Source organism: Homo sapiens, chromosome 16, assembly GCF_000001405.40.
Source record: "Homo sapiens chromosome 16, GRCh38.p14 Primary Assembly".
Classification (NCBI taxonomy): Eukaryota; Metazoa; Chordata; class Mammalia; order Primates; family Hominidae; genus Homo; species Homo sapiens.
Window position 1 is genome coordinate 51,902,050 of NC_000016.10, and position 72,089 is coordinate 51,974,138.

The 72,089-nt window shown below is 40.4% G+C and overlaps 1 long non-coding RNA gene across 1 annotated transcript, besides 3 other annotated features; it reads right to left on the reverse strand.

The window, feature by feature from the left end:
- Nucleotides 1–17,317: 17,317 nt before the first annotated feature.
- LOC124903765 (uncharacterized) lies at nucleotides 17,318–19,102 on the reverse strand. The gene is made up of 2 exons (XR_007065187.1): nucleotides 19,036–19,102; nucleotides 17,318–17,946 (listed from the first exon to the last, which is right to left on the reverse strand). It is a non-coding gene; the product is annotated as an uncharacterized LOC124903765 (long non-coding RNA).
- Nucleotides 22,327–23,727: an enhancer, noted in NCBI's record as "VISTA enhancer hs65". NCBI's record gives its function as "enhancer in: somite[6/8]" and the evidence as "EXISTENCE:transgenic organism evidence [ECO:0001131][PMID:17130149]".
- Nucleotides 51,567–52,072: an enhancer, noted in NCBI's record as "H3K4me1 hESC enhancer chr16:51987528-51988033 (GRCh37/hg19 assembly coordinates)". NCBI's record gives its function as "activates a minimal SCP1, AML or CMV promoter by ChIP-STARR-seq in primed H9 embryonic stem cells {active_cell/tissue: H9 hESC(primed)}" and the evidence as "EXISTENCE:reporter gene assay evidence [ECO:0000049][PMID:30033119]".
- Nucleotides 52,073–52,577: an enhancer, noted in NCBI's record as "H3K4me1 hESC enhancer chr16:51988034-51988538 (GRCh37/hg19 assembly coordinates)". NCBI's record gives its function as "activates a minimal SCP1, AML or CMV promoter by ChIP-STARR-seq in primed H9 embryonic stem cells {active_cell/tissue: H9 hESC(primed)}" and the evidence as "EXISTENCE:reporter gene assay evidence [ECO:0000049][PMID:30033119]".

Below are 72,089 nucleotides of genomic sequence, written 5' to 3' on the forward strand. Positions count from 1 at the left end.
TCATAATTTTTGCCCTTCCATCTGCTGCCATGTGAGAACACAGAAACAAGGCATCATCTTGGAAGCAGAAGCGAGCCTTCACCAGACACCAGATATGCTGCACCTTGATCTTGGATTTCCCAGCCTCTAGAACTATGAGAAATGAACTTGTGTGGCTTAAAAAATTACTGTTTACAATATTTTGTTATAGTAGTCTGAATAAACTAAGATATTAGTCATCACCTTTCTCATCCATTTTGCAATAAGGCTTATGATTCCAACAAAATGACCACCATGAGGAAAGTAAGCCCACAATGCTTTTACCCCTTTTATTGCTTTTTACTCTTCAATTCTTTTTTCATGGAAACTTGATACATGAACCTTAGGTTTTCCAACAGGGATAATTGATGACTTTAACAACATATCCTAAAGTCAAACCAATGTATCCCATCACAGCAAGGCTGGTAGGAGTTACAGCAAGCTGAAATAACCTAGGTAATGTCCAAAAGTCAGGCAGGAGAGGTCAAAAGTGATCTCTTGCCCAAGGTTCATACAGCTTCTGCCTGGATCATGGTAAATGCTCAATCAATGTGAGTTAGAAAAAAATAAGTAGAGGTATTCACTTAGCTAAGAATTTGACATGGGTTCACAAAACATATATCACAGAGACACTGAAAACATTTACTCTGTATTCTCAGCATTCTTCGTTGCATTCCACGATGGTATGGCATGGTCATAAAAAGCAAACTCTTTGAGGACAGAGAGTCCTGGATTCAAATCATAGGGTTTTCCACATTCTGGCTAAGTAACACTGGGGGTTCCATGTTGCCTTCCTCACTGAGAAGCCATAAAGCTTCAGTGAGATGGTGGTATCTGCATCTTTACTGCTTGCAGCAAGGCATGAAAGATAATAGGGACTTCTTAGACTAAATGTTGCCTTTGTCCATAATTAAATACCTCCCTGGGCAAATATACTGATGAGTAGTAGAATGGACTTAAGCCTCACAAGGAGATAGGGCATGGTATCACATTCTCCATTCAGTTCTGACTATAAGTTCATCTTTTTACAGTAAGAGGTAGGTAGGGGAGGAGATAATGGAGTGAGTAAATTAATGGATTTAAATCTCACTCCTACCATGTACCAGCAGTGTAACCTCAGGTAACCTCTCGAAGCTTTCTTTTTTGGTCTTTAAGATAAACATAATGATAGGGTAAATCTTAAATAATAGGATTAAATAAATTAAAACTCTCAAAGTGCTTAAAACAAGAACTAGCACATAGTTTGCAAGCAATTGATAAATACGAATAAAATTTATTTGACATCTATTGTGTTCTAAATAATTTAAAGATACGACCTAATTTAAGCTACACTACCTTCTTGAGAGGTTACTGTGAATAACCCCATTTTACAGATGAGAAGATTGAGGCTTAGAGTGATCATCTTGCTCAAGGTCACCCAACTAATAAGTGAAAGAGGAAGGATTTGAACATGGGTTGCCTGAGAATTTATTTAATCAGACTGGGGAGTGCTGTGAGAATAAAGTCTAGAAGTTAGAAAGAGGAACCTCTTCATTTTGAGAAACCTATGACTCATGGAAAAGAGAGAGGGTGCTGGCCATGAAGGTAGAATACTAGGTGGGTTGGGTGACAGTGATAGCTACTCTGGCCAACAGTTAGGCACACCTACTTGGAGTAGCTATTATTAATGGGGCAGATACTAGTATCTTCATTTTATTGATTTGGTTAACTGGTTTATCTTAGAAAATAAAGTTGGCACACAAATACTAGTCTGTCTTATTTCTCAGCCTGTATTATAAACCTCTACACTATAAGGTTTAAAGATTTCTGAATACACAATGATGTAGCAATTGGGAATGCCTCATCTTCCAGTCACCTGTCTCTTCCCCTTATTCTTGTCTTGTTATCTGTGATCACTAAGACTCTACAAGCACCCCTCACTAGTTTCCGGAGGAGGAGAAAAGTTTATAGAAGCCAATCCTATAGCTGTGAAAGGAAGCAATCTAGTCTAGACCAGCAAAGTGATGGTGGGTTATGACCAAGGAGAGTTTCATTTTATAATATCTATCAAAAAGATTTTCTTTCTGGGGTGTCATGCAATGATCTAAATCAGATTTACAAACCTCTGTATAATCTATGATGTCAAACACATCTTTTAGCAGGTTGAGTTTCTAGAGCAGGTAACTGTATTTATCAGTCTAGTTATGGTCCTCATTCAGAGATGGATGGTCATGTTACTCAAGACAGGCCAATGATACTACATCCTGGGCTTTTGTTGAAATGGAAAGTATGAGCTATAAGGCTGATGTAAGCTTGGAGCTTTGAGAGGACCAGCATTTTAAGGGGTTCAGCCTGAGAATGAAGCCAGTACATGGGAAAGCAGAACCAAGAGATGGGGCAAGAGATATTGAATCCTAATGGCGTCATGTGAACACTGGGATATATCCTTCTCTGAAGCCAGATAACCTAAACTTTTCAGTTATGTGAACAAAAATCTCCATATTTGTTTACATTTGTTTGTCAAGTTTTTGTTACTTGCATCTGAGAGATCAGAATAATACAGAAAAGAAAATAATAAAATCCAACAATATCAATGATTTCTAATAGGAGAGTCTGATATTCACTCAAATTCACTAATTCCCTAAAACATTCCTAGAGACTTGTCATTTGAATGAAGCTACCTAAAATTACGGTGGGAGGTTTTTTTTTTTCCTTTTTTTTTTTTGACAGTTACATTTCAGCACATGAAATTCTCGGCTACCAGATTACTTTAGACACAAGTTTATAAAAGTGCCTATTTTATAAATATTTCTTGAAGTCCTTTTTGGTTGTTGTTACAAAGGAGATTGCATAACTTGTTAATTAAGTGTGAACGAGGGTTTCCTGGGAGAGTGAAATGACCACTGATCTATATGGTTCAGTCACAGTGGACTTAATATTCAAAGGAAATGGTCATTTAGAACCAGCATTCACTTGTTCATCTACATTTCTTTCTTCCTTGGTATCTACAATTTAGTCACCAGCCAAATCTTCAATAGTCTCCATTTTTATTCTGAATATAAAAAGTTTCCCATGATGCTTAATATTGAGCAAACTTGTTCTATTGATTACTTGAGCGAATCATTGATAAGATCAGCAATTTTCCCTTTAGTCATTCACTATATCTTGTGTAAACAAGTGAGTATTGAGTGGTGCATTTGCTCCTCTCCTCACCATCCTGAGGGCATTGCCAATGGCATGAAGACATGGGACCAGTTCTAAAGCCGTGGAAGATTGGGGCCAGAAAGGCCCTGTAGATGCAATGTTTTCCCAAAACATTTTCCATTCTCTGATCATTTTTGTTTTCCTGAAAACTTCAAAAATAAGGCTGTGGTTAAGATTGTAGTCTTTGGAATTTGACTACCTGATGCATATCATTGCTTTATCACTTCTTAGCTGCAGGCAAGTTACTTAATCCTCGATTTATCTGTACAAAGGAGATAGTGCCGAGTCAGCAAGTTCATTTGACAAAATTATTGAATATCAACTATCGACTGACAAATGAAACCAGGCACCTTTCCAGGTGCTTTGAGACACAAAGAGCAAAATAGACGAAATTCTCTGTTTTCATGAAGCATATATATATATATATATATATATATATATATATATATATTTTAGAGACAGGGTCTCACTCTGTCACCCAGGCTAGAGTGCAGTGGTAGAATCATAGCTCACTGCAACATCGACCTTCTGGGCCTAAGTTCTCCTCCCGCCTCAGCCTCCTGAGTATCTGGAACTACAGGTGTGCACCACCACGCTTGACTAATATTTGATTTGATTTGATTTTTTTGTAAAGATGAGGTATCACTTTGTTGCCCAGTCTGGTCTCAAACTCCTGGGCTCAAGTGATCTTTTTCCCACCTTAGCCTCCCAAATTGCTGGGATTACAGGCATGAGCCACCATGCTCGGCCATGAAGCCAATATTCAAGTCTGTCTTGGCATGATGTTGGGGGAGATTCAATGAGATAATGCCAGTAAAATGCTTAGTACTGCACCTGGCAAATAGTAAATGCTCAAGAATAATGCTAGCTTATGTCGTCAAAAAATGCAGCTAGTATTAGCATTTGCTAAAGTATTATTGTTGCATCACTGATATTATGGGGACATGATTGTCCCACCTGATTCTGCCTACTCCCAAATCCAAGACTACATCTTTTAAGAAGAGGGCCCAAACCTAAATGTTAGACGTTTTTACCAGGGTCTCTTTGTGCCCCTTGAAGACTTAATGATGGGGCCCCTCCCTTTATTGACTCACCAGAGTGAAAGCTTATTTCCCCCAAAATATCCCCCTGGTCATTTACACTCTGAAAAAGGAGCAGTTTACTACAAGATGAATACAATAACAGAATTGTATTCTCTTGTTTTATAAGGGAAGAGTTACATTAACTCAACAGTGCTTGGCCTCCTTGTTGGCTATAGGGAATCATAGGGCTTTGAGGACACCACGTGAGGCTCAGCTTTCACTGTCTTTTTTCTCTGAGACAGCACTTGCCAGCTAGACATTCTCTGTGCAAAATCCAGGGGTCTCTATACTGTACAAGTTGGTAACATGGCAAGTCAACTAAGGTTCTTTGGTTGCAAGCATTAGAAACCAACTCCAACATATATAAAGCAAAAAGGAAAATAATTGGTAGAATACGGGGTAGTTGCCACAAGCCATGGAAAAGTTAACACACTGTGGTAAATACTACAATTATCCCAGCAGGGATCAGTGCAGCATGATCTAATGAATTGTCTCTTCCAGGCATTCCCTCAAATGGAAGTTTTTCTTTTGTTAGTGGTTTGTTCCTTCAATGTCAGTTATGGCGGATTCATCCCCTACAACAACCCCAAATGCAGTATATAATCTATTTCCTTTAGCACCATCTTCTAATGATCATGGTTGGGTGTCTCGATGACTAGACAAAAAATATGAATAGTTTCATCTGTGACTTAGTATGTGCTCATCTGAAGAGAAAATATTGGTAGAGTTTTTAAAAACTGCAGCATGCATCAGTTTGGTCAAAACATTAAGACATGAACCAGCAGATGTTTTTGGAATTAAGACTCACATGGTCCTGATGGTGGAGGGCAAAACCCAATCCTTGTGCTACTTCTGTCTGCTCTTCAGAGAGCAATAGGTTCTCAATGCTCCACATAGGGAGCTATTTTTCCTACAAGTTGTGGAAACTCAAAACTCCAGGGACTTAAATTGCTAACCTTTACCCAGACCCAAAGTTTTTTTTTTCTTTTTAATAAACTTTATAACTGAAGAATAACAGAGAGAAAAGTACATAAATCATACATGTGCAGCTCAATAAATTTTCACAGTGAACACACACCTGTGTGTCCACTACCCAGATCAATACATAAAATATAACCTGCACCGCTACAGTTCTGTTTACATCTCCTTCAATTGAAACCCGCCTCTTCCCTAAGACAATCTGTTTCTTGACTCCTTATAACATAGATTAACTTTATCTATCTTCAATTTGTGTAAAGGATGTTGAAATCAAATAAAATATGGTGATGAATCTTAAGTTTCAAACATTTTACTCAGGAAGCAAGAATTGCAATTAGGGGTATACACACAGGCTGGGCGGACTTCAATAGTTCTGAAAAACAAAAAGAAGGTTGGAGGTTCAATAGTTCTGAAAAACAAAAAGAAGAAATGTTATGTATTATTTGTCCAGGAAGTTCATTGGCAATAGTAAGGTTTTGGGGAGCTGCTAAGTTCTAATTGGTAACTGAGGGCAGTGAGTAAAACTAGTCTTTAGTCACAGCAGGCTGTTTCAGTAGCTTTTAGATAAAACTAGTTTCAGGTTACAACAGGCAGTTTCAGCAGCCAGGCCTATAGCTGGACTTCATCTCAATGTAATGAGTACCCATTGTTCTACATATTCATCAACATTTAGTATTTTTAGACTTTTAAATTTTAGCTATGCTTGTGTATGTAGATATATCTCATTATAGTTTAAATTTACATTTTTCTAATGAGTTTAGTTTTTTAAATATGTTTCTTGGCCGTTTGGATTTCCTCTTTTGTTAAGTGCTTGTTCAAACCTTCTTATATCTTATGCCATTGGGTTGTCTGTCTTGCTATTGCTTTGTAGAATTTATTAGATATGTGGATTGCAATATGTCCTCCAACTCTTTATTTGCCTTTGTACTCTCTTAATTTTAAAAGTGCAGTTTATCCATCATTTTCCTTTAAGTTTGGTGCTTTTAAATCTGCTTTTAAGAGATCATTGCATACTCCTAGTTCATACAAATATTCTGTCATCTTCCAGAAAGTTATTGTTTTACAGTTTATATTTTGATCTGCAACCTACCTGCAACTCATCCTTTCTTCTGGTGTGAAATGGAAACCAAGATTCACTTCTTTTTCTATACAGATATCCAACTAGCCTAGCAGTACTTATTGAAAAGCCCCCCTTTCCCCACTGCACTGTAGTATCACATTTGTACATCAATATGGGTCTGGGGTTTTGTGGGGTTTCTATCCTGTGTAGTTTTTTGTGTATCTATTAATGAACAGAAACTGTATTATCTTAGTCACTATAGCTCTATATAAGTCTTGATATTTGAAAATGTAAATCATCTAGTTTTAGTTTTCATGAAGCCAATTTCACTATTCTTCACCCTTTGCCTTTCCATATAAATTTTGAATCAGCTTGTCAATCTTCCCAAAAGGAAACTCTTAGGATTTTTAAAATTTAGATTGCATTGAATCTATGAAACAATATGGGAGAGTTTACATCTTCATATAATGAATTTTTAAATCCATAAATGTGATACAGCTTTTCTCTTAAGTTTTTAGAAATTATCACAATAATGTTTTGTAGTGCTTCTGTAATAGCTTATAAATCCTTGTTTAGACTTATTTTTAAATATATAACATTTTAAAAGGGTTTTGAATGGTAACTTTAAAAAATTTGTTTCTTAGTTGATAGCTAAATTTATTTAATTTTTATAGTTGATCTTTAATGTCCGTCTGATACTTTATGTATATATAAAACCATGCCTGGTACAAATAATAATAGTTTTATTTATATCTTTCCAATGTTTATACCTTTATTTCCTTTTCTTGATTTATTTCACTGATCAGGTCCTCTGTTGAAATAGACATGGTGAAACAAGCATTCTTGCCTCCTTTTCAATTTCAGAGAGAAAGCTTTCTGTGTTTCACCATTGGTATGATATTTTCTGCATGTATTCTACAGATACTTTTTGTAAGATGAAGGAAATTTCTTTCCTCCTAATTTCAACCTTTTCCTATAAATGGGTGTTTAATTTTATCAAACAATTTTCTGTGTATCAACTGAGATGACATGATTTCTCTTATTTTTTTACTGCTTCACATTCTATTTCAATTATTTTATATTGTTAAACCCAGCCTGAATTCTCAAATAAAGTTATTTTGTTATGATGTAAAATACTGTTTCATATCATTGACATGAATTTACTAATGTTTAAATAATTTTTATCTATATTTATGAGATAGATTAATCTGTATTTCTCCCTTTTCTAATATCCTTTTACATTTTAGTATCATAAGTTGAGAATGTTTCTTCTTTTTCTGTTCTCTGGAAGAGTCTGTGTAAGATGGTGTTATTTCTTTCTTAACTGATACAATTCAGTTCTTAAGCAATATGGGCCTAGCATTTGTTTTTGTGTGTGTGTGTTGGTGGCGGGGGGGGGGGGTTCTTGCTTATAGGTTATTAATTAATTAATTATGCATGTGATTTTTTAGCAGATACATGGCTATTCATATATTTTACTTAGTTGTATTCAATTGTGTTTTTCTATTTGCTGATTATGTCTAAATTGTTTTATGTATTAGCTTAAATTTATTATATTTAAAATTGCCAGAGTAACTCCTTATTATCTGTTCATTCCTGAGATCAGTAATTTGTAGTATGTGTGCATATGTATGTGTGTGTTGTGAGTCTCCAAGACAATGCTCAGACTTCATGATTCAATAGAAGGACTCACAGTATTCAGCAAAGCTGTACTCATGGTTATGGTTTATTGTAGTGAAAGTGCACACACTAAAATCATCAAAAGGATTTGCTGAAGTCCAAAAGAAATGAGGTGCAATCTTCCAGGTGTTGTCTCCTTGAGGAGTCAGCAGATGCATTTAATTCTCCCAGCAATGATGTGTGATAATACATGCAAAGTGCTATCAACTAGGGAAACTCACCTGAGCCTTGAGACCCAGAGTTTTTACTGGTGGTCAGTCATGTAGCTATGAAACAGTTGCGTGACTGACTTCAGCTACTTGATCATATTCTAGTCTCCCAGTTCAAGACCAGGCATTCACCATAAATTATGTTTCTAGCATAAACTATGTGATTAAACTGGTATGATGTGGCCCAAGGCCTCAGACATATAAAAATACTCTTGTCAGGCAGAATATTCCATGGGCTCAGTGTTCATCTTCCAGGAGCCAGGCAAGGGCCAGTCTTGAACACAGATTTTTCTTAGGAATGTGCTGGATTTGCTGATTTTCTTATGAATGTGCCAAGTTCTGCTGATTTTTTTTTTTTGCATACTTTCTTTTATTGATCATCTTCATTCTTGCCAGGTTTTATCTATTGTATTAATCTTTTAAAGAAACTCCTTTTTAGCTTTGTTGATCTTTATTTTATTTTATTAATTTCTGCCATAGTTTTATTATTTATATTCTTCTTATTTGGGGTTTAATTTCCTCCTTTTCTAAGTTCTTGAGATAAATATATTAATTTTCAATCTATCTAAATTTTAATAAATGCCTTTGGGGATACTAATCTCTCACTTAAGCATGGCTTTAGATGCATCCTAAAATATTTAATATGTTGTGCTTTCATTAAGTTCAAAATATTTTCTAATTCCCATTCAGATGTTTATTTTAATGCGTGTGTTATATATAACTGTGCTGCTTAAAATCCAAATATTTGAGGATTTTTTTATATTTTTAAAACAATATTAAAGCTAATTGTGCTATGATTGGAGAATATACTGTAGATAATATCAATCCGTTGAAATTCATTGACATTTCTTTTACGACCTAAAAATATGTTGGTACATATTCCATGTCTACTTAAACAAGAAAGTGCATTCTTCAATTGTTGGGTATAGTGTTGGGTAATGTCTATTAAGTGAAATAAGTTAATAATATAGTGACAGTCTCCTATGTTCTACATACAAATTTGAGTAAATAAACATTTAAATTTATTTTATATTCCTGATTATTGTTTCATTTAACATAAATTCTCCTCTTTATGACTTACTTTTGCTCAAAATATACTTTTTCTGATGTTAGCCTATCTGCATCAACTTAATTTGGTTAATTTTAGAATGGTATGTTTTTAGTGGTAGACACTTTTACCCTATTTGTAAACCTATAGCTAAGTTTTGTTTCTTGTAAGAAGAATATCATTATGCTTTGAATTTTTATACAATCTCTCAATCTTTTTCTTGTAATGGGAACATTTAATCTGAATAAATTTAATTACTGACATATGTGTTTATATCTACCATCTTACTTTTTGTTTTTTATTAGTCTCATAGATTTTATGTTCCTTCTTCTGTTCTTTGTTACTTCTTTTGTGATAAATACAGTATTTTGAACAATTTCATTTTTCACTCCATTAATTGTTGGTTGTATATAATTCTTTTCATGGTTAAACTAGATATTCCAACATGAATTCTTGTTATAGAATAATAAAAATTAGTATTTTTACCAACAAATTTCTGCTAAATGCAAATAACTTAGAAAAATTTAATTGTATTTGATCTCATCACTTCTATATAATAACAATACACTGTTAACCTATATTTTAAACCCCATAAGGTATTGTTTTGCGTAGATAATATTTAGATTGACCCACATATATATATCTTTTTTGTTTCTTAGGCTTTCCTTCATTTTTATGTTCCTATCTGACTGAATAATCTAGCAGCTCCCCCAATCCTGACCGCCACCTTATTTCTTTTAGGACAAATCCTCTGCTGACAAATTATTTCATATTGTGTTTGTGTTGAAATACTTTTTTTAACCTTCATTTTTGGAGGATATTTTCACTTGATATAGAATTCTAAGTTGAGAGGGTTTTTTTTTAGCACTTTAAAACATGCCTTTTTGATGTTTTTCCATCGTTTTTGTTGAAAATGTTCTGTCAGTCTTGTTGTTTATCTCCAGGTAAAGTGTCTTTCGTCATCCCTACTTCTTTTCCATGACTATCTGATTTTTCGTTTCTCTTTGTTTTTGTTTTTTAGAAGTTTTTTATTGTGTGCCTAGGTACGTAGTTTTAAAAAAAAATTCCTATTTTTTACTTACCTCGTTTGGGCTTATAGAACTTAAGTAATTTGTAGCATAATGACTTCTAAAATTCTTGATTACTATCTATTTAATATTTTTGTTGCTTAATTCTTTCTCTCCTATTCATTAACACTCCAGTTACATTATGTTAAACTTTGTATGTGTTCCCCATTTTTCTTCCTTTCTGTGCTTCAGTCAATATTTTCTATTGACTTGTTTTCTATTTGACTAATTCTTTTCCTAACATGTTTTATTTTCCATTTAACCTGTCTGTTGAGGTCTTAATTTCAATTATTTTTCAGTAATATAATTTCTATTTGATTATTTTTATACTTTCAATTCTCTAATGATATTCTTCATCTTGTTATCTAATTGACTGAACTTATTAATCACAATAATCTTAGTCTGCATCTGCATATACCTATGTCTGGATTGCCTACACTTCTGTTTTATTTCCATTTTTTTTTCCTCTTGACCTTTCTTTATTTAGTTCTGTGTCTTTGTAGTCTGGCAATATTTTATTGAGTTGCAGTTACTGTGTAAGGAATCTGTGGTGGCTCTAGGTGATAGTGTCTATATCTAAAGATGTTCTATTTTGCCTGTCAGGCAGTTAGAGGAGGGATAAATCATCTTAGTTCAGTCTAGAATGAAGCATATGTAAAACTGAGTCTACTTCTGAATTTCCCTTACTCCCAAGACATGGCTATTCAGTGGTGCCCCTAGAAAGCCAGAAATAGTTGCCACAAACCCTTCTTTCCTTGGCAGGCCCTAGGCTACAGTTTTTTTTTTTTTTTTCTTCCCAGCACCATGAGACTGTCAAAAGCTCTCAGCAGTGTCTCAGCCTCTGGGCTGCTGCTTATGAATTGCCAAATGACTTACCTGAAAAAGTTATGTGTAATGCTGAACTGATCTCTCTATGCTTCTCTTGTCTGTAGGATTTTCCCCTCTCAAAGCCTGGCTACCATTCAAGCTCCAAATTCCAATTTTCATCTCCCCAAGCCAAAACTCCTCAGTTTCTTCTTGTAGCTGATATATTTTACTTAGTTTTATATTCTCCCACCCTTTGCTGCTTATGAGCCAGCCTCAAGTAGAAAAGTGCTACAGACTTTCAGGTTTAACACAATGCATTTCTTCTTTCTGCAAGAACATGGTTCTTTAAATTTTGATTGCCACAGCTCTCCAATGTCTTCAGATGGATTTCTAAAATTTTATCCAGCTTTTCTAATTTTTCCAGTGGGAGGATTGATGTGATACAAGCTGTTCTGAAAGGAAGGTGGTTGTAATAATAATCATATACCATAAAAACTTGTAATCTTATTGCAGGTATTACAAACTCAAATTTCTACAGAGATTAGGCAAGTAAAATAAATGAGAGAAGTATGCCTGGTAAGGACTGTCAAAGTGCAAATCACATGATCTGTCTAAAAAGGGAAGTGCTATGTGTTACCCACCTTGGGCTTACCAGTGAAAACCAGCAACACAGATGTGTGTATAATCTTTAGACTATATGTAGCCGTAAGATGACAGCTGCCATTCTTTTTATTTTTTAAAGTCTATTGTTTCCTACACCACATTTTGCTATATTCAAATACTATATTTAGAATTAAATATTTAGTAAGCATCAAAGATAGGAATTTCAATGGAAATTTGAAGAAAAGAAAGATCGCTTTCAGCTGGGTGATCTGGAGAGAAAGAGGAACTGGTTACACTTTCATAGAGCATCCCTAAGGAATGAACTGGGCAGAGATAGAGGGCCAGGAGATAGCAGGTTGCTTTAGGGAATTAGGAGTGAAAGAAAGTAAAACGCATTTCTCCACTTCAGGAGGGTGATAAACAAGTCTGGGTTTAGTCTTGTGCTCCAGAGTAAGTCACCTGAAGACTGATCCTTAAAAATGAAACACCAGTGTCTTTAACGGAGAAAGTGAGAGACCCACCAAAGCCTTCTGCTATCGGGTCAATTTTTCAGCCTCATAAGCAAGCTCTTGTGTATGTAATTACAACTAATATATGGGAGGAACAGACAGGGATGAACAGATGTTGGAACCAAATGAGGATATAGAGAACACAACAGTGTGGTATAAAAACCTGAGTTTATATGGTGCAGCTGGCTGCATTGCATGTTTTTTTATTATTATTTATTTACAAGGTGTGGCATCTGGCCTTCTATTGTCAAACCTCAATTTTTCTTGCAGTTAATTCTGTCCTAATACAAAGGCACCCAGGCAACACAGGTGAGAAACTTAGTTAAAAATCTCCTCTGAAAAAGAGATCCAAGGAATTAAAAGAAAGGTGACCTGGAGGCTCCATTGGAGCTAAATGGGCTCACTTTTATTTGCCTATATTTCAGTCTGGACTCTCTGAGTCTCTCAGAGCTGAGGTCTATTTTGCCTTTGTCGACATGATGCTAGTCAAGCAGGTTAATGGATTTTCCCCTACTGAGACGCCCACTGAAGTGGAGCTATATAGAGCTAGGCAGGAAGTTAGAAGATGGAAAAAAATACATGCCATTAACAAGAGTGAAATCTGACCTAAATATATCCTCAACTCATTCTAAATGAGCCCCTTGGAATTGTCCTTGCTCAATCACTAGTTTTCAAACTACCTTTGTGAATCCCACAGTTAGAGAACCGACGTCTTCTACAGCAACATGGCAGCTTTGTAGAGGGGGTCACCGAGGGTCATGGACTTCCTGTGGTCCAGTGTTAATTTTGTTTTTATGTTTCCTGGTTTTTGAAGCCTTTTCAGTGGAGAAATCTGTGCAACTTCCTTTATCTTCAGCCTTATATTATGTGTGTCAACCAGCTTGAGTGGCAGTAGAGTACTGGGTTAGAGCAAATGTCTTTTCATCTAGGTGGTGTAGGTTCATATTTTCTACCTACCAAGCTGTGTTGATTGGAAGAGTTGCTTAATTATCTAGTCCTTAGCTTCTTCATTAACACCAGGGAATAATCCAGTCTACCCCACAGTCTTGTAGGTAGTATTAATCAAAACAATATATGGAAAGTACATAGCATAGTGCCTAGGACATAGTGTCTACAAAATAGTACCTAATATATTTAATACTATCTTCCTTCTGTGCCTCAGCTGTGATAGAGTTGTAAGTATAAGTTGGCTGATATCATTTATTTGCATGTTTTTTTTGTTTCATGAATAAATTTGTTCTCTTAGCATATCCCTACTCCTGTTTCCAAACTTAAAATGTTGCCCTTTCTGAGAAGTGCCCCCTGACTTTCCCCCATCTTCCTGAGTCCATCACTTCCTCTGGAGCACCATGGTAGAGCAAGCACCCGATTCATGCTCACCTCTTCATATCAGCACCCTCAAGTGCAGCTTTTCACTGTCACGCAATTAGTAATATATATGCACATCTTCCCTACTTAATACTGAGCGCACCCACATCCATCAATCCCTGGCTTTTGAACATTCTGTTTCCTGAGCTGCTTCCAGGGCAAAGTCAAGGTCTACAAACGTTGGTAATGTAGGGGTAGATGAGACAGTAGGCCACCTATTGCAACAGACTCTTATAATTTGAGCAGAGCTTTAGCTTCTCATAGTTCATTTGCATCTGTCCTCCTAGCTGTGTCTCCTATATTGCCATCAAAGATCAGAGGGCATTGATTGAAGTGAGCTGAATTCTCATTTCCTTTTCAACCCCCTCCACCAGTGCATGGCATCTGGGAGCCGCTGCAGCTTCCCACAGCATTAAGGAGCTTGGCCTTCTGACTAGGAATATTACTTCTCCATAAAGAAAATATTTATCAAATCATTTAGAAGTTTCTGTGACCTACTGCAATTTTGGAAATTAGCAAATAGTCCTTGTTCATCTTGCAGACGGTATTTTATTATTGGATTAATGTGCAAAAAGCCCCTATTTTGTAGCACCAAATATTTACTTTGGAGACATTCTCCAGTTTTATCACGGATTTGCCTTGTACTGTCAACAAATTACTGCAGTGTACATAATGAACTATGGGAATAAAGAAAATATACACAGGGCTAGACTTGCTTGGAAACATATATTTTGCTTTTCGGGAGGGGATCAGTGAAGAGTTGACATCCGGTCACCCTCTGACTTTATCTTGTGACCCTATCTCATAAAACACGCAGAAATTTTACTTTTTATTTTAAGCATTTGGGCTGCTTTAAAAGTATAAGCCAGATGTCTATGCCCAGAGTTCAATTTTAGGGCTTAGTTCTACATCATAAAGAGCATTTACAACTCCTCCACTAAGCCAGGTAAAACATAGTAAAATGACAACTATGGTGGGGCCATGAAATAGTTTTTGCCATGGTCAGGAGGTTCTTATGTCTCTATTCAGGAAGCACCTTTCAGGAGCTACATAAATTCTCCACTCTAGAAGAAATATTTAGAGATTTAGAGGATGAAAGTATGGCAGTTACTTAGTTCTCTTATTGACATAGGAGAACTATATTTGGGTGTGTTTGGGCAAAAGAAAAAAAGCCATCTTCCCTGGTAACTGGATAATTTTTGGACATGCTTCCATCCTTGAAATGGGAATCAATATGAAAACTGTCCACTTGTCCATTCAACATGGTAGCTTTCTTCCTGTGACATAGTGGCTGATAGAGAAACATTCTCTGCATTATGTTCTAAGCATACCTGTTGACTGTATAGCAAGGTTTTTGATAAACCTGTTGAACATCTCTCTGAAGCCAATGTATCCCTCTCCCCACTTTACTTTCCAGCTTTACCACCACATCCTAGTCTAAGCTCGTGTTTTACTTGGGCAATGCCATTTTCCTTTTATTGTACCCAGCATGAAAACTTTAGGCCCTCCATTTACTATGCTGCCTTCAGAACACGAATTTACAAATACACTAGTTTTTTCTGCTCTTCAGCTAAATATGGTAATCCTTAGCCTGAATCCATGCCCTATCTTGTATGCCAGCCATGCTATTCTTGTGTGTCTACCCAACCAGGCCTTCTTCCAGACAACAGAATGTCCTCCTTCTTCTTGCTGCTACCGAGCCTTTGCCCATGCTATGCTCCCTGCCTAAAATGCCCTTCCTACTCACACCCCTGGACCTAGGTAACATCTATTTTCCATAAGACCAGATCAAAATCCTCTTCATAGCACTTGACTACAGTTGAAATTGTATATTGTATATTTATGTTATAATTTTTTTCCTTAGCATGGGTCTCTCCTAATAGAGTAACAGGGAGTTCTAGAATTCAGCCTCAGAGAGGAAACTGTAGAGTGGCTCAGGGGCAGGACAGGCTGGAAACCTATTTGTGGCTAGAAAATGGAAGGACAGAAGTACCACCACCACCACACACAGACAACTGCCCCACACAGATGATTCTGTCCCTCTGCTTCCTCGACATTGTAGCCAGACATTGCCACAGCAACTGTACAAATACCCAGCCCAATCCCTGTCCCTACAAAGTGGAAATCCAAAAGTATTTCTCTAACCTCAAGCCCTAATGCCTTTCCTCCCTGCTTCTACACTTTCAGCTCACAACCTTAGAGATGCCATATACACATCTGGAAAGAAATAAAACAAGGTTTTAATTGTTACAGGTGTTTAAGAAAATTGCTTTTGGGTAACTTCCTGAATTTTCAGAATTTTCTGTAATTAACACTTTTATAATCTCAAATAAAAAACAAACATCAAAATATAAGATATACTTAAAAACATTTATAATATATAAGCTGATGTGTCAATATTCAGGTGCCAAAGCCAATGGCAGGATATAAAAACAACAGCAACAAAAAACACATACCCAGAGTCTTGTCCATAATACTCCCAATTGACTGTACGCTCATGGCACCAACAGGAAACTAGAGGACAACTTTAAAGTATTTTTTTAACAGTGCCCAGCTGCTCTCAACCTTTTCTTAATTTCCTTCTGATTGCTCCAGGATTTTCATTTAATGGAGTGGGTTTCTGCTGGAGAAAATTAAGGGCTGAAATTATTAAATGAGTATGACCCCAACTGTGAAAGAAATTCTTTCACTTATTTCTTTAGGTGACAAAGTTTGGGATGAAACTGATGTGGTAATAGTTACCTGGATGATCTTTCATATTCTGTAGATTCTGTAGGACACACCAGGTCCAGCTGTATATTTGGAAGAGTAAAATCCTTTAGTTTGAAACCCTTAGTTTAAAATCCCTTAGTTTCAAACCTTAGTTTGAAGCATATCATCCCTGAGTTTGAGGCAGCATCTCAATTTGGGAACACTGATGAAGGATAACACCTTGTATTTGCAGAGCACTTTTTATGATCTGTTGCTTTTTTCCCCCCGTGTGCCCTCATATCCATTATCCTACTCATTTCTTGCATCAGCACTGTTTCATAGGTAAGATAAGTATAATTCCTGATTTACAGGTGAGGAGACTGAGCCTAGAGGGGTTAAGTGCTTCATCTAAATGAAAATAACAAGCCAACAGCAAAGAGGGCCTAGAGATTCAAGCTACTAATCTCACTGCTTTTATAATAATGTCAGCGGCTCCTACCGGGCCCCTAATATGTGCCAGAGACTTGACCTTTATGAACTCCTTTAATACTCACGATAACTATATAACACAGATTGTATTACCTTCATTGTAAACATGAGGAAACTGAGGCTGAATTGATTTGACAAAGAAATGTAACATAGCCACCCAGACAATGAATCTCAAACCCAGAACAGTCTGAGGGCAAAGCCCATACTGTTTCCACTACACCATCTCCCACAGGAGAGCACACTCATATAGATTTTAGGAGCTGACACGGTGAAGATGAGCAATATATATTTTCACACAATTCATATTGTTCCTTCAAATTAAACCACAAAGACCAGAGAATAAATGTTGCCAAGTTTTTCCTATGAAGGTGACATGGAACGTGAAGACATGGAACTTTTACTTAGCCACTGATATTTTGTTTAGGTTTGCTTAATTTGTTTATCTCAAGACAACCTTCTGGAGTTATGTATTAGAAACAGAAAAGAGAAAATTTGGGTTAATTTGGAAAAAAGAAGGTAAACAGATGAGGTTGAACTGGTACAGTATTTATTGGTTTGTTTTTGTCCTGCAGGCTTGAAAAAGATGAAGAAAGCTGATGTGAAAATTCTGTAATCTTGAGATTATATTCCTGTGAGGTTGGGGTGTGGGCAAGGAAAGTCCAAAAGAGGGAAATGGCTATGATAGTGAGGCCTGATGAAAGTTCTGGAACATTGTGCACTGGGCCAGGGGGTGGCACATGAGCATACAGGTCTTGCGCATGGCAGGGAAGCAGTGGCTGTGATGGAGACCTCTAGAGTCACTTCCAATCTGTACTGGCCTCCCTTCACATGAATGGAATTGCTTCTGGGCTCCCATCTGCTCAGCTACACCTCATTTTCCAGCCCCCTTGCAGTTGAATGGCCAGGTGACAAGGTTCTCACCTGTAGAATGTGACAGTAAGTCATGTGTCTGGTTCTTGAGATATTGATTTGCTTCCTCCATACTTTCTTCTTCTCACTGGCTGGAATCTGAGTATTGTAGCAACCAGCTTCAATCATGCCGTGATAACAATGCCTGGACGTAAAGGAACAATGATTCATCAGCGACCTGGATCCATGAACAGTTATGTAGAGCTGGGCTGCCCTGCCAGCCAGGATGTCTCATCACATGGGGCCTGGTCCATGAAAGAGAAACAAACTCATTTGTTCTTAATGTTTCTTGCCACGTTGGGTCTCTGTTACAGCAGCAAAACCTTACACTAATTGATACAATGAATTGATGTAGGGGCACCAAAGCTTTTCTTATCTTAAGCATGCAAGTTACTCCCCAAAAATGGACCAGAAACATATAAACAATACTATAAACCCTAGAATTTTCTCAAAGATAAATTTACTGTCATGAATCAAACCGCAAGAACCTAAGACCATTTCTTGATCTAAAACTCTATCTTGGTTTCTGCCTAATAAACACATAATAGCTAAAATATCCACATCATTTAGGAAGTATGTTTTATTCTTATAATCTCCCCTGTGACAACTATTTTTATGTTACATTTTACTGAAAGCAGTTTATGCAATACAAAGGGCAGGTTGATTTGAGAATTTCTTCAGTTGCCATTTTTTTCTCAAAATAGCAGGCTGAATCACAAACTGAAGTTCTATTTATCTTGATGTTACCATGTAATAAATCCATTTTGTCAATGAATTTCTTTGAAATATTGTCTATTAAGAAAATAATAAAATCAATTTGTTAAAAAACATGAAGACGTACAGACGTAGAACACCAGAAGTCAAAATTATGTGACTCTTTCTGTATTCATACCCACATCTATGTGTTCTATCACAGGCATCTGTTCTCTCTGTCTCTCTCTCTCTCTATCTCTCTCAACTTTTCACAGTCTATTTAAGTTTCTCAAAATAGGGCTACAAATGGGTTTAAAGTTCCTGGAACACAAAGTGATTGAAACAGTGGGCACTTAAAATTCATGATTGCAAGGTGAACATCTGGAATGCATTCAAAAGAGGAAAAAATTATGAAATGAGAGCGTTATTAATAGCTAACATCTTGCAAGGAATGAATCAATGGACAACCTATTTCCTAGATTCTTTTTGGGGAAAAAAATATCGGAAAGAAAAATGCACCAGACTGCAGAATATAAAACTACCATGAAAGGAAATATGATCTACAGCATTACCTTTTAGAGATAAACTTTTTCACTTGTTTAAAATGCTGATAATGTCTGCATGCTATTCTTTTCTCCTACCTTATGTGTTGCTGAGAGAAGAGCTTTGTAGTTAACAAGGAGTTTTTTTCTTCACCAACAAAGTGGGATTTTCACACATGTGCTTTGCAGTAGCGAGTCTCAGCCCTGCAGTTTATTTTTGTAATAATTAATAAAATATCACACTTACTGGCTTCCTTACCCCTGCCCAGAGAATGGCTTGCTGCCACCTTCCTGGATGCTGTTGTAGGAAATGAATCAATGTTACATGAGGCTCTAGGTTGGGAAAAAAAGTATAAGAAGATTCTTATGCTCCAATTGAGTGCTTTCTGAATGACAGTTTCAATGACAGGTGACCCTCATGGATCACCAAATGTGTTGCGTGGTAGAGATGGTGAACAGTATCCATAGGTCCTGGTGTTGAAATGCTCAAAAAAATGGCGTCTATATTATTAAGAGAAAAACAGTCCTCTACTATTCTTATTTTACGTGAAAGAAAAAGGGGCACACAGGCCTGGTGAGGTGGCTCACGCCTGTAATCCCAGCCCTTTGGGAGGCTGAGGTGGGCAGATCACTTGAGGTCAGGAGTTCGAGACCAGCCTGGCCAACGTGGTGAAACCCCATCTCTACTAAAAATACAAAAATTAGAAAGGCATGGTGGCATGCGCTTGTAATCTCCCAGCTACTCTGGAGGCTGAGGCAGGAGAATCACTTGAATCTAGGAGGTGCAGGTTGTGGTGAGCCAAGATTTCACCACTGCACTCCAGCCTGGGCAACAGAGTTAGACTCTATCTTAAAAATAAATAAATAAATAAAAGTGAAGGAAAAGAAAAAGAAATAAAAAGGGACTCATTTAATTGCAATGAAGCTGGCAAATATGTCTCAAACTAAATAGAAAAAGCAAAAAATTCACTTTCGATAGTAGAAGGGTTATTCGTAGGTTTAATAAATATTTATGGAGTGCCAGCTGGGCTCCAGGCACTATTCTTGGCAATGGTGATATTGTTTTGAACCAGTCAGAAAAGCCCTACAAAAAATGAAAGAGGCAAATGCGTAGTCTGGGGAAAGAGCTCTTTGATCACATCATAGGCTCGAGTCACTTCGAGGATCACATTATTAATACCCAAGGAAACCTAAGAATGGTTTTCAAAACTTCTCACATTCTGTCTTGTAGGAATCAAATCCATCTCCTACTACTTCTGCACCATCTCCATCACCATCTCCATCATCTTCATCTTCAGCAATATAAACACTAGCAAGATTTTCTTCAAAAGGTTTTTTGAACGCTCACTATGAACTACACATGACACTCAATGATTTATGTGTTTTACTCCTTTCCTCTTCTCAACAATTGCTCGAGTTGGGTGGTATTATTACCCCCATTTTGTAAATGAGGAAACTGAGGCAGAGATATGTGAACAATACTATGAGAAAGAATATGAGTGAGAAGTCAGGATGAAAACATGAGCAACTGGACTCCTGAGCCTGTGCCATAACTACCCTTTCCCTCATTGTTACTTGACAATGCTCTAGATTGCTCTTTGTGCAACACAGCCTTCCTCAATGAGTCAGGCACTTTCATGTCCCTGCCTGGAGGCCCGTCCTATTTTCTTCACCAAAGCCTGGGAAACTTGTTCTATCAGGACACTAGAAAAAGCCTCCCACTAGAACCAAGATCAAAGAAAGCATGTATTACTCAAGACCTACACATGTCCTCTCATTGTGGAACCTGCTGATACATCATGAACCTCAAAAGGAATCCATGCGTTATCCAGTGGGTAGTCTAAATGAATGTATAGAATGTGAGTCTTGAAGGTGTCATTAAACGTAAGAGAAAGGCCAAGTGTGCTCATGCCTGTAATTCCAGCACTTTGGGAGGCTGAGGCTGGAGGATTGCTTGAGACCAGGAGTTTGAGACCAGACTGGGAAACATAGCACCCCATTTCTACAAAAAATATTTAAAAAATTAGCTGGATGTGGTGGTGCATGTCTGTAGTCCCAGCTACTGGGAAGGCAGGAGAATGGCTTGAGCCCAGGATGTTGAGACTGCAATGAGCCATGATTGCAGCACTACATTCCAGCCTGGATAAAAGAGAGAGAGAGAGAGAGAGAGAGAGAGAGAGAAGCTTTTTCTCCAAGCTTGAAGTGAGAAAAGCAAATATGCAGCTTTTTTTTTTTTTTTTTTTTACATACTTCAAGTTCTGGAATACATGTGCAGAACATGCAGGTTTGTTACATAGGTATACATGTGCCATGGTGGTTTGCTGAACCCATCAACCAGTCATCTACGTTAGGTATTTCTGCTAATGCTATCCCTCTCCTAGCCCCCCACCCTCTGACAGGCCCCAGTGTGTGATGTTCCCATCCCTGTGTCCATGTGTTCTCATTGTTCAGCTCCCACTTATGAGTGAGAACATGCGGTGTTTGGTTTTCTGTTCCTGTGTTAGTTTGCTGAGAATGATGTTTCCAGTTTCACCCATGTCCCTGCAAAGGACATGAACTCATCCTTTTTTTTATGGCCAAATGTGCAGCTTTTTATTTGTGTTAACTTAAAATTCAATAAACATTTGCCCAGTCCAGTGCTGCCTGGAAGTGAAGCTATCATATGCCTCTTCCAGTAGCTTCCAATTTTGAAGACAGAAGACATACTACAATAAAAACAGGACCTCTACAATCTTTCATTTAAAAATCTCTTTCTTAATGCTTTCATAAGCATCATTTTGTATAGAATTCAAGCAGTCTAGGAGATAGGAAAGACAGCAATTATTATCACCACTTGACATGTGGGGAAATTGAGGAAAGAGAATGTGAATCCTTAAAGAGCACGCTAGCATTTAGGTTCCCGACTCATGGTTGATTGGAGTCCTTGCTCTATAGGAAAATCTCCTAAGTGGAACATGCCGCCAAGGCATGTGCCTCAGCCATACTTCTAAAGCAACCAACACTTCAGCTCCAGGTCCAGCTTGAACAAAGGGGTCCACAGTAGCACTTCATTGGCACCATACTCTGTGCCACTTTAAAGCCGGGAATAAAACAAGTCCCAGCAATAGTGGCTCTGCCATATGCTACCACACTGCTGTGCTGCCTTAAGACACTGCACAGGTTTTGGCTGCTCAAGCAGCTAGACTTTTATCATTGGTTCACATTAATGTACTTGGCAATCACACAGAAGGGCTTTTAAATCTAATGGCTCAGACAATAACAAAGCAAAATTACACGAGCATTTTCAAAATGTTGGGGCTGTGACTCTTTTAGGTATGTCATGCTGACTTATCCCTGGGACTTGCTGGAGTTGTAGTACATTACACAGACTTTGAGTCTCTTCCTATTTGCCCAAGTATGGCACTAGGGGTTGATAAATTGATAATGTAGGCAGTGTGAGGTTTTTCAAAAATGTGAATCTGTGCCATCCTCTGTGTGTGTATGTGTGTGTGTGTGTGCACACTGTGTGAATCTGTGTCCATGTGCTCAAACCTGTACAAGTGTCTGTGGCCAAAACTGCAATGAGATAGATCACCTGAACGTAAATACTCAGGTTCAACAGGACTAAACTTCAGCTGTGACTCCTTTCAGAGCCTCTTTTGTGCTCTACTTTCTTCTTGAAATCTAAAGCTTCTCTAGTTCTCCATTGGTAGCTGTGAAGAAATGTTTTCCCTAGATTAAAAATTGTGTTTAGATTTTCAGCAACTAAGTTTGTAAAGTAAATAAAGACCTTCTTTCACCAATTTAAAGTGTACAAAATTATTATTTTCAATAAAAGTATAAAATATCTATAATATATGGAATTAATAAAATACATTCAAGGTTCTTCATATTTATCAAGGCACTTTTTTTTTTCCTTCAATTACTTGCACAATCCATTTCCAGGTGATACCATTGTTGGTCCTCTTATCAGTGTCAATAATTCCATTTGGCAGCCAGCAGCTAATTCTTTTCATGTGCTAATGATTAATCAGACAAGCCTATTTACTAATGTATCAGAATGCATTAGAAACATAAGGTAATGGCGGACAGAACATCAATTCAAATATAAATGAACTACATTTACATTGGATACCTATTGACTTATGTCACAGAATGAAGTAGAAAATACAATTTACTTGTAAACCATTAAAATGAATGAAAATAGAATTTCAAACTCCATCTTCAAACATAACTTTATTGGCTTGGCCGTGAGCCTTAAGGGAGTGCCTAACTAAGTTTAAAATATATAAATAACACACTAATTCATTTTGCCATAAAAGAGTTAGTGTCTCACCAACTGAACACCATGGAATTTACTTAAGTTGGAACTAGTACAAAATAAAAAGAGGTCACAGGGTATAATGTGAGGACATGTTAGCATTCTCACATTGGGGTTTTCTGATTTTAGCTCTCCTCTAACCTATTTTTGTCCAAAATCTTCCATCTTTGCTTGTCCCAAGGGCACTGGCCCATATTTTACCAATCAAAAATTTGAAATTAAAATCCTTGTGAGAGTGAGGGTGGGTTAAGTCAGATCAAATTATAATAGTAATCATAATATAGACTAAAGTACTGGAAACCAAGCTCTATAGGCATCTACATTGGACTTTCACTGGATGAAAGGGATATTTTAAGATATTCAGAGAAACATTACAAGCAATTAGATAAACACTGGAAAGTGAATAGATTTGACACACTTAGTATGGAAAGTTTCTGTGACACTAATAGGATTTTTTTTAACTGAAGTCCAGATGTCTAGCATGAGATGGAGATAGACAAGACTTCTTGTGTTAGATTTTCTCAAGTGCATAAGAACTGCACAAACATTAAGAACTTAGAGGTAATCAAAGAAATATCCTTAAATTCCAAGCTCCTGTTTGGTTTGTATCTGTGACAGCTCAGATTATCACCACTTGACATGTGGGGAAACTGAGGAAAGATAATGTGAATCCTTAGAGAACACGGTAACATTCAGATTCCTGACATTAGCCAAATGACTAAAAACTACCTTCAAATTAGAGATGTAGGCAATTGTTGCAGTTTTGAAAAGACAGTTTTGGGAGAGTCCAAAGGAGATGTAGGACAGTATTTAAAAATGTACCCACCTGACTTTCCCTTTCTTTTTTTTTTTTTTTTTTTTTTTTGAGACGGAGTCTCGCTCTGTTGCCCAGGCTGGAGTGCAGTGGCGCGATCTCTGCTCGCTGCAAGCTCCGCCCCCCGGGTTCATGCCGTTCTCTTGCCTCAGCCTCCCGAGTAGCTGGGACTACAGGCTCCCGCCACCACGCCCGGCTGGACTTTCCCTTTCTTTTAGACCTCTTCTTCCCATGCTAAACTGAAAGATGCGAATAAAATGAAATGTGTACCCAGAGCAGTGTTTTCAAAAGCATATTCCCTAGCTGGACATGGTGGCACACACCTGCAGTCTCAGCTACTCAGGAGACTGACGTGGGAGGATCACCTGAGCCTGGGAGGTCAAGGCTGCAGTGAGCCATGATTGCACCACTGAACTCCAGCCTGGATGACAGAGTGAGACCCTGCCAACAAAACAAAAGAAAACAAAACAAAGCAAAAACCTTATTCCGAAAAAGGTAGTTGAGAGAGAGGTGGTTTGTCAATAAAGATTTTTATAATCAATTATGTTTAGGAAATGCAACATTAGCTTCACTCTCCAACCCCTTGGAAATTCACAGGGCACCTTAGCATATTCACAACTCTGAAAAGTCCTTCAGTAAAGAAATCTTTATAAATTTGTTCCACCAGCACGTCTCGAGCTTTACTAAACAGAGTAATATTTCCTTCCCATATTCATGGATTTAGTGTTTCATGGAGCATAGGTGTAGAAACACTAATGATGATTTAACATACTGGGAAAATTAAATAAAATTTGTGGAGCCAAGCAAATCTATTTCTTATCCTACAGAAAAATGGAGGCTGGGTGCTGTGGCTCACACCTGTAATTCCAGCACTTTGGGAGGCCGATGCCGGCGGATCATATGAGGTCAGGAGTTCAAGACCAACCTGGCCAACATGGTGAAACCCTGTCTTTACAAAAATACAAAAATTAACTGGGCATGATGGTGGGTGCCTGTAATTCCAGCTACTTCAGCTACTTGGGAGACTGAGGCAGGAGAATCACTTGAAATCAGGAAGCAGAAGTTACAATGAGCAGAGATCGTACCATTGCACTCTAGCCTGAGATGTCATCTCAAAAAAAAGAAAAGAAAAAAGAAAAATGGAAATCATTTTTTAATGCTAGTAGATTTAAAGAGAGAAGGGATACTGCTTTAGCACTTTGCCAAAGAAACTCTTGTCAGTTTCAGCAGAAGAAAGTTTTTGCAGCTCTCCCTCTAGACTTATTTGAGACCAGAAAAATTCGACTTCATTATTTCTCCATAACCGGAACACTTGTTCACACCAACGCCCCCCCGCCCAACTCCACCCCACCGCAAATTATATGTATTTGACATCCAGAGCATGTCTCATTGCACTGCCCTCTTTTCTGGTGTTTGGATTCTGTTTCATAAAACATACCAAATACATTTTGCATTGAGGGACACACGCAAGAATAGGCACAGCTCTAGGTGCCCCAGGAAACCACAATCTCCAACACGAATTACCCCACTCAGAAGGATATTGCATAGGTATTACTGCAGTTACCAAGGGAAGAATTAATAGCAGCTTTGTCTGTGCCCAAAGAAGCACATAAAAGCCTCTCCAGTTTATTCCCAACATCTAATCCATCAGGAAACTGTCAGAAAGATAAATTGGAGCTAAGCCGACTTCTGTTAATAATGTAACAATTTTGAAAGTGCAGCTTTAATCAACGGGAAAATTTTCCAGAATTTGACAACCTTTTCCATTCCCTCTAGTATAGGCTCCATCTTTTTTTTTTTTTCAAAACTGTCTAATGCTGTTTCTTAGGTGGTGTTCAATAGAAACCAGTCTATAGTGCAATGCACTCTCTTTATGTGATGTTTAGATATGAGATTGATCTCCGTGGACACCCTGGCATTCTGAAAGTAGGATTATTGGATTTTGTGGCTTTCTCAGATGTTGAAGATCTTTAAACAGTGTCTTGCAAAGTTGTTACATCTTGCCTGTGTGTGAAACACTTATGAACTCATCAAAGAAGGTAGTCTCCATGTTAATTAGACACGGTTTGCAAAGGGGAGCTGGGAGTCGACAGCCCCTTACCGTGGAGTTAAGTGCCTGGACCCAGTTCATTTTCATACCTTGAAAAGAAAAATGAGTTCACCCATCTCCAGATCAATAGGGCCTGAACAAGAACATTGCTGACAGAGGGTTGAATTCAGATTTCAGAATAGCAGAGAGGACAAAAGATGTGGTTGTTACAGCAGAAGTTTGGCCACCACATTACTCCAAGATGTCTCAAGATTTTAAAATCTTTAGGCTTTGGCTGAATCAGAGAGAAGCAGTAAAATGACAGGTTGGCTTCATGGATTGTGAATCACACTTAAGGAAAACAGGGTAATTAGGACACGGTGTATTTCCTCTAGCTTTAAAGGTGCCTCACATAGCCACCGTGAAAGTAACCCTACTGTAGCTACTGTGGCTCACTCCTTCCTTTGGTCACCCTTATAAGCACTAGACAGTGTCAGGTATCTGCCATGTGAGCAGAATGGATATTACTCCATAGAAAACGCAGCCATTCTTATAGCACAACCACCTGGAAACTGACGCTCCACAAACCAGACTATAGCTTTTGCCACTACCATCAAATAGTGGCTCTCCTTTTCAGATTTGCAGCCAATGGATAATATATCAACCAGTCCTTAAATGCATACATGAATAAGAATGAAGAAGTTTTTTCATTTTGAATTTTCTTTTCTTTTTTTTCATTACTCTCAGCATTTGTAATCACACGTTTACATGCAAATATAGTAAAAAGTTGTATCTGACGTGGCACAAAACTTCATGGCCTTATTTCCCATTACATATATATCGCACAGGTTTATTGACCATTTTCTTGGCTCTGAGGATAGGTGAGATCTTTGAGATGGTTTAACTGATCCTAGCCATGTATTGATGCTGGAGGGGTTTCTTTAAAACACCACCACACTCTCTGGATGCACAGGGCACATGCCTTCTGCCTCAGGTGTACTCAAGTGTCCAATGACATTGAAATGGTGGATGTCCACATGGGATGGGTTGGATGAGATCAGTCATGGGGCACAGATGACTATAGCTCTTGCTAGCCTGTCAGTCAGCAACATGCTGGCTCTGTCAAAGGGATTCATCCACTGAGAAGGCAGCCACTGATGATATCAGGGAGGAGATCTTATGCCCAACTCAGCAGTGGCTGGGCACTCTGCAGATAGGAAGACATCTCATCTGTCCTCCAAATGTAAACCACAGACAAGGGCTCCTTGAGATGCAGTGCCTGGGGAGCCTCCGGATGGCACTCTGCTCTGTTCTACTTAATCACCAGCTCAACAACCTCTCTCCTTCCTTACTTCCCTGTTGTATTAGTCCTTTCTCATAGTGCTATAAAGAACTACCTGAGACTGGGTAATTTATGAAGAAAAGAGGTTTAATTGACTCACAGTTCTGCAGGCTATATAGCAAGCATGGCTGGGAAGCCTCAGGAAACTTACAATCACAGTGGAAGGGTGAAGGGGAGGCAAACACGTCTTCACATGGTGGCAGGAGAGAGAGTGAAAGGGAAGGTGCTACACACTTTCAAACAACCAGATCTCATGAGAACTCACTCATTATCACAAGAACAGCAAGGGGGAAATCCACCCCCATGATCCAATCACTCCCCACCAGGTCCCTCCCCTAACATTAGGAATTACAATTCGACATGGGATTGGGGGGGTGGGGACACAGAGCCAAGCCATAGCACCCATCAACCTTCCCTTCCCAAAGTCCAGGGTCTTCTTCTATTCTTGAGGGTGGGAAAATTTACATATTAGGCTCTTCCAGATTTCTGCCCAAATCTACGCTCATGAATCTTCCCTTGTCCTGCATCTCAGACTTTAGAAACTCAAGAACCATACAGGACTCCTCTTTTCTCTCTACGTTGTGATTGGATCATCTTTTCCTCAAGCAGTGAACACACCGTGCCTTGATGACTGAATAGGAGAAGGGCCAGGAAAGAAAAGAAAATGTCCCATGTGTCCTCAAACACATTCCTTTCAACCTTTAAAATGTCATGGCATTCCATAAAATGCATGAGGACTTCTAGGGACTGTGGCTCTTGATCATGCTTCAAATGTCAGGAATAGAGTCTCAAGACAATGCTTCTTTAGCTAGTAGATGGAAAATACAACTGGGCCATTAAGGCTTCTGTGGGTGAGATGGTATTTTGGGACACCAAAATTGGAGGAACAAAGGAATAAGAAGCTATAAGAGGTGGTGCTGAACCTCATCCTCATCACACACACACACACGCAGACACACACACAACATGTGAGCTTCATCTCAAAATATAATTGTCTATACATGATTGTACACAAACCATCATGATTTGTTTCTAGGTAAGAGAAAAGATCAATAGTTCTGTGTCACAATGTGAAAAATAGTTGGTTTAGGATGAAAAGTCCTGCAAACAAGATTTACTTATCCTTTAGAAAATGTATGAGCTTGGGCAAATCCTCTATTATTTCTGAACCTTAGTTTTCTCATCTGTTAAACAGAGATAATAATCTGTCTTTCCCACTGGTCTTGCAGAGCTGAGAACTTTACATGAGCTCAAGAACACAGAAGTGTTTTTAAGGCTGGAACGTGTCATCCCCTCTCCAAGGCTCTGACTTGGGAGGAACTATTAAAGTAATCACCAAGTTTGGGGAAAGAGAAGGGGAGAGAAAGGGAATTGATCCATGTGTGTGTGAATGAAAAGGAATACTTGTAGCTCATTCCCCCAACCTGGTCTTCCCCTGATGGACCCTCATCTCCCAGCCAATCTCCACACTTACAGGAATCCAGCTCTGAGTTAGGGGAGTGGGGAAAGGGCAGTGCTCCCTCAAAGCCCACCCAGAATCCACTTCCTAGAAGGAAATTTAAAAATAAGTTTAAATCTGCTCCCTGGGTGTTTTTTGGCACCATCTGGTTCTTAGTGGGTAGAATTTAGACTGAGTTAGGTAGTCAATGTCTCAATCTTCTGTGCATGTCATAGAGCAGTGCTTTTTAACTGTGGTCCACAGACTGCCTGCAGAAGCATTAGTGCAGTTGTTAAAAATGCAGTGTCCTTGGCTCCACACAAATTGTGGAATTAGGTGACAAGTTTGTGGCCCAGAAATCAGCCTTTAAGTGATTATAACACTAAAATGAAGAGAAACTAAATATGAGTCTGGATAATCATACTGATACTCATAATGACTCAAATTAATTAAAATTCTCTTTATGTGTGGGATACTATCTTAAGCGTTTTGTGTGCATTAATGTATTCACACCCATAATTGTGCTATGAAGTGAGGATTGTTACTATCTCCAATTTACAGATGGAAAAATGGAGCTCACGGAGGCAGGTGACTTCCCAAAGGTCATGCAGGGAGTAAGTGCCATAGCTGAGGTTTGCACCCAGATCCTGGGCTTTCCAGTTCACTTACACCCAATCACACCTACAGACAACATACAACAGAAAATACATGAATGTACGATGTTCCTCTCCCCAAGCAGGATAGATTCCCCGGATTATGCTGTGGCAAAACCAGCAGCTCCCAGAGTGAAGATTGCTCTTCGTGCCCAAACAGTCTCCAGATCCAGGCAGCCCCTCTCTCTTTTATTTCATTATATTTTGCTTCTAGAGATGCATTTGTGATGTTTAATTTATACTCCCTGATCTTAAAGTGATTGCATCACTAAAAAGGCTGTGATGTTGATTTATACGATAGTTGCCTGTGTCTGTTAATTAGAGAAATGTCATTTGGCTTCCTACAGAAGAAAAACAATAAATTATAGAGGAGGAGGGAGGGGCAACCATCCCCCAAACCTATGCCGGTTACTCCTCTTGAATCATATTTATGATCTTAACCGATTTTATTCCATTTACACCAATAATCTTCAGGAAAAAACTGTAACTTGGGCTGAGGGGGAAATAATAATAGAAAAAAAAGGTGGGAATATAAATGTAGAAATAATCTCTATTTGCATATTGGTGCATATGAACACTAGGACACAAAACTGTGATGCAGAAGTATAAGTCAGCTCATGCCAAGTGTTTTTCCTAAGACGCCACCCTTCCACCCCATCTCCAACCTGAACACCACTGTCTCCAGGGCAGGATGCTCTCTAGCAAAGCCAACAAATAAACAACTTTCAAGTTGACAGGACTTAGTTGCCTCTTATGATCAGTGACCTTATATTTCCTGTGCAGTGACCTAATATTTCTGTGTACCTGAACAAGGGCTGCCTTTTTATCCAACAACTGTTATTGACTTCATAAGCGAGATGAAGGGGAGTACAAAGAAATATATTTGTATTCATTAATTAATTTACTTAATCATTCACACATTCAATAAACATTAACACATGCCTACTCCATTGCAGGTCATGAGAACATGCTGGGCACACAGAGGTCAGCACAAATTATCACAATTCCAGACCTCACGGAGTTTACTCTCTAATGGGGGTAGTGACATATATCAACAAATCACTAAGTAATTGCAACTATGCTCTATGCCACAAAGGAGAGGGAGAAGGGATCATGAAAAACTTCCATGAAGAAATATTTGAGTTAAATCTTAAGGCTGAAATTTGGCTAAGACAGAGGGAAAAGCATTTCAAAAAGAAGGAACAGCATATGCAAAAGCTAGTGAAGTGAAGGAGCAGAGTGAACTCAAAAGACTAAAAGATGTCCAATGTCACCACAGTGGACAGTCCAGAGGGGCGCATAGTGGGAGATGGGGCTGCAGAGGCTGAAGCCAGACCACACAAGGTCCACAGGCCCTGGTACAGAGGTGATTTTTATTCCAAGAGCAGTGGGAAGCCACTTTAGAGCTTTAAACTCAGGCAGGGGATATATGATCAGATTTCCATTTTGAGAAGGTCATTGTTTATGCCTTGAAAAGACTTAGAGTTTTCTGTGATCAAAAAGGCTACAAAATGTGGACTAGGTAGGCAGCTCCCATGTGGAGGTGGGACATTATGGAATGTGATGGCACATGGCTAAACCAGGGCTCTGACATTTCTTGTAGGGAGGAAACCGTCTTCTTCCCAGCCCATCCATCCCTGGATCATCCATCCACTGGTACCCATGAATATCCATGCCTGGAAACTATTGTCTTGCGACTGTCAGAAGTGGTGGTAGAAAAGGGAGGAAGATAGATGGAAGGGATGACATAGCATCTGCTCTCTGCTTAGCTCCTTCACCTAGATTTGAGCCCATGTTATTATAGTGATGAGAACTAGAAGGGGACAGAGAAGAGGCTTGTGAAACCTGCTCCTTCTGATCCTTTCCTCACAAAAGCTTCATGGACCACTGTTTATTTCCACCACGAAATAACCCAATGCATGTATTCACTTCTTTATTTGCCTTCCACTAGAATGAGACCAGATGTCTTTCCTTTGTTCTACTTATCTTTGTAACATAGCATAGTCCTTTCCACGTAGTAGCATTTGTGCCATGGATAAATGGTGAACAAGTGAGTTATGGCTTTAGCAGCATTAGGAGACATTAACTTTTCTGAGAATATGCAAAACCATGCTAAAAGAAAAGTATAAAGAAGTTAGGAAGGCCAGGCACAATGGCCCACGTCCGTAATCCCAGCACTTTGGGAGGCTGATGTGGGAGGATCACTTGAGCCCAGGAGTTTGAGACCAGTCTAGGAAACATGGTGAAACCCCATCTCTACAAAAAAAATGCAAAAATTAGCCAGGCGTGGTGGTGTACGCCTGTAGTCCCAGCCACTTGGGAGACTGAGATGGGAAGATCACTTGAGCCCAGAAGGCAGAGGCTGCAGTGAGCCAAGATCGTGCCACTGGGCTCCCACCTCGGTGACAGAGCAAGATCCTGTCTCAAAAAGTAGAAGCTAGATTAAGGAAGATAAACAGTGAGGGCTGCTTTTATTCTAGGGTTGTCAGGGAAGCTCTTTTGATGGCATTTGAGTACAGACCTGAAGAGAGTGAGATGTGCCATAAAGATATCTGGGGACAGAGCATCCCAGGCAGAGGAAGGGGCAAGGACAAAAATGACAAAGAATTGCTAGAATTTAGGAATGAGTCATGGTTGACTGCCAGTTTGTCTTGCCTGAGAATTTGGAAGAATGAGATTGTCATTCTCTGAGGTGAAGACTCTGGGCACTGAGTTAGGCAGGATCTCCCTGGGCACCATCAGCAGGAGTCACTGCAGGACACCCTCAAGTGGCCTCACAGATAAGATTTCAGGAAAGGGAAGCCAGAGATAGAGAGGGAGAGAGAGAGAGAGAGAAATGGCAAATGTCAGGTAGGACTGTCACTAACAGAGTGAGTGTTATCAAGGGTCATGGGCCGTGCCTCTCCTGGGGGGAATGGGGGAAGCCTGTTGTGTAAGGAGGAAGACATTGGGATAAAACCATCTATAAACCAAGCAGAGAGGCCTCAGAGGAAACCAATCCTGCCGACACCTTGATCTTGAACTTCTAGCCTGCAGAACTGTGAGAAAATGAATTTCTATTGCTTAAGCCACCCAGTCTGTGGTACTTTGTTATGGCAGCCCTAGTGAACTGCCACCCTTACGCCCTAAGATGCCTGAGAGTGAGGTGATTGCAGAAGTTTTGTTTGCTAATGTTATGTAATATTGTGACTGTCTTGGTATCCTCTTATCAGGGGCTGAAATCCACTCGACTTCTAAGGACTTCTAAGGACCACTTTTTCCAGAAAGATTCTCCAATCTCATTTCTCTTCTTTCTTTATCTCCTTTGAATGCCCATGAAGCCTACTCTGCAATGATTCTAGATCAGAGATGCACATAAAAATGACTTCGTTAAATTGTACTCAGCAAATATTCCTGTGCTGCTTCTGCCTCCGAGCTCCTGAATTAGAAACTCAGAAACCGTAGGTGGGAAAAGATACATTCAAGAAAAAGATGGAATATAACTGGCGTAACCACAGGTAAGCAAGTAGCCCATGTGGCACTTATTTTGAAACATAGAACTAGGACTTAATGTGGAACAGTTTTATACTGTGCACTCTTTCACTCCATGAATTCAATCTGAATTTCTCCAGTCTTAAGATACATGAGAACCCTTTGCTCTGCTTCTGTTGACTAGTGCCTGGTGCTTTGTATGCAGTAGATAATTAATAATTATGTAATCATTGCTGAAACACATAAAATACTGTATGCTATTATATCAGAACCTGGAAGCTTGTTCTCTGACATTTTATAGGACATTTTTGCATCTGATTATTTTAGAAAATTGCACTATATTGTTTGTTAAATTGAACATAATGGAAGCATTGGAAGTTCCAGTAGATTGTTCTCTGGGTGGCTTCCAGTGAACCCAGCCTCCTGGTATTAATACCATGGGGTAGCCTCTTCCCAGGATGACCCCAGCTTGGTCATGTAACCAGCTTTTGTCAGTGGGACAATAACAAGTGCCATGCAAACAGAGTTTTGTAAGCTCGGGGAGCACCATAGGATCATGTGGGTCACAGATACGATTTTCAAATTTTTAGCAGCCATGTTGGAAAAATAAGCCAATAAGGTTAATAGTATGCTTTATTTAACAAAAACAATTATTTCAAAATGTAATCAAGATTTTTTTAAAAAGTGCTAGTGGTATTGTACCCGTTAATTCTTCAGACTGTGTTTTTAAACTCAGGTGTGCGTTTTGCAGGTAAGTGACATCTCAATTCAGACCAACCACATTCCGAGTGCTCTATTGTCATGTGTAGTTAGTGGCTAGTGTCTGGGGCAGTGCAGGCTTAAACTTGGGTCTTGTCTTCCTGGAACTCTTCTTTTTAAGATTCTCCCCTTGGCAACCTACCTGCCGTGCTGTGAGAAGCCCAGCTCAGCCATGTGAAGAGGCCCCATGAAGGAGAAACAAGACATGGCCACTAGCCCTAGCCGAGCTCCTTGCTGGTAGCCAGCATGCCAACCTCCCATCCATATGAGTAAGTCATCTTGGAAGTGGATTCTCCAGCCACATTAGAGTCATCCCAGCTGATGCCATATGGGCCAGAGATGAGCTCTGCCTAAATTGGAGAATTTTGAGCAAATAGTTGTAGCTGTTTTAAGCCATCAAATATGTGATGATTTGTTAAGTAGCAATAGATAATGAAAATGGGAGTTATCAAGGATACCAGCCAATGGAGCATTAATGATTTTCTTTTCTCCTTCAAGCATTCATTCATTTTTATCTTGCCTATCCAGCATGCTCAACCTGAGTTGAAGTAAGACAGAAAAGGAGCAAAAGTCTAGTTGACCATCTGTTAGGAATTTACAGGTGAACTCAGCAGGCACTACACTTTGGGGATGGAGAATTAGCTCAGGCTCACAGATGCTGAGTTCTAATCCTGGCATCGCCACTGACTTGCAATATGATTTTAACCAACTCAGTTCCTCTCTCTGACCAATTTTATTGCTATATCCTTTCTAATAAATATAATATAAGGGTTAAAGGAGGTTATAGATGTGAAAGAAGGGAAAGAAAAAACAATCAAAACTAATAGAGGATGTCCTGGCCTTTTTGCATCTTTGTATGTTCGGGGATTCAACAAATGATGCTAAATAACCAAACAAATGAATGAAGAAAGTATCATACCACAAGAAAGAAAATTGTGGTTAGACATAAGGATTTCTGCTGGGTAGATAGTGGAAAGAGTTACAACATTGATGAGGAGAAGGTGGAAGAGGTGGATGAAGATAGCTGGTATTCTGTGAGCTCCCACCATGTCCCTAGGAGCATACAAAATCGTGAGTGTATTTTTATGTATATTCATTCATACTATTATTGAAGCAATGCAACATGCCTCTGAAGTAGGCACAGTTAGGCTAGGTCCCTTGACAAAGAGACTGAAAACCAAGTCAGATAGAAGACCTAGTGTTCGATCGATCAGTAGGGTGACTAACATTTACGTCATCTATGTACATTTCAAAATAGCTAGAAGGGAATAATTTGAATGTTTCTAGCACAAAGAAAAGACAAATATTTAAGGTGATGAATATCCAATTACACCGATTTGATCTTTATAAGTTATATGAATGTATTAAATTATCACATGTACCCTGAAAATAGATACATCTATTATGTATCAATAAGACATGTTAAATAAAGAAAGAAACAATTTCATGAGTCATCATCAAAGGGAAAAATTATTATCTAGGTTTATTCAAGCTCAAAAAAAGGAGAGAGAAACTCAGGAGTAGAAAAGTGATGAGGCCGCCGGCTGCTGTTAGAGAGGCTCCATTCAGTATCTAAGTGAAAAGAAAATGGGCAAAGGGAAAGATGGAAACAGGAAACAGAGTAAGAGTCTTGCATAATGTCTTGAGGAGGAGAAGAGGGAAGAGTAGAAGGAATGATGGGAAAAGGGAGGGGACAAGAAAAGGGAAAAAGAAAGTGAAAGGGAAGGAGAAATCATAAAAGTATTGATGGATCTAGCACTAATAGCACCAAGCATCACTAGCAAAGCCAGCTTCACGGGGGTGTGGCCGATGCATATGGCCCTGTGTTTAGAAGAGATCCATGTTTAGTTTCATGCCCTGCTGTTACCATCTTGAAAATCTTAATTTTTGATCAAGAGGTCCCACATTTTCATTTTGCACTGGGCCCACAAATTCTTACATACGGTCCTAGTACCACAGTATTCATGCATTGAGCTTTTATTATGAAGCACTGTGGAGATCATTATGCACACATAACTTCATTTCCATGAGACTATGAATGAACCCCCGTGCTGTGAGCACAGACAGGAAGGACCCACGAGGTGATGGTGAGAAAGTCAGTGGACGTCAGTGGCTGAGAGGCTGTGAGGACAGAGGGAAAGAATAACAGGCAATCCCTGCTTGGTGGTTTGGTTCTCTCTTCCCCAGGGAGCTGCCCAGTGACCACAAAGAGAAAGACATGTTCTCGTCTACAGTGGTCAGGTTAGAGAAGGCGCCCTTAGCAGCAGACCTTGTGTCTCAAAGGCCATAACACGAGCTGACAATTCTTTGTTACTAGATTTTGCCCCTGCCCTACTAAGCCTGTTATTTAATATACAGAAAATACTAGGGCATCATTCATTCACCCATTCATTTATTCCTTTTACATTTTATGAACACTCAGGAAATGCCAGATGTCATGCTGATCTTAAGAAAGAAGGAAAAATAAGTAAGTTCATGCCTTCCTTCAGGAAGCCTCCATTTCATGACCTCAAAAGTATAAGATGCATCAGAAAATATAATGCAAGACAGAAAGTGTTAAGTGCTGGGACCTTGGAGGAGTTATCATAAGGACAAAGAGGCCCTGTGAATTGGCCCTGAATGGTAAGTGAGTGGTGGAAAATTGGGGCTTGACGTCTGACCTCAGTCTCTTTACTTACCCTGCAAGAATCTCTGCTTCTAGGGCATCTAAAAAAATAGTCTCCCTTGATAGCAGAATGAGTCCCCTTATTCTTTGCCACCTGCAAGTGCCGAATTTCGGCATCTTTTCCCCAAACCTCTAGACACACTGCATGGGAACCTCAGCTGAGCAAACACACACACACACCACACACACACACACACACACACATACATAGGCACACACAGGCTCTCCGCTGTTCAGTAGATGTGGGGATAGGATGTGGCATGAAATGAGAATGAAGTGTAAATTCCCACACGGTTGGAAGGAATCTCATACCATAAAACCCAAGCACAACATAATCAATATGGCGGCCCTCCACCTCACCATTCTAGAACCAGTTGAATCAGGAACAGGTTAAGTCCCTTGTTTAAAAAGAAAAAAAAAAATCAAGTCAAAACAAAACAGACCATTTCATCCTTCAAGCAGCATTCCCAGAAGTTGTGGTAAGAGACTTCATGAAAGTGCCGGCCACTCCACCTTCTACCTTCCCCACTCCCTAAGCTTTCATAAACACTTGCCATTTCATAAAAGTTACAGTTTTACACATGATTTCTAAGCTGCCAACAATGTACAGTGTGCACCGCCCCGCCTGTTCCAACATGTTTTATAAACATAACAAGCTGTAGCAGCCACCCCAGATGTTTTCACAACTTATTTTTTTCATAATTTAAAATCTGTTTGACCTGATGTTTTTTGCTCTGTGTGCATTTCAACTGTAAAAAAGGAAACTGAAATATTATTCATGTGGTGTTATGCTGTTACACCTAATTTCTTCTCAAGTTCACACTAAACTGAAATGTCTCTAGGAACCTTAAAAAAGGCAACAGCCGAGAAAGTGAGGAAATATGTCAAGCACTTGTAAATAAACAGCTGGCTCCCAACATATGGATTTTCTTCTATATTTTTCAGGTGCCACAATCTCCCATCCGTATCTGCCAGCCCTGCAGCATGCGGCATAATTCAACTGTAATTGATAATGTAAAGGCAGATGGAGAGGACTGTCAGCTCCTCCCTTGGATCTCTGGGGACGCTGCAGAAATCAAAGCAGATGGCCCAATTGCATCTTCTTTATGTGTTGCTGCAAGCTTCTCTGTCTGCAAGATAATGGATCATTACGGCCTGCTGTGTACAAACACCAATATGCTTTTAAATCTGGTTCTCAAGCTTATGAAAAAGCACTATATTTCATATTAATTTGTGAAGCTGCACTTAACAAGGTCCACTGTTGTTAATTTACGATTTGGAAGGGTGGGAGGGAGAAGTTCCCATGGAGAGCTCTCCTCTGCCTTCTCCCCTCCCCCATCTTGGCTCTCTCTGCCTCCCCCGGCCCTGCCTCCCATCCGGCAAGAGGTGGTCAGCTGAAGAGAACACAATATCCAGATCTGCTGCTCTGATATTCAATTGACGCATTGGATTCCGACAGTCAGAGGTTTGCTGAACATGCCACTGGGGAAGAGGTTGGGTTTTAATCCCCCAACAGTGGCATGGATACTGGAAAGGAGAAAGTCTCAGAATCATTCTTTCTGCACTCTCTTGCCTCCTCCTCCTGCCTCTCCAGTGAGGAAAAAGAAGGCAAGGGAAGTAGGAAACTCAGTGTCCTACCTGCTCTATCACAACGTTTACGGGGAAGGGTTCATGGCAAAATTGCAAAATCGAAAAGATTTTCAGTGGTACATACACATCCACATTCAAGAGACCTTCTCCTTTCTCCCTTGACAAGTATTTTAAGCCCTCACTGTGTACCAAAAAATATTCTGAGTTCAGAGGACACCAAGGGGAATAATATGAAATGAATACCCCTAGCTCTAGCAGCTTGTGACTGTAGCTATCTCAACTGAAAACTTGTAAAGAATGTGAAAGAGGTGCTTGATTGTGCTGGTCCCAGGCTGCTGTAGGAACATAGAGGCAGAACAAATAAATCCTGCTCAGAACCTTGAAAGTGTGACCTACGGGGTGGGTAGGACTTGGGCCAGGTAACAAGATATACAGAAGATATTGAGGTGTAGTAGATTTTACACTGCATGATGGAGAACTTTTGAGAAATCTTGATTTGTAATGTGAAAGAATTGCATTCTTCCATTCTTGGCTCAGAGCCTACCTTGCTCTCCTTTGTCCTATTCCAACAGAGCTTTAAAGCCAGTTGCTCATGAGATGCCAGTAACTAAAGGCTTAAAGAAGGGGCACAGTGGCTCACACCTGTAATCCCAACACTTTGGGAGGCTGAGTCAGGAAGACCGCTTGAGCTCAGGCATTCCAGACCAGCCTGAGCAATGTGAGGAGACCCCGTCTCTACAAAAAATAAAAAACTTAGCCAAGGGCAATGGTGTGTGCCCATAGTCCCAGCTACTTGTGAGGCTGAGGTGAGAGGATCACTTGAGCCCAGGAAGTTGAGGCTGCAGTGAGCTGTGATTGCACTTCAGTCTGGGAGAGAGAGAAAGACGTTGTCTCCCCTGAAAAAGGGGAGGGGGTTGCAACTCGAATGCCTACAAAGATCCAGCATATAAAATTGGGTGTAGCTGGCCAGCTGTGCCATAAAAAGGGATGAGTTGGGAGTCAGGGAACTGGAGAGGCAGGCTGTGTAGACCAAAGGAAACCCCTCTGCTGGCAAGAATAGTGGAGGCCACCAGGTTGTAGTTCTTGCCTTTGGTTACTAAAACTAACTAGTAGTGAGGGATGGGGAGAGAAAGAGAGGTTAGTTAATGGATACAACAATACAGTTAACTAGAAGGAATAAGATCTAGTCTTCGATAGCACCATAGGGTGACTATAATTAACAATAATGTATCGTATATTTCAAAATAGACAGAAGAATATATTTGGAATGTTCTCAATACAAAGAAATGATAAATGTTTGAGGTGATGGATGTCACAATTATGCAGATTTGATTATTGTACTTTGCATGCTTGTGTCAGAATATCACACACACCCCATAGATATGCACAACTACTATGTGCATGAAAAATAAATGAAAAATAAAATTATCTAAATAATAAAAGCTAGAAAAGCCTAAGTACTTCATATACATCACTTAGTTTTGTTTTTTTTTCTCATGCAGCAACCCAAAGTACCCCCAAACCATAGAACAGTGCTATTGGCTTGCACAGCTCCCTATAGATCTGCCCCCTTCAGGCAACTATGAGCTAGGGGAGAAACAGGAGCAACAGAGCAAGTGGATGCTCCCTGACTCCAAGGCTGTGCCAATGCCTCCCTTTAACCAGAATCCAGAAACTGTGTGTGCTGTCATGTTTTGCTTGAATCTCACAATTTAAGACAATAATATTAATCATAGAAATAATGAAATGTAAAAATTGGCAGATACTAGCTCTAAAGCCAGATTCCAGCTTCTCATAAAATTTCAGAAGATCTGACAAGCCAGAGACGCATGATCATGTGGCAAGCCTCACCTGGAGCCTAGTACCGACAAGGCCCACCCCTCGTGGTGGCTGTGAACACCATGGCCAAAGGCAGAAACCACCAGTTAGTGGGGCTCATTATGGCAGAACAAATGATTCTCACTCACCTTCTTTCCACGTGAAATTACAACTCCCTGAAAAACAAAGCACCTGTGGTCTTCCCAGGCAAGGACTTTTTCATTAGCATTCTGATGGTGAATAATATCTATCTCATTTCTCTCATAGGCAAACAAATAACTAAAAGAAAACAGAACCACATACGGTAGCCCCTAAATGTGTTTTTTTTCTTACTGACATGAATTAATTACACAGTAATCATAAATGAGACTCATGTTCATTTCTTCATTTGCTAGATAGTTATAATAGTTAAACAGCTAAAATGGTTCATGGTTTATCACTGAACCATGATTGTATTGAGTTGACCGAAGACAAGAGACTGTGTTAAGTCTCCTGGAATCACAGCAGTAGAAGAAGTCATGAAGCAATCCCCTCGAATGAGCTGAACAACAGTAGGAACAATTAGTTTTAATAGTTAAGATTCCCAAGACGTCTTATCTAATCTTATTTTCAAAACTCTCAAAAATGTTTAGTTTTTCAAAATAAGCAAAAGTGCAATTGTGCGGGTACGTTGGTATGAACTGATTCTATATTCTTTCAATATAATGGTGACACTGATTGGGGGTAACTTTCTTCATCTCTTTTCCTGCGTTTGTGAAAAAGGATAGAGCCAGAGATTGGTCTATACACACAAGGCATTCTATTAACCTCTTAGGGTCTCAAAATTTATTCTTTCACTCACTCATTAATTCATTCAACTCGTATCTACCAAATGCCCACTATGAGCCAGGTTCCTTCCAGTTCAACTATTTCTTGAATGATGAATGGAATTTATCTGATTTTAATGCAGGTTCATCAATAGGCAGACATTTTATTCATTCCCCTTTCCAATTCTGACTTTGCAAGACAGGAAACCCTATATACACATCCACCTTAAGCAGTGGGGAAGGGAGGTCAGTCTAAATGGGGCTCAGGAAGAACCCTGGAATCACATTCTGCAACCAGATTTGGAAACTTCTCCTCTGTAGTGTCTTCTCTCAGAATAATGAGGGGAAACCAATTGGTAATCTAACCGCTGCAGCACAAGGCTTAGCTTTCTTGCCTGTCTTCCACATTGGTCTGCATGTTCTTCAAGGTCCATGTGGCAGTGTATATTGAGCATGGCCTTTGGGGTCTGATAGACCTGAGTTTAAATCTCGGGTTTGTACTTACTTGCTGTGTCATCTTGGGGTGCTTACTCAATCTCTCTAAATCTCTAATCATTCATTGAGTAAAATACAATAAATAATAATTACATCACAGAGTTATATATAATGAAACAAAAAATAAGGCTGATAACATGCATATCACAATATGAGGCACATAGTAGGTATCATTTGGGATCATTCCCATGTCTCCAGAGGCAATGTCTCATTTGTCCATGGCCCCAATATACACACTACTCAGAGAATATGTTTTGAACTAAAAGAAGTATTTTCCTGTCTAGCTCGCCATTTGGACTGGCCTCCTTTCAGTTGGAATTAAAAATGTTGGTTCTTACTACTTTTATATCCCTTAGTGTCTCTAATGCCCCTCCCCAGACGTAAGGAACATGGTCAGTTTTTCCTCCTGAAACGCAAAGATTGTCACACCAGAAAATCTAAAAGCACAAGAGATTCAGGTCTTGTGTTTTGGGTTTTAGTTTGCAACTTGGGGGTATAACTTCTCTGAGAGCAAAGACAAACCTTAAATTATGGCATCATTTGCCAAATGTGGGATGATTTCAAGTTGCCTTAGCTAGATATCTCCTGAGGTTGAGGTTGAGGCCACAGGTCCCTGCACAGTGGCTGTTGAGATTTCGCAGCTCACCTGCTCCTGGCATCCTTGATACGGAGCAAGCTTGAAGCCTCATACTGATACTGCACCAAATAACTCAGAATGCTTTGTAAAAGTTAGTACATGTTTATTAGGAGCTTAGAAGGGCCTTGAGATTCCAAGACCACTCTGCCAGAAAGAATATGTGCATGGATGAGGAATATCTCATTTCTTTCCAAAATTGTCCCTCACTTTCCCTACCTATCTACCAAATGTTGTTGTTATTGTTCCAACCCCCAGGGATGTTTTGAAGTTAAATTGAGTGCCATACATGAGAAAGAGCTGTAAAATACATCATGCATACAACTGCTCCATTATTACTGATGAGGCAATCGGGTAGCATTTCAAAGAACATGGGCTTCAGGGTCAGATAAAATTAGGTCTGAAGCCCCACTTTTGAGCCTCAGGTTCTTATCTGGAAAATGCAGATAACTACCTTATAGGATAGGTAGTGTTTCACATCATCCTTGGCAAATAGTATGTATATGGTGACTGATAACAAGAATAAAGACAGAACGGGTGTGGTGGCTCATGCCTGTAATCCCAGCACTTTGGGAGGGATTTGGGAGGATCACCTGAGGTCAGGAGTTCGAGACTGGCCTGACCAACATGGTAAAACCCCCATCTACACTAAAAATACAAAAAATTAGCCAGGCATGGTGGTGGGCATCTGTAATTCCAGCTACTCGGGAGGCTGAGGCAGGAGAATCACTTGAACCTGGGAGGTGGAGGTTGCAGTGAACGCCACTGCACTCCAGCCTGGGCAATGAAAGTGAAACCCCGTCTCAAAAGAAATAAACAAAAATAATAAAGACAATAATATTAATAGAATAGTAACAATAGTTAACATACATTGAACATTTTCCCTGTTTCAGGTATGGTATTACATACTTTGCATGCTTTATCCCATTAACTCCTTGCAACAACCCTGAAACTGATGCTATTATTATCCCCACTTCACAGATTAGGAAGCAGAGGCCCAAAAAGATGAAAAAATTTGCCCAGATTCAAACTAGATGGGCTGATCACAGCCCTGACTTCAGAAGCAAGATGTTTCCGTGAGAGCTAACATTTATCATTATCATTATTGGAGCTAGGATGTTGCTTCCAAGTCCAATGCCTGTGCCCTGCACTTACTCCCTTTGCAACATCTGTCATGATGCCAAATCATTCCAATTTTTCTTGACTGATTCTGATGTTGGGAACCTTACTACTTGCGACTGCCCTGTCCAGCATCAAAACTCCATGACCCTAACATTTCTTCAAGGACTATAGAGGTTTGTGCCCTTAGAAATAGCTAGGAACAAGGAATGACTAAGGAAAAGTAGCAGATTAAGAGAGAGTGAGAAAAAAACAGCAACCAAATGCAACGTGGGACACTGGATTGCATCCCAGACAAAAAAAAAAGAACATTAGGGAAAGACTGGTGAGATTCAAATAGGGCCTGCCATCTAGTGAATAGTATTGTACCAATGTTAATTTCCTGCTTTTGATCATTTTACAGTCGTTGTGGAAGACGTCAATATGAAGGAAAACTGGGTGAGGGGTATATAGGGACTCTATAGTTTTGCAACTTTTCTGTAAGTCTAAAATTAGTTCAAACTAAAAAGTTTAAAATATATATCCAGAAAACAAAGGAAATTTGAACTAATGATAAGAGAAGAGAGAGGGTTTTGTTTTTTGTTTTTTGTTGTTGTTTTTTTTTTTTTTTCTAAAAGAAGAGGAGACCCAAAAGAGAGCATGACTGGGGTTTTGTTTTGCACAGAGCTAATATCAGAAGGAAACAAAGATGCATTGGCAAGCCCCTCTGTGGGCTTCCTGACTGGGGGATGCTATTGTTCCTAGACATCAGAGGATCCTCTCCCATGCTCAGCACACACCTTGTCTGCACTACCTCACACTCAGATACCCCACCACATGACTGTGCCACCTTCAGCCTCAGCAAGCCTGAGAAACACGAAGAACACAGATCATGATTAAAAAGCCCTTCTGTGCACAGAACAATTCTGGAGTTAATGCAACCCCGAAGGAACTGATGGCAAGCCCCATGGAGCAGGGGTTACCTTGGGACTCAGCATAGTGCTTAATAACACTCCATAAAAGCCCATTGGTAAATACAGATTGTCCTCGACTTATAATGGCTCAATTCAAGATTTTTCAGTTATGATGGGTTTATGCAGGTGTAAACCCCATGCTAAGTCAAAGAGCTCCTTACAATTTACCATGGAGTTATGGTTTCTACTGAATTCTTACCACTTTTGCACCAACTTGAAGTAAAAAAATCAGCAAGTGAAACCATTGTAAGTCAGTCAAGGACCCTGTGCAGTGTTGCCAGCATGAAATGTACTTTTGACTCAGGATGGGTTTATCAGGATACAGCTCCCTTGTAAGTTGAGAGGCATCTCTGCATCAGTGAGTGGATGGAAGGTGACTATTAACTTGCCATTAACCAGTCCTTTGGGCCTAACAAATTCAATGTTTAGGATGAACTTTGAAAATAGTGAAGTTATATAGATTATATGTCTAAGAAGTTATATAATAAAGTTGTATAGATTATATGTCTAAGAAGAACTTTGAACTGAATATGAAATTGCCTCTGATATTTGTTATGAGCTTGACATTTGTGGAGAATTTTAGAGATTAAATCCTTTTGCAACATGCTGCACCTATACATTATGATGGGCTGAAAAACACGGAGTGTTTATTAACTGGGGCTTCTGAAGTATCTCTTTCGAATAAGGAGGCATGTTTATTTATTTGTCACTTTTCTCTATTTGGAACTCAGGTCGGTTGCTATCATTTCCCTGCTCAAATCCTTCCTTTCCCATATTATACATGTATTTGCTGATTGTCTGTCTCCACTCCCTGGATGTAAATTCCATGGGACAAGGACTATGTGGCTTTGGTCAGTCCCATAATCAAAGGGCTGAGGGTAATACCTCACAGAATAGGTGCTCGATAAACGCTGATCATATATATGATGATTTGTCACCTAGGAGCAGTTCCCTACAAGTAATAAGGTGCTGTCACAGATTTTATGCATATCCCCTAAGAGCTCCATGGGGTGTTTGGAAATCAAGGCACTGAGAAAGAAAGGTCCCACAGCCAACAGAGAGGAGCCCGCACTCCAACTTAGAGTTTCAGACCTCCTAATGTGGCAACTTTCCTCACACACCACCATGGAATTCCACCAAACCAAAACCCCCTCCACTTCCAGCCCCACCCGGCCACCAGGCACCTAGCTAGGCCTCAGGGCCCCCACTTTCCCCCTCACTGTATATCAAAATATGCCTTTGAGGTGTGCACAAACCGAGTTAGTTTTCTTTTTCCCACCACATAGAAAAGTGTCTTGCCTTCTTTCACCAGCTTTTCAGTGTGAGTGTCATTCCAATAAGTGCATTCTCGTAATCCCAGGACACTCCCTATCACAGCATTTCTGATCCCTGCAGAAGAATGTCTTTTATTCTTAACTCTGCCTCATTCTCATACTGGGCTCAATGGGATTTATTAAGGCAATTATTTTTTTGCAAATGAATTGGCATCTGAGCAATGAATCTAACAGGCAAAAACCCCCTTTATTATTATTTTTTTCAGGTCAGCAGATTCACTGGTCATTTCCTTAATAGGTACTAATTCAGTCCTTCCTGAATAGGAGGTTGGGGCATCGCTTGAAGACTTCTTAGATCAGAAGAAAATTCAGAAACACTCCTGACAAGAAAAAAAAAAGAAAAAAATATATATAGGATCAAAGGGATACACCCATTACACCCCCACACTCCCCCAGCCTCCAGGCTCAAACGAAGGGGCAGCACTGGAGAAGAGGGAGGTCAGGAAGCTCTCCTGAGCATACAGGTGGACAGACCATTCTCTTTGACTAGATATCAGTGGGGGTAGCACTAAAAGGCTGAGTTCCCACTACCCCCAATCTTAGTTTTTAAATCAACACCTACCTAAAAACTTCCATGGCTCTAGAGGGCACAATTCTCCATGCCTTGTTTCCTGGTCCTTACTCAATATTCTGATCAGACATCACTGTCTCCACTTTGCAGGTGGGGAAACTTAGATTTGTCCAAGTGTGAAGCCGGGGTGGGGGAGGGGCAGCATGAAGAAAGCCTTGGTTTTGTGTGTCCTTCTGAGATCATGAACTCTGTAATGAGACTGCAGACAGGTGTTCCAGGGTCCTGTGCTTGCTAGCTGTGTGACCTTGGGCTGGTCACTGTTACTCAACCATTTCCTCATCAGTGAGCAGGGAATAGTAATAGTACCTAGCTCAAATGAAACAGCAGATATAAAGGCCTTGGTGCCGCATCTGGAATACAGACAGCAGTCACAAATGTTGGCTTTCACTGCTGTTATTTTCTGTAGTCTTCTCTTGGGGTAACTGGCCCTGGTTAAAATAAAATGAGACTAGAGTTTTTGGCCCCATGCTGACTTCTCTGTTTTTCCTGTGGAACAACCTTATAGGTGAACTTCCCTCCCAATAAAGCTTCTGTGATAGTTGGGAAACTAAACTCTTTGAATCTTGAAACAGAATTCTTTTTCACAGAATTCCTTTCATAGAAAAGCAAAATAATTCAGTTCTGTTACAGAGAGGCAGAATTCAGGATGCATTCAACACCCAAATTCAACTACATGTGCTCTCTTTTTATGTAATTCAAAACCAGCACACAATTACGTTTTGCATGTTGCTTTGCTATGTATATTCTTGCGTGTTGCTCTGTTATGTATAGTCTGTGTATATTTTCTGTTGACACATCTGTATTACTACAGAATTATATCCATAAGATCTAGATTTCTGAGCTTCATTGTTGGACAATTTACAAGTTCCAAGGATAACTTTGACCACTCAACATTTTCATCAGTCTTTAGCATCTAACCTCTAGGTTAGAAGCAACACTGCTATACTCCACTCTTTCTTTTTTTTTTTTAATTATACTTTAAGTTTTAGGGTACACGTGCACAACATGCAGGTTAGTTACATATGTATACATGTGCCATGTTGGTGCAGCCATAAAAAATAAAGAGTTCATGTCCTTTGTAGGGACATGGATGAATCTGGAAACCATCATTCTCAGCAAACTATCACAAGGACAAAAAACCAAACACCGCATGTTCTCACTCATAGGTGGGAATTGAACAATGAGACAATGAGAACACATGGACACAGGAAGGGGAACATCACACACCGGGGCCTGTTGTGGGGTGGGGGGAGGGGGGAGGGATAGCATTAGGAGATATACCTAATGTTAAATACTCCACTCTTTCTGAAGCACTCTTCTGTTTAGAAGCTCAAAAGCCATCACCTCTGAATTCCTGATGAGGCCAAAACGAGGTAACAATAACTGAGGGTTAGTCGTCTAACATAGAGGATAACCAAGGCCCAGAGAGAGGTCTGCCCCATCTCCATGCATGGTGATGTAGTGAGTTCGTAAAACCCAGAGAATGCCTAGGTGAGTCCACATCAGAAATCAGCCAGTGGCTCCGGCACTAACAAATGAGATACACTGGCTGTTCATTTTCTAATGTAAATTCTAGATGGGAACCAGGGAGGGAGGAGAGCAAAAGAACAAATTGGATGTAATCAGAATCAGATTCAAGATAAACTGCTAATGGTTAATAGGGTCAGCCACCCAAGCAGCAGCCAGACCTGGAATTTTCCACTCTCACTCTCTGCCTGACATTCACTAGAGGCCACATGTGCATTAGTCTACAGTTCAAGTAACCAGCTCCCGGTGCTGATGAAAGGCAGGAGAAACAAGGGGAGTTACCTTCCACTCTGGCATGGCCAGGGTAAGGGAGGGAATTCCTCTTGGAGAGAAATGATAATCATAACAGCATAAAAATAACACCCAACCCCTTCATCAGCATTGCTAACAACATTAAGAGTTAACTGGCTAACTCTGCAAAAAGGGCTTTAAGTAGATGGCCTCATTAAACATTCGTAACTATCTTTGAGATAAATAGATATTCTCATTTTACAGATGAGGAAACTGAGAATCTAAGGGACCAAGATATTGACAGGAAATCACTCAGCTAAGAGGAGGCAGAGCTGGGTTTGGAGTGCATAAGCCCCAAAGGTTTGTTAGGTGCTATATCAATACACTTTTAGACTGTTTTAAAAATAATTCTAAATTTTTATTTGTTTTGCATGTACCTCATAGCTTACAAACCACTTTCAGATATTAACGTTCCTATTTTAAAGACAGAAAAAAAGTAAAGACAGCTCCAATCAGTATGCAGAAATACACTTCCAAAGAAGTAAACAGAAGGGGAAGGAAGCACTTAATTTCAGCTACTCTTCTCTCCAAAACACACCCCACAGTTACCTAGGAAGGCAGGAAAGAGTTAGTGTGTAAAGGTGCCATAGCCTAGGCTTTTCCATGTTAATGTCCAGCTAATATGGGGTGACTTCAACCATGTGCTGGATGAAAGACAGACAAGGAGGAGGAAGGGGATGAGACAAGCAGGAATGGGCTCTTGGGCCAGACTCTCTGCCCAGGCCCAGCGCTTGACAGGTACCCTGGCAGCCAGAGATATGACGGTGACAGACACAAGACAGTGTGTTATCTCATTCTCTGATTCCATCCACTCAAAGTTAATATAAAACCACCTCACTTAGACATATTATACTTCTCCATGGAAAGGAAAAGCTTCCATTTGAATATAGTCATGGCTGCAAAATCTCTCTTTTTTCAGCTTCATCGACTATCAGGATATTCAAGTCCTGGAGTTGCAATGGAATCCCTGTGGGGAAAGCTCAATTAACTCACTACAGAATGCACACAGAACAAGATGGAGGGAAAAGAGCATGAGAAGGGGGAAAAAAGACATTTCTTTTGAATAATAAAGCTCCAGATTTAAAATTAGACTGTACAATAACAGCCTTAATTCCTGGAAACCCAGATGGGGAATTAAATACATAATATATTGAGAGGAATTTGCTTTCACAGACCTTGAGGATGTAATACGTCTTTTGGCACTTCACACATCCTTGGTGGGTATTTCTGCTGAGTGGAGGAGGCTGTTAACCACCTTTTCATGGAAAACATACCTCCATCTCGAGTCAGAGGTTAAGTTATTCTCTAGCCAAAAGAAGCAATCCATAATGTTTCATTATGGAGCAGGTCTCACAATGAATAGCAGTTGGCAGAGATGGATAACTTAATATGACTCTATTCGGCAGCACTGTAAATGTATCTGTCATCTCCAAGACTGGTTGAAGTGGTCAGACGCCACTTGAGGTCCCAAGCAAAATTCTGGTTGTTTCAGGGGAGGAGCATGGCTGCTGAATGTTCACCTTAATAACAACCACAGCATGAAACATCCCTCAAGCATGTATTTAAGCATCTACTATGTGTCAAGCTACTGAGTAAAAATCTTGGCTTTAACTACTTGCAAACTCTGTAATCTTAGGTGGATAACCACCTCTAGTTCGGTTTTTTCATTTATCAAAATGGGATCAATAATAATATCTGCCTTACAGGGCTGTTGTGCAAAGCTCTTGAGGTAATGACAGGTGTACAGTAAATGCCTAATAAGGGTTAGTTGTTACCTTAACCATCTCAACCAGGGCACAGACTACTGGGAGGCAGGGGGCCTTGCAGGATACAGTGTTTAAGGGGCACTCACTTTCAGGGTCATGCATGCGTGCTTCTCTAAATGTGACACTGCAGAAACCTCACTGGTGTTACTCCAGCACCCGCCTGGATCTCAGCTTTACAGATGTGGAAAGAGAAGCCCAGAGAAAGTGAAGTAACTTACTAAAATCCACCCAGTAGACTATATGCAGAACCTGGATTCACATCCTATCTGTCCCCTACCAGTGGTCATTCTATCATTTGACCATATCACACTGCCTGAAAAGTGAGGTTTCTGGAAATGAAATTTCAACTTCCAAATTCTGGTACTCCATGTCAGGATCCTGAGCAAAACAAAGCAAAACTATCAGATCACGTAGACTTGACACCTGAAGAGACGGTTTATCTGCTGGGACCAAGAGAGTAGAGAATAGCACCCCAACATTAAGAGGCCCCTGCCGAGTCTCTTTCAAGGCCCAATTTAGGTGCTAAATAATGCAAAACTGCTTACCCTTGGAAAGTGGCTGGAGTAATGAGAACTGCATTTCACTGGTCAATAGAAAAAAAAAAAGAAGCGATACATGATTCTCTGGCAAAACCTTCCTTATCAGCTCTGTTGGGGGAAGGAAAAAAAACAAGGCAAATAAATGACAAAAGCAGAGGGAGCATCAATCATGCCATAGTTGGTCTGCCAGTTCCAGCTGCAGGCGTGCAACTCACAGGCCAACCTTTGGCTCAGAGAGGCTGGGCTCACCCCAGCTCCAGGCAGGAGACAGAGGTGTGAGCCTGGTTGGAAACCAGAGCCTCTCCTCCTCTTTGCAGCTCCGCTCCGCCACTTGCTTTCTCTGTGACTTTGGTGAAAGTAGCTAAATGCCTCTGAGTTCCCTAGCCATTTCACAGATCATCACAGCATTCTTTCTCAGCTCCAAAGGCTTGGATCCCCACAAACACAGTAGCAAAAAGAATATTCTGAAATCTCATCTTCTCTCACTTCATCCCTCTATCATTTGGAAAACTTTCTAGATCCTTCATATGTGACATCTTGCCATTGTTGTTTTTTGTGGTTGTTCAGTAAAAAGCAAAAAAAAAAAAAAAAAAAAAAAGAAAAGAAAAGAAAAGCAATAAATAGGCAAAATTTGCATAGCTATAATGAGAAATTTTATCCTTTCAACATAATTCTGAGTGCTTTGATTAGCATCAGCAAACCTATATAGGATGTCCACTTGTTCTTCAAAGCTTTGTAGCAGGCAGCATCATTTCTCTAATCCTCATAGCCTCTATTTTGCAGATGAGGAATTTGAGGTTAGAATGATGCAATGGTTTCATTTGTTCTTTTCTTTTTTCTTTTTCTTTTTTTTGAGACAGAATGAGTGGTGCAATCTTGGCTCACTGCAACCTTCGCCTCCTGGGTTCAAGCAATTCTCCTGACTCAGCCTCCCAAGTAGCAGGGATTACAGGTGCCCGCCACTACGCCTGGCTAATATTTTTGTATTTTTAGTAGAGATGGGGTTTCACCACGTTTGCCAGGCTGGTTTCAAACTCCTGACCTCAAGAGATCCACCCGCCTCAGCCTCCAAGGGATTACAGGTGTGAGCCACCATGCCCAGCCCATTTGTTCTTTTATTCATTCATTCCTTCTTCATTCACTCAGCAAACGTAATTGTGGGTCTTCTAGGTGCCAGACTCCGTGCCAGGGGCCAGAAATTCAGAGATAAATAAAACAGAGTCATGATCCTGACAGAGACAGTGTAGCAAGGTCTTTGAGCACTTACATTTTGGAATCTAACAAAGCTGGGTACAGGCCCCTACTTTAGCTGTTCATAAGCTCTCTGACCTTGGGCAATTTATTTAACCTCTCTCTGAACCTCAGGTTAATTTCTACAAAATGGGAATAATGATTTCAACTGGTTAGGGAACAAGTGAGGATTAGATGTGCTGATAATGTAAACCACTCAGCACAAGATCTCAAACACAGAAAACAGGCAATAAATAGCTGCTTTTATTATAAGCTTCAAGAACATTTTGAGTTGATGGCTGGGCCAAGCATGGCAAATGGCTATTTTTGTTTAATGATTTTTGTTTCGTCTCACAGAAGGCAGATCTCCCACGTGTTGATGAATTTTGTGGCAGCCAAGAGACGGAGAACAGACTGCCTGCCTGGTTCTCCTTGGAGTGGAAGCCGGGGGATTTCACAGACCACCCTCCAGCCCAAGGCTTGGCTATGAACCTGAGGAATACTCACCACCTCACATTAAAAAGGTCACTTTCCTTCCTGAATCAAAGGAAATGCTATATCCTTTGGCAATTCAGCTCAAATAACTTCAGCAACTCCCACAGTGGTTCAGACACCCCACCCGACAGGCAGACGCTTTTCTTCCCCTCCTAGTGCCAAGCTCCAGGGTTTGCCCAGTCTAGTTAGGGATCCCCAGCTCCAGTCCAAGAAAAGCTGCTCAATCCTGATGAACCAGGCCTTGGGTCAGATCAGAGCACCTGCCTGGGGCAAGCTGGAAAAGTCATTGTCGGGTAAATCCCAGACATAAGACACCCTGTCACCATGGTGAGGGGGACACTCACCAGAAGGGGCTGCATCCATCCCCTTGCTGCAGTCTGAGCACTGTCGGCATGCAACTCGGCACAGAAGGTTTTGTCATTTGGACTGTAATAAACCCCACTTCCTGAAACCCATGCCCTTCCAGGTTCTGCCTCAACCATGCCATCCCTGTGTCTACCCTTGCCCTGTTCAGAGCCCAGAGCACCTGCAGCTGAAGCCATTTGGAGGAGCCACTGGAGGCCTCAGGTGCCGCTCACATGTGCTAATGAAAAGTGCTCTGGCCACCTTGGAGGACAGGGGGAGCATGTTCCTGCTAAGGCAGTAGGGTTCAAATTTGGCTGCAGGCTAGAATCCTCTGGGAGCTGCCACAGTCCTGATGTCCAGGCCACAGACCAGAGCAGATAAGCTGAAATTTCTGGGGATGGGTGGGACCTAGGCATCAGTATTCTTTTAAGCTGGCCAAATAATTCCAGCATGCAGCCAAGTTTAAGAACTAGTACCTAAGGAAAGAACACTAGGCAGGGCCTACAGACGGTGTCCTTCTTACCTCTCTCTCTTTTTCCTTCCATTTCTCTTTTCCTATTTTCTTCTTTCCTTCCTTCCTTCCTTCTCTCCGCCCCTCCCTTCCTCCCTCCCCCCGACTCCCTTCCTTCCTTCCTTCCTTTGTTCCTTCCTTCCCTCCTTCCTTTTTCCTTCCTCCTTCCTTTTCTTCTGCCCTTCCTCCCCGCCTCCCTTTCTCATTAGTTACTGAAACAGCATATTCTGTAGTTAAAGCCCAGAGTTTATAGTCAGACCATTCTCATTTTTGAATTCTGGCTTTGCTGCCACTAACTGTATGACCCAAGTCAAGTTACTTCACTTCTCTGAAGTGCATCTTTCTCATTCTATACAATGGGGAAAAATCGCCGGGCACTGTGGCTCACACCTGTAATCTCAGCACTTTCAGAGGTCGAGGCGGGCGGATCACCTGAGGTCAGCAAAACCTCATCTCTAATAAAAATACAAAAATTAGCTGGCCATGGTGGAGTGCGCTTGTATTCCCACCTACTCGGGAGGCTTGAACCTGGGAGGCGGAGGTTGTAGTGACCCAAGATGGTGCCACTGCACTCCAGCCTGGGTGACAGAGTGAGACTCCATCTCAAAAAGAAAAAAAAAAAAAAGGAAAAATCTTTAGGAATTGCTACAGAGAATACTTGTGAGGATTAAATATCACAGATAAATTGCTTAGCATAGTGCCTAGCAATTAGTATGTGCTCAATAAATGTGCACTCTTTTCCTTCTAGTTATTATTGTAATTATTTGCTAAGAGCTATTCTAGATGCTGGGAAGACAAAAGGAACAATGCGGGCATGATGTGTGTTCTCACATAGCTAACTCTCTTCCCATTCAATCCCTAGGTGGGGAATGGCCCTAATTTGCTTTGCCGGGACAGGGAGGACAGAGATTTCTCTCAATAGAAATAGTGATTATGTATTGAGCATGTCCCATGTGCTGGGCACAGTTCAATCATGCCATAGACATTTGGGGGCACCTAATAGAGAAGTACAGTACTGGACATGATTCCATCACAGGCTTCCTACCCCAGAGAGGATGGTATTGATAATTACATTTTGCAGGTGAAGAATCTAAGCCTCAAGGGTTTGAGGTTGCAGTAAGCTGTGATCATGCCACTGCACTCTAGCCTGGGCGACAGAGTGAGAGATGGTATCTCAAAAAAAAAAAAAAAAAAAAAAGGCCTGGCATGATGGCTCACACCTGTAATATCAGCACTGTGGGAATCTGAGACAGGAGGATTGGTTAAGGCCAGGAGTTCAGGACACCCTGGGAAACATGGCAAGACCCTATCTCTACAAAGGTTTTAAAAAATTAAAAATAAAGAAGCCAGGTGTGGTGGTATGAATCTGTAGTCCCAGCTATTTGGGAGGCTGAGATGGAAGCATTGCTTAATTCCAGGGGTTCAAGGTTGCAGGGAGCTATGGTTTTGCTACTGCACTCCAGCACTCCAGCTTAGACAACAGAGTGAGATCTCATTTCTAAAAAAAAAAAAGAATCTGAGGCTCAGAGCCATTAAATATTTCATCCAGGGTCACACAGGCAGATGCAAAGCCAAGCTTTTAAGCACCACACTGCTGTTCTTCTTGCAAGGATGTCGGGAGTACCTGGGAGGGAATTCTGAGGTCCAGCTAGAACCAAGAGAACAAAGCAATTCCTGCAAACTGGAGGATTTTGCAGGAAAAGCACACAACCAAACTGGGGTGAGGGGTCTGGAGCAGATCAGGATAAGCATGATGACTGAGGGTAAAGTGGGGGGTCTGGGTGAATTCAGGAGTGGGGTAATAGAGGAAAACTACACAGTGGTGAGTGGGTAGTGAGTCTATTTAAAGGTTCCAGAGCAGAATAGAATGTTCCCATTTTATAGAAATCCTGGCCAAGTCTAATGATGTTGGCGTGCCTCAGTTTCCCTAACTGTAGCTATATCACCAGTACAGGTTGACGTAAAATTAAATAGCAAACTATGTGTGCTGAGCAAACATCTTGAAATATGATTTAAATGACTTATGTCAAATAGGACTTGCTTTCACAATATGGCTTTATTATCCCTAGTTGGAAGAACAATAAGCTGTTGGTGAAAAAAATCACTTAGGCAGCATGATGGAGGCTTAAGCCAGGCCTGGCTTGGACAGGAAAGTTGAGTATCCTACTTTTAGGCTTGTGGAATCTAGGTTTAATTCAAATCCTGGTTTAAATCAAGGCCCTGCTATTTACAAGGGTGTAATCTTTCTAGGCCTCAGTTTCTTCATCTGTAAAATGGAGCTAACAAAGCAGCTTTCACACAGATTGTAAGTACAGACAAAATGTTACTACGCCTGTTAAACACTGATTATGGTACTTCACATACATAAAGCATTCAAAACGTGCTAGCTATCCTGATTGGTAAGACAGCCATCACGTTCTCAGGAACTGCTCCCTCTCAGCCCTGGCCTTGGCTGCTTTTAGGTTCTCTGCTAAAGCCAAGTTTATTTTTGCTCTTCTGCCAGAGCTGGTTATGTATTATTTGTTTTGTATGGTATTTGTTTTCCAATATTTTTACTAAGTAGGACAGTTCTATCAATGAGGTCTGCTGCTTTATTGGTTGCTAATTGCTGGGGCATAATTGTTGCAACATTACTTGGTGTTCCTATAATTCTCTACAGCCAATCAAGGTAGCCAGTTCTCTAATTATAGCACAGTGAATTCTCAGTCACCAGCATCCAAACACTTACAGTGTTCAGTTTATAAGAACTCTTTCCAGCACTTTTACAAGAAAGGCTTAACTGGCAAAAGAAAGAAAGTCAGGTTCAGAAGTGTTTTTAAACCAATTTTATAATTACATATGATGTATAAAATAAACATTTTGGCCAGGTGCAGTGGCTCACATCTGTAATTCCAGCACTTTCAGAGTCCGAGGTGGGAGGATCACTTGAGATGAGGAGTTTGAGACTAGCCTGGGCAACATAGGGAGACGCCATCTCTATAAAAAATAAAATAAATAAATAAAAACTTGCCAGGGGACATGGCGTGAACCTGTAGTCCCAGGTATTTGAGACACTGAAGTGAGAAGATCTTTTGATTCCAGGAGTTCAAGGTTGTGGTGAGCTATGATTTCATTATTGCATACTAGCTTGGGTGACAGAGCAAGGCCCTGTCACAAAAATAAATAAATACATAAATAAATAAATACATAAATAAATATTTTATAATTATAGCAATAAGTATATTTTCTGAAGGTAACATCTAAAAACCATCTAAGATTTTACTTGATTTCTATCTGGACAATGAGTGTTGGTGATTATAATGATCATAATTCTGAGGCTCATATAGACCCATGGGGCCTTTGCAATATAATCAGAAATTGAACTGTCCTCAACCAAATTTTTCTAGAACTGAAAACATTTTGTTGTGTTTAAATGTTTTCTGGAACGTGGAGCCCATCTATGTCTTCCCCATAAGTCAAGGAATCAAAATATTCAATCCACTAGAATCACTAAAGATAAAGTTGGCCTTGAAAGCACTTTGTATACTGCAGAATAAAAAGCTAATTTATTATCAGTAATAAATCTGTGATTTTAATCTGATAGTATCATTTCTCTGCTTCTATTTTTTTTTTAGAGCAAAATTCAAAGTTTTAACATGACCTCCAAGGCACTACTTGTTCTGGCCCTACCAATCTCCAGCTTCACCTCTTCCCACCTTCCCCACCCTCTCGCCATGTGGCAGCCCCCCTGGCTTTCTTTTTGTTCCTTTAACAGTCATGATTCTTCTCAACTCTGAAACTCCTCCCTTACTGCCCTCTGTGACTGCTGCTCCTCCTACAGCCCTTCTGATGGCTCATTTCTTTCCAACCATAAGTCTCAACTCCAGTGCTGTATCCACAGGGAAGTCATCCAGAATGACAAAAGGCCATCCTCCAACTGCCAAATTTTTCTGCTTGTATCCTGAATAACCATAATCACAACCTGGTGTTATTAATTAATTAACTTTTCACTCTCTCTTCAGAATTCAAGTTCTGTAAGGAAAAGGGTCTTGTACATCATTGTGAACCCAACGCCTCTAACCAAATGGACCATAATAAGTGCTCAATGAACAGCTGTTTAACAAAGTACATGAATGAATGAATAAATTAATGAATGAATGGATATACATTTATGCCCCTTTATTTCAATTTTTTCCAATCTGCTTTTGCTTTATGCAAGATACATAACTGGATTTATCCACAACTGCTCTATCCTGTATCATTACAATCTTTCTATTATTATCGTTGCCAATAGTACTTAGTCATCTGCATTTATGGAACATGCACAGTTGTGTGGGGCCCTGCTTCAAATGCTACAAAGAAGAATGAAGATCAAAATCCATCACTGTTGCTGTCACAGAGCCTCCAGTCTAACTGGCAACAGAATAAATGGATTTGGCCGAGATACGGGCAGAGATATGGAAGCTCATGGGAGAGATTCTGTTTCTCCCTGTTATAGGCTGAATTGTATCTCCATGGCAAGACTCATATGTTGATGTCCTAACCCCCAGTAGCTTAGAACATGACTGTATTTGGAGATAGGGCATTTACAGAGGTAATTATAATTCAATGAGGTCATTGGAACAGGCTCTAATCCAATATTATTTGTATACTTATAAGAAAAGGAGATTAAGACATAGAAAAACACAGAGCAATGATGATGTGAAGACACAGCAATAAGGCAGCCATCTACAAGCCAGTCAGAGAGGCCATAGAAGAAACTAACCTTTCCGATGCCTTGATCTCAGACTTGTGGCCTCCAGACTGCAAGAAAATAAACTTCTGTTGCTTAAGCCACTCAGTCTATGGTATTTTGTTATGGCAACCCTAGCAGACTAATATACTTCTCAATATCCATTTTCCCTTACTTGCCTAGGGATAGAACCTTGGTTTTGCTGGGCACCTGGCCACCTTGCTAAGAAGTGCATTTCCTAGCCTCCTTTGGAGACAGAGATGGCCATATGACTAATGAGTTGTGAACAAAAAGTATTAGACGACCATTGCTGCTCCTCCAAACTCTCACACTTTAGATCCCAATTCTAACTCACATGCTCAGGGAGGCTATTGGTTGAGATGTGCAGGAAGGGAAGGAGACATGAAGAAGTAAAAGTAATGGCAGATTCTCCTGGGCAACAGTCAATACAAAGGCCCCTGCTACCCAAAGCTCTTCTCTCCCACAATTCCTACTTGAATTGCATTGCATTGCTATGCTGGCCTGCTGGAAAATCCATCAAATCACATCTTCAAAAAAAAAAAAGTCCTATAGACCCCTCTAGCAGAGCCAAGAAACATCAGCCACTTATACATTAGTGTTTCTGAATCCTTGATGAGGCAGGTGCCTTGAGGAAATGGGAGGCATTATTGTGGGCCAGGCAGGTGTGTGGCAGGTTCTCTAGTGAGGGATTTTGACTATGAATGAGTCTTCAAAAATGGGAGAAGCGCACGGTAAAAAAAAAAAAAAAAGGCAGGAAGAAGTCAAAGGCAAACTTAACTTATTTCAAAATTTCCCTTGGGAATTAGTCTTGTATCTAGCATGAAGAGCAAAAACTCTCCCTCTTGCCTCGCTGGGGTCTTTGCTCCCAGAATGGAAATGCCAGACCTGTACAATGGATGCTACCTTTTGGCTACATCACAAATTAAACTGGTTTTGAGGGGCCTTTGTGAAAACCTCCTACCTACTATTTTTTACATGATCCTTGTGGATCAAAAGAAATGCACTCTGAATTCCCAAGAATAAAACAAAAAGTTAACTTTTGGGACAATTTACTTGATAAGTACAGGGTCCCCAGCAATTGTACCAATCAAATAGCAGGGAATAAGCCCAAGCCACCAAAAAGGGCACCAATAGCGAGATCTACTGAAAAACAAAATTATACCTGTGTCATGGATGTGGATTTCAACCATTCTACAGTATTTTTGAATTTAGTATGATTGCTTAGTTTTTTGCTTTGTTTTGAAATTTTAGTGTTTTTTTTGTCAAACTTTTTATGGGGAAATATAATGTACCCACTGAAAATTAAACAAAAAAAAAGTCCTGTGCATTTTTGCAAGTGGAAAATTATGTCTTCAGCATCCCAGATGCCCTTGCTCAGTGCCTCTCAAACAGTGGCAGAAGTGGTTCCCTTCTGCCACTTTTTCTGGTCAACCACAAAGCTTAGCCACTTTTCTGACTTTTATAGTTTCACTCTTTCACTTTCCTTTATGGTTTTTCCATAGCCTGAGCATGAATCCTTAAACATTATGGGTGAATTTTTTGCTTTTAAACAAATTATTGAATCCATAGAATCGTACAGTATGTGCTTTTTGGTGCCTGGTTTTGTTCATTGAACACGATGTTTTTGAGATCGCTTTATGTTGTGTAGCTGTCATTTCATTCATTTTCACTGCTATCTTGTATTCAGTTGCATGAATATATTCCAGTTTGTTTTGTATTCCTATTGATAGACTTTTGGGGTTGGCTCCTATCTCTTAATTTTTAAAGCACCTTTAGATTAACGGGCAGAGGTAACAGGCAACCTCACCTAGAAGGTGGTTCTTATCAATGGGGCTTCCTTCTTCCTCTTCTACCCTCTCTACATCAGCAGTTCCTAATCCTATTCCACCCATCACCGGCTAAGCACAAAGCTCTGCATCCTGCTTCCTGAAATGTCCATCAGGCTTAGATGCCTCAGGAGCCAAAAGCCTCTTTGATCACACTTTTGGACCATTTATTTGTTCATTCATTCAACAAATAATTGCTGATTGCCAACTGTATGTCAGATTGTTCTAGGTTTCAGGGTCCTGCTCACGTGGTCCTCAAATTCTAGCAAACAGTTTGACGTCAACCTGCACTTTCCTTAAGACCAGAACACATGGGAAATGGAAAAGGTAAGAAGAATTTTCTCTGGGAATTTCCATGTTAATCAGTAGGAAGTGGTGACTAGGCTTCACTCCCCAGGCATTTTTAGCATCTTCTGGAAACTCTGATCTTTGAAGTCTTAACATCACCTGTCAAAGCAATTTGTAAGTTCATTCGATGAGCTTTTTGGAATATTTTGATTTTACGATAACATCTCAAAACCTCTGCATGAAGCATTATTTATAATAGCCCCAAACTGGAAGTAATCCAAATGTTCATCAACAGATGAATAAAAAACAAAAGGTGATATATTCATACCATGGAATATTATTCTGTAATCCACAGGAATGGGCAACGGATCCATGCAATAACTTGAATTAATGTCAAAAACAAACTCAGTGAAAGAAGCCAGATACAAATGAAGACTATACATTGTATGATTGCAACTATATAAAAAGTCCAGAACAGGCAAATTTACAGAGACAGAAAGCAGGTCAGTTGTTCCCTAGGACTAGGGGTGGGGATGGGGAGTCACTACAAGTGAGCATAAACACTGGAGAGATCAGTAACTCAAGCTAGAATGGCTATATTGGTGAGAGATTTTGAAGTCTAGGACCTAGAGCCTCCGATACGCAGGAGAACAGAACATAAGGGAGTTAGGGCAATGCTCTAAAATGGGATTGTGATGATGCCTGCACAACTCTGAAAATTTACAAAAAGTTATTGAATTCTATATTTACAATGGGTGAACTTTATGGTATGGAAAGTGTGCCTCAGTAAAGTCAATAAAACAGTTTTTAAAGATCTCGACATCAATTGTGTTTATATATTAATTTAAATTAATTTAAGGAAGGGGATTTGGAAGTTGTCACAATAGCTTTTGAAATAATGGGAACTGTAACTTACTTGAGAAATAAGTTATACCTGTGGAGGGAATCACTACCACAGGAGAAGGCCCTTTCTTCTTACATTTTGATGTTTGATAATGGCTGATAATGAATTGAGCGCCCTCTGCGTTGGAGAGATCAGAAACTCAGGTTAGAGCAGTTATATTGGTGAGAGATTTTGAGGTCTGGTGCTAGAACTCAGACCCTCTAACTTAGACCCTTAGACTCTGGGCAGGAGAACAAAGCCACCATCCCAAGAGTGAGACGCTTTATTTCAGCACCAGACACCGTCCATGGTGCAGGCTGTTTTCGTGCTATAAAGCCTGGTACTTTCTAAACATGGATCCCTTCCTTTACCCCTGTGCGCCTGCCCCAAGTCACATGTCTGGGGCTCATGACCCGCCCTAGAGTTCGGGGAAAGCTTCAGGTGAAGATTTTGTCAGAGATAAATGGCCAGGCGCCATGAGCAGCAGTGAACTGGAAGGATACCCAGGATGTGGTGCCATGAATCAGTGGAGGTCCCCCAGGAGGAGTGGCGATCTGCCTATTACACTCACCTCGTCATCGATCGAAACCATACAGACATCAGGCCTTGCCCCGCAGGCAGCCAGTGCAGCAGTTTCCAATTTATCTGAAGCAACTTAAATCCTGCAAACTCCAAAGTAGAAGCAGGTCCACTCTGCACGGAGAGGGGAAAGGGAAGTCGCCCTTCCCCACAGCGTCTTGGGTGGAGGTGGGAAACTCCTAAGTGTCCTCGTAACTCCCAACCCAGAAAAGTGGGTGTGCTGTGGGAGTCTCTCCTTACCACTGTACACCCAGAGTCCAGTAAATGTTTGTCTCACAAATGAGTAAATTTGGAAAGCAGACCAACAAAATATCATGCAGAGATTTAAATCACCTTTGAGGCTGTAACGACGTGGGTAAATGGGTCACTTGATATTGTTTAGTAAAACAAAATTACATAACATATATTCAGTATGATCCCAATGTTATACTTTATGTGTATACAACTGTAATAGTTATATACAATTTATTAGTAAAAAGTTATTTCCTTTTTTGCCATTATGGGCAATTTTTACTTTCTGTTAATGTATATTTTACCTTCTAAGTTTGCTGTGTTGTATACTTATTTTTTAACAAGTAAAAAATAGAAACTGAAGAACAAAGCATAGCACTTTCTTCTCCTGTGCCCCATGGTGCTTAGTTGGCTCACACATAGAGAGTCCTCAATGTTTTTCAGTAGAATCCCCTTGGCGTGCAATTTTCCCAAGTGTGAGGGACTCTCAGAGATGAGAAGCCATTGCCCAAATATCAGTCCACTGTCACCACTGCTCATTTGGGATTCCTCCTTCCTAACAGAAGCCAAATGTGGCTCCATGAGGCCAGTAGTTTACTGCATAACATTTTGTCTTCCACTTGTCACAGCAAGGTGAAAGTCTCCATCACTCTAGGCACCACTGTGCTCCATTTCACAAGACCAGCCCTTCTTCTCCACCTTTGCATAAGAGATCCCCAACAACCTTCTGATTTGGAGCCCAGAAGTTGGCTTCTCTACTCAGAATATCCACTGAACAGTCTTGGTCCACACACTGGGCTAGATAATAAAATTCTGAGCTCAAGTGTTGATTTTGCTTTGGCTGGGAGGATGTCTGATGTGGCCAGTGCAGCTCAGAAAGGTGTTTTGTGCTGCCTATGGGTAAGTGTGTGGCAGCACAGTGGAAGCTTCTACTTTTGCACCTAGGGTGGGCTTCGTGTGCAGTTCAGATATCCAAGTGGAGGGACACATGAACAGAACCATAGTGCCATGAGTGAAGGTCAACACCATAACCAAAACTGGCTATGCACAGCCCAAAAGTGCCTTCACCCATGAGACTTGAAAGCCTCATATAAAAAATAATTATATCTCCCTGATACTGGCACTATTAGCATTTCTTCCCTTTGAGATAAGGATAGCTATCCCCTTTCAAAATACAAACACAATTATATGTCAATGAGTATAGAAGAGTTAAAGCTGGAAAATCCCAGTAAGGCAGGCAATCATGAACCTGAACCAGTTGCATTGGAACTGGGGCATTTAATGGTGAAAAGGAGAAGACAACCATAGAAGAAAGATTTCTGAGTGATGGAGGACAGACTTCCAGATCCCACTCAGCCTGGAAGGAATCTTCTCTTTCATGTAAAATCAATAAGGTTCTGGAAATCCCAGAAATCATTACAGCAGTGCAGAGCAAGACACACTTTTTCTTTTCTTTAAAAGATGTTGCTAGATCCCACACATTGGTAGAGAACCAGCGTCCCAGCTCTTCCAGGCTTTCAAGGATTCTTAAAACAGCAAATAAACCACTGAAAGGTCACTGAAGGAACATTGAGACCAGTGTTCTCAAACTTGAAAGTGCATCAGAACCACCTGGATGGCTTGTCAGCACAGATTCCTGGGCTCAACTCCCAAAGTTTCTGATTCAGGGGAAGGAGATGGAGTCTAACTTTGGTTCTGCTTGGCCTTCTAAAGTGGAGAAGAGGGAGATGGAAGAAAACAATTCTAAGCAGGAGGGAACACTAGGTCCATTTCTCTCCATCAGCCATGGAGAAGCAGTTCCTTCCACAGCAGAACAAACAATTCTAGAAAGTCCAAGCCATAAGAAAGAGTTGCAAATAACTTCTCCTCCCAAGGAGGCATCATATCCTAGCACTGCACCAGTTAAGACAAGTTAGATTAGGTAACAATCTACACCAAAATCGCACTGCCTTCGCAGCACAAAGTTTATGTCTCACTCAAGGCAAGTCCTTTGCTCACTGGGTTATGCTCCTAGATTGAGCTATCCTTCACGTGATAACTGTGGTCTCATGGCACCTCTGCATGGACGCTTATATGATCTCCAGAGCACAGCAGAAGGACAGGTGAATAATCCCACTCATGTCATTGGCCGAAGCAAATCACATGATCTTGCCTTATATCAAGAGGGAGGAGAGGCATTACCTTCCATGTGCTCAAGTATAGAGGAGAACAAGATTCATTGGTGGATACTCATAACGTCTACCACAGTGACTCAACTGTATGTTTCTTCTTAATCACATTGCATCTTCAGAAGAGGTAGGAGGGGGTTAAAAGCCTCAAACACTCATGATATCAGACTATACACCCACTCCAGTGAGAGAGTGGTGGTAAAGACAGGATGAAAGATGCAACCTATTTTGTATTTTATTATTCCGATCATTAAAAAGCTACAAACAATATTGTGATTATTATCACTTAATACTTTAAAACATAGCAAGTAATCTGTATATGTGATAACATTTTACAGAACCATACAAACACACACACACACACACACACACACACACTGAATATATGTAAAAAACTGATGATATTCTAAATAAAGACAGTATTCTAGTTAATTACCAACATCCATTTCCAGGTTTTGATAGTGAATTATAATTGTAAGCTGCTAACATTTGGGGAAGCTGAATATGTAGGAATTCTCTGTACACTACAATTTTTGCAAATGCTTGTGAGTCTTATTATTTCAAAATTAAAAGTGGAAAAAAATTGCTAGAGAAGCTTTTCCATCCAGGTCCTTCGCCCCACATCTCTGCAAATGTCCCACACATGAGCTAGGTTGTCTGAGTAAAGTCATCTTTGGCTGGAAAAGCAGGAAATCTGATTAATGTGCCGATGAGATGGCTATAGAAACTCACCTGCCTGTTTGCACCTCCGGTCTCTGCAGGAACATAGATGAAATCTCTTCTTTGAAAGTTAAAATAAAAGCCAGTCAATCCCCACTTGCACGCCCTTTACTGCAGGTAATAAGTGGGAGCCCAGGTGAATTGTTCTGTATTTCCCTTTAAATTCTTGGGATTTCAGTGACAGACCAAGGCTCTCATCTGTCAGCAAACTGTTCCAGGCAGACCCAATTCTTAGCACCACAATAAAATGAAGGACATCAGGATAATCCATCAAACAAAAGCAGCTGGGAGCACCATCGTCTACCAAAGACTGTATTCATTTGCCCAGAACATTAAAAATCTATGTCCCAGCTCTTCTCCCCAAAGTCCTTATTTCACCCAATAAAATAAATTTAAAGTGCATAAATGTATATTAAAAATATCTAAGCAAACACTTGCAGCTAAATAATGTTCACCCAGATGCGCCTACAATTTTTTTATCGTTAGACATGTTTCCCGTTCTCCCAAGTAAATATTTCACTGAAAATGTTCCCCAAGCAGTTGTTATCTCGATATTTTCACAATAGAATATTCTGTGCTCTACACATATAAATACTGTGAATAACCAACATTTTCCCGAAGAGAACGCTGATTTCCCAGCATTTTTGTAAAATGACTTTCTCCGTAATGCCAGCTCTGTGAGCAGTGCAGGGTGTGAACTCCAAAATCCAAGGCACCAGCTCCCAGGAATTGAAGCCTGAGACAGGGTGACTCCCTACAGAATCCATAAGTGTGTTTCATTCAAGGGCACCTTGGGATAGGGGAAGGATCTCAAGTGTTGAGGTCATATAGACCCCATTCTTGAAGGCTATTTCTCCTACTTGCTTGACTTTGGGTGAGTTATTTAGTAGCCCATCTGTAAAAAGAGTAACAAGAGTACCTGATGCCTATGGGTATGATATGTTCGGCCCTACAGCAATACTTTGTCCTCCTACATTATTTAAGCAGAGCTCATTAAGGGACTGGACAACCAGATGACAGCCCAGGGTGCCACCTGTGGCTACACCCCCCCCCAGATGATTTCTCACATTGATAAAGACCCCACATCCACCCTTGCGAGGATTTCACATGCAGTGTCCCATTGGGCCCCAGGCTATCCAGTCACTCTATGGAAGCGGTTCTCAAACTTCAGTGTGCATCAGAATCACCTGGCGGTGACAGGGTCGGGGAGGGGGGAACCTGTGAAAACAAGTTTCTGGGCCCCACCTCTAGTTTCTAATTCAGTAATCTGGGAGGTACCTGAGAGTGTGCACTTCTACCAAGGACCCAGGTGATGCTGATGTTGCTCTTCTGGAGGCCACACTTTGTTGACCTCCTGCTATAGAACTTCAAACTTTTTCTGTAAAGGCAAGACAGTAAGTAAGCGAGACTTTACAGGCCACAGTTTCTGCTGCACCTGCTCAACTCTGCTGTTGTCATGCAAAGCAACCACAAGCCATCCATACTATGTTCCAATAAAACTTTATTCATGAGCACTGAAGTGTGAATTTCATATAATTTTCACATGTCACTAAATATTCTTCTTCTTTTGATTTTTTCTCAACTGTTTAAAAATGCAGAAACCATTCTTAGCTCCTGGGCCATAGCAAAACAGGCAGTTGCTTGGATTTGGCCGTTGGGGTGTAGTCTGCAGACCCCTACAACTAGGACACCAGGAAAATGCAATGCTTTCATCCCCCTTTGAATAAAAATGTCTCCATTTTCCTTTCTCCATCTGTTTGTGTGTCCAGTGAGCCCACTCCTTACAACATGCTCCCCACCAGCACTCCCACAGCGGCTGCTTCAGCTGAATCAACACTGCCTTGGCCACTGAGGTCTTGAGAGTCCCTCCTGCCCCCCAGCCCCTCCCCCAGCCTTCTCCTTTCAGCTTCACTTTTGCTCTTTTTATAGCTTTGCACAAATTTGTCTCTGTGGCAAATTTACAGCACGCACTGCTTGTCTGAACTATTTAAAGGCACAATATTCTCGACTGTGCCATAAAGCTTTCCCATTCTGTGTGTTTTATTTCTCTGTTTGAGGGCCTTTTATGAAATCAGCAGCTCAGCGGAAGGAAATCATTTGCATACTTGGCTCCATACACCTGGAATTCCTTAATTTTAGGGATTAGCGAAATGAGTCTAATAAAAAGTGGAGGCCCTTGTTAATCATCTCTGTAAAGTCCCTTCATTACCTGGTACTGGTGCCCAATCCAAACGCTCATTTCAGGAAATTCACATTGTGCAGGTCAGTTATTGCAATTTTATGAACTGATTTGTAATTTTACGTGACACAGTTTGTGTTTTTAGTGTTCCTGAAAGTTAAATGACTGTTTTCTCTCCCCTGTCCCACTCTTAAGAGGATACCTTTCAGGGTTATCATAGAGAAGGCCCAAAGGCCATGAGTGTGAGAACTGAATTATCACCTTGTAGTCCTGACTGGGAGAGTTGGAATTTCAGCATCCGTTGTGTTGTTATTGGAGATGATCTTGATGCAGTCCTTGCTAACATGGCTTTCCAGTAGGGAACATGCAAATCCCTCTTCTGTTCTGTTCTACATTCACCCCCCAGAGCATTCTGGATGCTTCTCAGAATTTCCAAATCCTATTCATCCCCTCCCTACAGAATGGAAGTAAAATGTTTCGGTTGCCCCTGCTCTTAAGGAGAATATGATTAAGGCCAGGTCAACAGTGCAGTTGCCACAGACAACTTTCTGAAAAGGGCAGAAATATAGAACATCTACTGATTGTCAGTATGTTTCCAGTAAATCCAGGGTTCCACATGCAGCTCCTTACAGAATTGGCAAAACATAATTAGGTCCCACAAAAGTAGATAGTTCCCATAATTGGAAATTAAAACAAAATAAAACAGCAAAACAAAACAAACAAAAATCCTCCCTGGAAGTTCTACTGATTTTTTTTTTCAAAATACAACCACTATGTCACAAAGCCCAAGAACAGAGCCCATGGCTGACTGAAGTCAGCAGTTGCAATCAGGATAATTCTGTAACTGAATAATGCATGCTGGAATGCTGTTTACAGGAAATGAGCAATTTATTTTATTATCCAAATTTTAAACCCTTTTAATATGCCTCCCAAGAAGATGTCTGATTTAGAAAATTGCAAAAGAGACCTTAGGAGAGGACAAGAGGTACTCAAAAAATTCACTACCGTAAAGGCCAGATAAAGAAACTTTAAAATAATCTGAATAAGACTTGGTAAGTATATCCACAAAAATTACCTTTATTTTGGTGACACTAAGGGGCCAACATGATACTGAGTAACAGATAAACTGTGGAACAAAAAGCTAAAATGTAAGATTATGTTCGGTAGAAGTAATAAATCTGTGAGATTCCCTTTCTGCAGTGTGTGTGTGTGTGTGTGTGTGTGTGTGCGCGCGTGCGTGCATATGTACTGCCAAATACGTAAAATGCTTATGTTAATCGAAAAATCACAACAAACTGCTAGCTGTAATGAAAAGGGACTGAAGGAATGGTTTCCTTTTTCATCTTGAAAACTTTTTGGCTTTTTTACATATTCTAATTGTACATGCATAACTTTTTTTGGATTATCAGAGTTTATGTGGATGGGGAAATTTGGAGTAATAGTTTTGTTTTCTTTCTATTTATCTGTATCTTTAGTAAACAAATCTTTTAAGGAAACATCATTTTAGGGGCTTCATAAGTCTTTCATTTGAACACAGAGGCAGATGTATATTTTGTTCCTAGATAAATCAAGTTCTCTCACACACATTGCATATACAAATATGTCAGGAACATATTTAAAAGGGCACCAAATTATCAGCTTTCCCAGGGCAGCCACATTTCATGGTCTCAGAGTTCTTGAGGACTGTCTTGGCAGTTCAGAGGGTTCCTGTCTTCATCCATCAGACTGGACCAGCTCCCCATGAAGGCTGAGAAAATAGTCAAGTAAGAAAATAGGAGGGTAGCCAAGACCGGCTGCCCTCTCTAGGAAAGATGCATAGTCTCCATGACATCTCTTGCTGCCTGTCATAGCACTCAACAACACAGATGAAAGAGCAAGAAGGACAAGTGGAGATGATTTTTTCTGCCCCTTTATGTGCAGATGAGGAGCTGGAGCTGAGAGATGTGGCATGGCTTGTCCCAGACAACTCAGCTGCACAGAGAGGGGAACTCCCACTAAAGTTACCCTCTGTTCACATTAACCACCTTCTGGAACCTTGTTGGCTAGCGCGCCCTGACTCTGTTTAGTTCATCTGATTAACTCATCCCAAGTAGAAGAGAAGGCAGGATCCTTAGAAAAAGAGAGCAGGGGAGGTTGGTTTTGATGGAAGGCAAAACACCCTGTGAGTGCCCTCTTCCCCCACAGTAGCCAAGGCCATGGGAAATGGACATGCTGAAAAGCACAGGGGTAAGTCAAAGGAATAAATATATATTTAATAGGGGAAGGGAAGTGGCATGTATTGGATGCATACATGTGCTAGGCACTTTGCATTCATTCCCTCCAGTGAGTGATGGGTCATCATCATCATTCCCGTTTCACAAAGGATGGTAAACAGCGTCTTTAAGCTTCTGCAGCTCCTGACTGAGCTGAATTTTTTTTTTTTTTTTTTTTTTTTTTTTTTTTTTTTTTTTTTTGAGACGGAGTCTCGCCTGTCGCCCAGGCCGGACTGCGGACTGCAGTGGCGCAATCTCGGCTCACTGCAAGCTCCGCTTCCCGGGTTCACGCCATTCTCCTGCCTCAGCCTCCCGAGTAGCTGGGACTACAGGCGCCCACCACCGCGCCTGGCTAATTTTTTGTATTTTTAGTAGAGACGGGGTTTCACCTTGTTAGCCAGGATGGTCTCGATCTCCTGACCTCATGATCCACCCGCCTCGGCCTCCCAAAGTGCTGGGATTACAGGCGTGAGCCACCGCGCCCGGCCTGAGCTGGCTTTTAAACCCAAGCCTCTCTGCATCCGAAGCCTAGACTGGAAATCTCTACACTCAATAGACTTTCAGGGAAATGCAATAGCTCAGGCAAACCTTGCTTACCTCAAACTTTTACTAAGCAAATAAACAGATTTTGAAAGTCGGCTGCCCACTGACCAGGCCGATAAGGAAAGAAATAGAGGGAGACACTCTCTTCCCGTTAGAGGGAATAAAAGGAAATTGAACTTATCGAGCATTTAATGTGCATTAAGCAAATGCTGCATATGCCGTCTCATTGGATTTTGATGAGAGCGGGTGTATTTTGATATTATTTTAGGGAGTAACCAAAGAATGGCCAATGACTCTCACTTTAAAGACACATGGGATTGCAGAGGTGAAGGAGAGGAGAGAAGCTCCCCAGAAAACTTCATTCGCCATAACTACAGTTTTGACTTGGGAGGTTCCTGACCTAGAGAAATGATGAGCAGCTGTGCTCCTGCATCTGCGATTGGGTGCCAGGCTGATTCTCTGCTTCAGCGCCATCTGGAGGTTTCCTCCAGACACTCCAAGCTGGTGAATCATAATTCTTTAATAATAATAACAGTAAATAACAGCTAACTAACATCTATTGAATACTTGCTATAGGTCAGACCCTATCCTGAGAGCCTTATACTTTTCATTGCATTTTATGTTCTCAGCAGACCTACGAGGTGAATTACTTTTATTAATTCCTTTTCACAGGAGGCTCCCAGTGACAAGAAATTTGCAAAAACAAAAAACAAAATAAAACAAACGACCACTAAGTAGTGGAGCCAGGATTGACAGCTCAAGTCTGAGTTTCTAACCACTCCGCCCCATTGTCTTTTGAGCAAAAAGATTCATAAAGGACCTTGGCTAAACAAATAGTTGCTGTTTATATCCTATCTGTAATTTTATGGGATACAGTTAGCAGTTTTAAAGGGAGGAAATTTAAATAATTTTTATTTCTCCATTCCCCACCTCCTGCTCACTGGAAGTCAAGCAGGGATGTTGATATGGATATGCAGACCCTATCACCCTCCCCCACCCTCTCTTCCTCCTCATTGGCTGAAGAAAAGCCACAGGCCCGGTTACCCATCTGTGCTCACATCCCATCATCCAAATACCAGAAAGGACCAGCTTGACTGTCAATCACCATTATGAAAAGTGAGCCATCGACTCATCCCTCAGTACTCCAAGGCCACCCCAAGGATAAAGCATGGCGGTTGTTACAACTGCCCCCTGGATTTTTACCAAATCCATCTCTCCCTCCTGGGCACACAGCTAGGTTCCAATGCCAGGCTGAGAGACTGAGTTCTGGAAGTGACATGTGCCCCTGGGACTGGTACACACTCTTCCCCAGCCCCCAGCCTCTGCCAATACTCTCTGTCTTCCCACTCTACTAGCCAGAAATCCATATACAGGGTGACTTTGAAAGCCATGTGTTCAAGATAGCAGAGCCACCAGATACAAAGAGACAGGACCCCTGAATCACTGTTTGCAGAAGAGTTCGCTGCTGATCAAGAACATCAGTTTAGCATTTTATGTGTGTGAAAAATAAACTTTTACTATAAAATGCACTGCTCTGTGGCAGTTGTTGTTTATAAAAGCTATTCTTACCCTAACAAATGCAGCTACTGCTTGGTATTATCAACGGACTCAGTTAGGAATGCATTCAGGACACATATGAAAGCACTACTCCACATGGCTAGGAGTGTGTGGGCAGCAGACCAGGGCTGGGATGGTGGCTGGGGATGGTGGTACAGGATCTTTCTTTCAGACATTCCACTCCCTCTTAGGAGGCCTATGCCCTTATGCATTTCACCTCATGGTCACGAGATGGCTGCTGTATCCCAGACCCTTATTCCAGGAAGAAACAAGAAGGAAGAAGATACTGAAAGGATGATACTGGTATCAGGACATAAGAAGTTTTCTCCAGACTTCTTGGCTTATGTCTCATTGGCCATAACCGACTCATGTGCCTACCTCAAGTGGCCAGAGGTCTGATATAAATTGTTACAGAGCACACTGAGGGCCTGGAGAAATGCCATGGTGCTCTTTAGAAGAAATAAGGGAACTAGGTAATGAGCAGTGTCTTAGTAATACACAGAACTAGTATACAGAATTTTAGCAAAGAAAAATTACTTAGGTTTCTGTGCCTGGCTGTTGCTTTGTCTAAAAACCTACATACTTCCTCTGTCCCAACATACACATTTTGACTGACAACTCTACCTTTCCCCTGTCTGAACATCATGCCACCTCTGACATGAATGCTTCTGTAACACATACAGACTTTTTTTAAGGTTTAATTTCAAACTTGCAATAAATTTGATAAGGATGCTACTTCAGCTTTTGTTTGAAATGTGCATTCTTGATGTCAAGTTGGAAAAGCATGTCTACAGGAGTAAAAAGTCATCTCGGAAAGCCAAACTTGATTTCATCCTCATGTCATCCCACTTTCCCAGCACCTTCCACCAGCTCAGCTCCCTGCCATCTCTCAGCTGTAGCCTGAGATCCTGAGTGTGCTACTTCATCAACAAAAGGACAGGTTTCAGCTCTCCTAGATGGAGAGTGCTTTTGACCAGTCACTAATAAAGAGCCAGAAGAGGATTTGCCAACACAAAAGATGGACCACATTTGAACAAGAAGGTATTTGGTGCATTCTGAAATGGAACTATGAGTTTGATTTTGCAGGCTGTTTGACCCGATCTTGAAGAATAGAAGTACCTGTTTTTGAATTAGAAATATATTCCTAAGCATAGCCGTCAACCTAACCCAACATACCAGCTTCCACTGAGAAGCTGAAATTTTTATCATTGGACAATGCAGACCCTATCACCATTGGTGAACCATTGGACAGATTCACCACATATGTCACTCTGGCTGAGATGAACAATCTGCATTATGCTTACAATGGGGAATGGGTAAAAATGTTACATCCAGTCTCAGGACTACACATTTTTCAAAAAGAAGCGACATAGAAAGTGGTGGCCTTATGGCATAGTGAAGGCCAGTGTCCTGAAACTGATTTGAAATCTTATAGCCAACATCAACAGTCATGGGAAGAAGGGATGCCTTATTAAGTTCAGATGACTGGTGTTCTCGATTATTCCCATTATGAATCAAAAAATATAAAACTGTGTTGTGTTTGATCCCATTTTAGCCTAAGTAGCCCAATCAACCATATGAAGCTCATAGCTCCTGTTGTTGTGTGGGTCCTGTCTGGCTTTCTGGAACTTGCAATGTGAACTTTAGCTATTTCTTCCCCTCTCTGTACTTCTGTTTATTTAGTTATTTAAATTTTCTGA